Here is a 60,948-nt window from a genome sequence, read left to right as displayed (position 1 = left end):
ATGAACCGGTCTTTTTTTAAAGCAAGGGTATAACTTATTTTTTAACATAGTTGTCACACAAAACTTCTCCACACATACAAAATGGATGAAATGGAAGTAGAGAAGTCGAAGAAAAGGTATTTAATTTGGTTCTGGCCTTACTGCCTGGCGAAGTTGGGAAAATTACTCATTTCCCAATGATTCATGATAAGATAAAAAATATCTATGTAAAGCTAATAATTGTGATATATATGTATGTCACTGTTAATCATCTTGCGTTTCTTGCCAAAAGATTGTAGACTGATAACTCAAGAAGAGCATTCAGACTAAAGAAGAAATGGATATAGTCGTATGGTTAACAGTATATAATGTTGGCCGGGCACTTGCTCATGCGCACATTTCATTCACTTTACTTCCGTGTGTTAAAGTGGGCGGGGTAATTCGAAGACGCCGGCGTTCAATTTGGTATTAGTGTTCTGTTCGAGAGAAAAAGTGGTAAGTTTGCACCACCGACTACTAAAACATACCCAAATGAATGGAATTGAGGATTGTCTGCCATAGTACACTGTAGGGCGCAAGTCAGGTGTAGTGTAATCGAATACGATCACCAGTGAAATAAAAGGGAAGTAATTCTATAAAGCTTCGTGACTCATCGACTAGGGACAGGAGTGGACATTTCAGCTTGACGTTGTATGTTACTTTCGTTTAAAGGATATATTTTAGGAAGATAATTTTAATATTTACATTCAACGAGAGTGCCTCAAACAGTCATAGCACACTCGGTATTACACTAATAATAACTTCCGTGTATCGCTATATAGGCCCTGTATGGTAATGATTTCGATTTTATGTTCGTAAATAGTTATTTTGGTGACAATGTACAAATTAAAACGATACTGATACCATGTAGTTTCATCTATTCGCAACAGGATGCCATTTGACCTTTCCCAACACGAAGTACATTCAAATATCATCTAAGGAATCTTAAAAGTATAGTAATTTGAGGCATTGAAATCAGTATTACTCTCTGTGATCCCCGATGTGTGGATTTCATGTCAGATGTCCCAAGTATACTTTGCTGTAATAGGGCCATACCACAATGTGGGGGTGGTGGGGTAGCCTAGTGGTTAAAAGTGTTCGCTCGTTCCTGTCTAAGACCCGGGTTCGATTCCCCACATGGGTACAATGTGTGAAGCCCATTTCTGGTGTTCCCCCTGTAATATTGCTGGAGTATTGCTAAAAGCGGCGTAAAACCATGCTCACTCACTAATATGTTAATTAGTTGGTCAGAATGGCAGCTGTTGTCAGAACTTTGGTTTGTCAGTACTTGGATAGATAAATTCTCAATCTCATTAAAAATCATATCTTAGCTTTCGTTACAATTATCTGCACGTCCCATTACAGGTCACGTCAGAAGGACCTTTCGCAAACTTTGACCAGCCACTGAAATGATGAACAAGAAGTCGACATTAACCAATCTGAAAGCAGCTTTTTCCAAGCTAAACAGCACTAGTTTCAAACTGGCTACAACCATTCCAGATCGACTTTGAAATATATTTTGACAAAGTTCTAGATTCTAAATTAAAAAACTGATCAAAGGAACATTCTGGAATGTCTAATAGATGGCCTAGATTGTATGGCAGTACTATGGCTATGCAAAGTCACTTCCGTTCAAATGTATATCTCTTTGTAACGAGAGATTGACCATGGTTTGACACATTCAGTCGTAAAGCCCATAACAATCGTTAGGAATACCCTGTGTTAATCTTTTCGAGATTGCATGATTAGAAAACACATTACAATTATCACTTTTTGATCTGGTAAGTGATGCTCTGATTAGTTGGATGAAAGGTCGTTCGGACGTGATCTGTTATGGGATGTTCAAGTGGCAGCGATAACTAAGATATGATTTTATTGAGATTGGATAAATTCTCAGCTATGACTTTGAAGATGTGTGATGTTCATTCTATCAACCACTGGTTTCTCAAAAAGAGGCTCAAGATAACTATGATGTAGCTGCAATATTCTGACTATGGCATTAATTACCATTCAGTCCCTCCCTATTGTCCAACAACACAGTATGTATAAAGGTACTTCATAACATAAGTAATGAAACTATCAGATGAAAGAATAAATCTTTGCTTGCAACTTTGTCAAATTTGGATTAATGAAAGTTTTCTGTTTCAGGGAAATCATGAATGTTGATCACGAAATAGGTCTTCTGAAGGAAGAAATTAAAAGATTAGGAACACCAGGTAAAGATTAGTGTCAGGTTGTGTCTCATGAACTGCAGTGAGGTACTATAACATAGTTCATGGACACTATCTTGTCACATTATTTAGATATTGGAGACCTCAGCACACACTTGGGCCCACTTGCACAAAACAATCTTAGCGCTAAGATGATCGTAACTTCCATTATTTAACATAGGCTTACGATAGTCATAGCGCTAAGATCGCTTTATGCAAGTGGGCTCAAGTGTGTGCTGAGGAGTTAATGCAGTGAACTTTCCACTAGCTTACTGGTGGGCATTCTTGGTACCCAGTAATCAATACTTATTATAAGAGCTGATTGGCTGGTTACAATGTGTGACCTGTCTGATAGTGCACCATCATACCTATGGTGTCAATCAAGTTCATTTGCCATAGATTAAGCCAGATACCGGTAATCAGAAACGGAGCTTGATATCATGCTTCAGTCAGCAATATGCCAGCTATATTAAGGGCCCAGGGTGCTGTTGTACATAGTGATCTTAGCGCTGATCGTAACTCACATACATTAACATAGACTTACGACTGTCGTAGTGCTATGGTTGTTTTGTACAATGGCACCCTGGCCTATATTTCTGACTGAAAAACAGTTTTTACGTCCTGCTTGCCCTCGCTTGTTTCAGCTATTGATTCAGATGTGTTACATTGGAGTGCTAAAACAATTGAACATCTAAATGCAATACAATTGTCCATGGCCAGATGCCATTACATTTGTGACAAGGTTGCACTATCAATAGTCACCATCATTCATTATCATGCTATGCCATCAGTAGATGAAATAAAATGTTTAACTGCTGCTAGTCATTAACTTTTGTTTGTTTGTTGTTTAACACCGCACTCAGCAATATGCCAGCTTTTTGACGTCTGTCTTTGTTTGTTGTTTAACGCCACAATCAACAATGTTCCAGGTATATGACGGTGGTCTGTAAATAATTGAGTCTGGACCAGACAATCCAGTGATTGACATCATGAGCATTGATCCTACAATTGGGATACGATGACATGCATCAACCAAGTCATTGACCATAACCACCTGATCCTGTTAGTCGCCTCTTACTACAAGCATAGTCGCCATTTACGACGAGCATAAAGGCCTCTAAAGACCTATTCTACCCTGGATCTTCATGGGTTGTCATGAACTTTTGTGCTTTGTCTTTAACTACACCTGGTCTGAACTGATGTGAAACGAGCTATTCAGAATAGCCAATAAGTTAACAGACAATAAGTGGGCACGGGTGGCCCAGTCGTCTAACGAGACGTGATTCTCTGAGCAGAGTTGCGTCCCTTGGGGACGCCAGAAACCTACGATTGTGGGTTCATATCCCGGTTCGCCGGTTCGCACCATACCAGTGCTCCTGGGTTTCACCGAAGTGGTAAACGTCTGAGACCTGCATCACTTCGGTTTTCCTCCCACATTAAGCTGACACACCGTGATATAACTGGAATTCCTTAAAAAGCGGCATTAAACCCAACTCACTCACTTAACAGACAATACTTCGAGATACATCCCCCACTTCCCGAACAGTTTCTCCTGAACCTAGGGCAGGCATATCAGGCTTTGTTCTGTGAAATAATACAAGGACATCTATATTACGGGATGGGAAAGGTTGTCATGCATGTCATCCTTATGGCAATACCCCTGTGAAGATTCGGGTTAGACTTGGTCTTCAGCAACCCATGTTTGTCGTAAGAGGTGACTCTCTGGTCTTCATACTGCCTGCTTCCCACAGAATATTGGTCAGATACAATCGACAGTAAGCGTGTACAAACTAGCTGGTTCCCTTAAGCATTGGTACTTGGTAAAAATCCATGTGAAGATCCGGGGTAGAAAAAGGTCTTCAGCAACCCATGCTTGCCATAAAAGGTGACTATGCTTGGCGTAAGAGGCGACTAACGGGATCGGGTGATCAGGCTCGCTGACTTTGTTAATGCATGTCATTGTATCCTAATTGTGTAGATCGATACTCATGATGTCAATCACTGGGTTGTCTGGTCCAGACTTGATTATTTACAGACCACCATCACATATTTGTAGCTGGAATATTGCCGAGTGTGGCTCTAAACAACTAGCAAGCAATAGTTGTACCAAAATTAAAATAGTGTGGCAATAGAATTTCTAACTATTTCAATCGTAAAAAGGCCCTCAATAGTTGTATAATATTGTCTAAACATCTTTTTTTAGGTGCTGATGGAACACAAGTTGAATTTGGAGTCCTTTTCAACGATGACAAATGTGCAAATTTGTTTGAGGCCCTGGTAGGGACTCTGAAAGCGGCCAAAAAGAGGAAGATCGTCAAGTATGATGGAGAACTGCTATTGCAAGGGGTCCATGATAAAGTCCTGATTGTACTACTAGAACAGTGACACTAGAACAATGTAGTAAAGTGGTAAAATAGACTACTCAAAAGAAGTTAAGGACCACCTGATTCTTTAATAGAACTGTAGTTAATCTGTTACCACCCAATTCTTTCCTATAACTATTGATAATTTGTCATGGCATGACAGATTAACTAGAGTAATATGGAAGAATCGGGCGGTCTGTAACTTCTTTTGAGTAGCATATTTGCTTCAAACATTATCAGGTTCAAGTGAAAAAATGATTGTACAAAATATTGTTTGGTTGTCATAGAAAACATTAACGTATGCAGTAAGGCAGAAGGGATCCACTGATGTGCTAGGATATTTTGAATTTGACTTTCATTGTTTCAGCCATAGAAATGAGTTCATGAAAGACTTACCTGATGAGTGAATATTGGCATTAACCACATCTATTGTTTCATTTTTGTGTTTCCAATCTGTTCAATTGAACCACTTGCTACTCTGTTACATTGCTCACATTTTGTTAGCAATCTTTCCATTTTTTTATTTGTTTTGACTCTGTGACTCAAACTCAAGCATGTGTTCATATTTTTAAAATTTGTCCAGTATTATTTGGTGTTCGTATTTCTCCTCTGTGCCAAATGTTAGTAATCGGCTGGTGGTAAAATTGGTTTGGAATATTGATATGTTGGGGAGTGTTGAAACAGTTTGAAGACAAGTTTTTAACACTATACATTTCTCTTTCTTCTTTCGATCCTAAGTGGAAACGTGTCTGAAACAAAGGTTTTCAGCTTCTAAAATGAATTCACCCATACATACCTCACATCACCATGGTCACCTCCCAACATCTGGGTCAATCACGCCTGCATGCTGGTTGACCTGAATGTCCACTGTTTGTGAATCAGACTAATATGTTTAAGTTGATGAATCATGAGTGGCGCAGAGAGTAAAGGATGTCGCCAGCCAATATTACTGTAAGTTGTTCAGGACATTAATTCCTGTAATGAAGGTGTGAAATTAAGAAAGAGTGGAATATGAATGTCATGACAACTGGTGTTGTCCTTGGGGTGCCATTGTTTGGAAAGTTTAGTATTGATTTATCGAATCAAAGGTATCATGATATACGAATTAATATCAAATTAGTTCTTCAGTATGTGTGAATATCAAATTTAGACCTGCAGTTTGTCAACTTATTTTAACAAATGAAACCATTTCTGTGACAGTGAATTATTAGTTTAGTATCAATATTCATAAATTTGTATAGATACAGTATCAAGATCAAACATGTATTGAGACATCAATATCAGGTTACACAATGACATCCCTTATTGTCCAATAAAACTGCTATCACATATCATACATATATTAGATTTTTTGTTTAAGACAGGGTATTTCATATTAATATGTTTTGTAATAATTTTGTAAAAACCAAATTAAAGTGCCTTGTAATTCTTTTATATTTTCAAGGTGCCATGCAGCTGTATCAGCCTATATATATTTTGATCACTGTTATGCAGTTTACTGAACAGTTTATGTATGACAATGAGTTTTGTGCAATAAGCAGCATTTTTCCTAACAATCTATGAGGTTTCCAAACTTTGAGGATATACATTCAAAATAAAAGGTCTACACATCTGATTTTGACTTGTTTTCATCTTGGGGATAACGAAAGGATTACTTGAATAAAATACCTGCAGTGTCATGAGAGAGGATTCAATTCACATTTAATTAAATTCACCTCAAGTATGATTATCCCCAGTGGGGATTCTTTGGCAGAATGGGTTCTCAGTATCCCATGCTTGTCGTCTCCTCTGTGTGCGTAGGTGCGTGCGTGCGTGCGCAGAATATGTCCCAAGTATCCCATGCTTGTCTCCTGGTGGGGTTTCTAGAGCAGAATATGTCCCCCGTATCCCATGCTTGTCGTCTCCTCTGTGTGTGTGCGTGCGTGCGTAGGTGCGTGCATGCGCAGAATATTTCCCAAGTATCCCATGCTTGTCTCCTGGTGGGGTTTCTAGAGCAGAATATGTCCCCCGTATCCCATGCTTGTCTCCTGGTGGGGTTTCTAGAGCAGAATATGTCCCCAGAATCCCATGCTTGTCGTCTCCTCTGTGTGTGTGTGCGTGTGTGCGTGCGTGCGCAGAATATGTCCCAAGAATCCCATGCTTGTCTCCTGGTGGGGTTTCTAGAGCAGAATATGTCTCCCGTATCCCATGCTTGTCGTCTCCTGTGTGTGTGTGCGTAGGTGCGTGCGTGCGCAGAATATGTTCTAAGTATCCCATGCTTGTCTCCTGGTGGGGTTTCTAGAGCAGAATATGTCCCCCGTATCCCATGCTTGTCGTCTCCTCTGTGTGTGTGCGTGCGTGCGTGCGTGCGTAGGTGCGTGCGTGCGCAGAATATGTCCTAAGTATCCCATGCTTGTGTCCTTGTGGGGTTTCTAGAGCAGAATATGTCTCCCGTATCCCATGCTTGTCTCCTGGTGGGGTTTCTAGAGCAGAATATGTCCCAAGTATCCCATGCTTGTCTCCTGGTGGGGTTTCTAGAGCAGAATATGTCCCCAGTATCCCATGCTTGTCTCCTGGTGGGGTTTCTAGAGCAGAATATGTCCCAAGTACCCAATGCTTGTCTCCTGGTGGGGTTTCTAGATCAGAATATGTCCCCCGTATCCCATGCTTGTCTCCTGGTGGGGTTTCTAGATCAGAATATGTCCCCAGTATCCCATGCTTGTCTCCTGGTGGGGTTACTAGATCAGAATATGTCCCCCATATCCCATGCTTGTCTCCTGTTGGGGTTTCTAGAGCAGAACATGTCCCCAGTATCCCATGCTTGTCTCCTGGTGGGGTTTCTAGATCAGAATATGTCCCCCGTATCCCATGCTTGTCTCCTGGTGGGGTTACTAGATCAGAATATGTCCCCAGTATCTCATGCTTGTCTCCTGGTGGGGTTACTAAATCAGAATATGTCCCCAGTATCCCATGCTTGTCTCCTGGTGGGGTTACTAGATCAGAATATGTCCCCAGTATCTCATGCTTGTCTCCTGGTGGGGTTACTAAATCAGAATATGTCCCCAGTATCCCATGCTTGTCTCCTGGCGGGGTTTCTAGATCAGAATATGTCCCAAGTATCCCATGCTTGTCTCCTGGTGGGGTTTCTAGAGCAGAATATGTCCCAAGTATCCCATGCTTGTCTCCTGGTGGGGTTTCTAGATCAGAATATGTCCCCAGTATCCCATGCTTGTCTCCTGGTGGGGTTACTAAATCAGAATATGTCCCCAGTATCCCATGCTTGACTCCTGGTGAGGTTTCTAGAGCAGAATATGTCCCCAGACTTGGAGTTGACTATTTACAAATCCACCTTGATATTTCGGTAGCTAGAATATTTCTGTCAACAGCACTGTAAGATGTTCACTCACCCATAAGACCATCACACAGTGTAGGGCTGGGATGAGTCCGAATTTACTACCCGGTTACCCACCCCCTTATTACCCGACCCTAACTGGGTACCTGATGTAGGTCTCAGGAAATGGGTACAAACTGTCCGCTTGAAAAAAGTTTGACAGTAGCCCTGGCAAAATGTATTTAGATACACATATAAAACGATCTGGTCATGCATTCACTGAAGTTATACTGAAGTTTTATCTTTACTCAAATGTATAAAGTCAGAAAGAATGCGTGTATACTCAGAAAGAAATGGGAACATCAGTGACTTGTGTAACCATAGAGAGTTAAATAATTTTTGTCATTGAACAATATATCACGCGACTAACCACGGGTCCGGGTAGTCCTGTGGGTGCCAGGGTAGTACTCAGTACCCACCCGACCCGAGTACCCAAGTTACCCGTCCCAGCCCTAACACAGTGACGCTGAAGATTCCATGGACTTGGAAATGACACAATCTTCTGTTCTTGGGAGTCTTGCAGACAGGTAAGAGGGATGTTTGTGAAAGTTCTGAGATTTGTGGGTTTTCTTCTGACTTCTATCACTGGCAAACATTGCCCTAAAATCTGATCCTGGTGCTACACAATTATTAACCCATTCAATGGATCAGTGTGCACTCAAATTTCAGCTCTCCAGGAGCAGACTCATGATACAAATCAAGCTGCCTTTGAGTAGTTTTAGTCTAATGTTACCATCTCATCCAAAATGCATGTCACCCATACACCTTCTCTCCACTGTCAGCCTGACTCACCTCTGATGAGAAACTGTAAAGGTTGTTGGTTGATATAGAAAGAGCGGGACGGGGGCCATAAAAGTTGGAACCCGCTAAGGAGTGTGGAGCCGCCTTAGTTGCAGATCTTGGTGGTAGTAGTACAAGTTCTAAGCCTAACAAATAAAACCAACAATTGTGAAAGTGTATTTAAATTTATTTTTCTGCATCAACTCCCTGCTTGTCAATACACTTCTCGTATCGATAGTGAAGTTTTTCAAGTCCAGTCAGGAAGAAGTTTTCTGAAGCCACCCTGAAAGCTTTGAGGTCATCGTTATGGTACTTTCCACGAAGGTGTTCTTTCAGTTCTATAAACAGGTGGAAATCATTTGGTGTCAGGTCTGGCGAGTCTGGAAGGGGAGGAAGCTCTACGAACCCACGGTCACACAGCAGCCTTTGTAAGTTGAGAGGTGTGACGAGGCATTGTCATGAAATAGTAGAACTCCAGCATTCAGCATTTCTCACCGCTTTTCTTTGACAGATGAAGCAAATCAGCATAGTAGGCACCAGTAATAGTCTTTTGACTTTCTAACTAATCAACAAGGACACACCCTTTGCATCCCAGAATGCAGTGTCCATAACCATAACTTTCTTCACCGATCTTGAAGACTTAATTTCTTTGGTGCCAGAGAAGTGATGAAATCCTCAATTAGCTTTTAATTTTCTCCTGCAATGTCAGTCTTATTTCCTTAAGATCAGAATTTAGAAACTTTGGCACCCAACGAGCAGATATCTTATTCATCTGTAAATGTTCATGATTAAGATTGCCAAGGATCCATGGCTTAGACCTGTGTCTTCCACAAGTTCAGCAATGGTAATACGTCTATCTGACATTATAAGTTTTTCTAACTCTTGATTGAATCTTCATTGATAGAAGTTTAACGACGTCGAGGCCTAGGGACCTCACCTGAAAGTTAGTCAGGCTTAGAACTTTTTGACCAGCCCTTGTTAATATTCAAATCTCATCTGATACGACCTGTGCCATTATGTGATGTCCTGTACTGTTCTTATATTGAGGATTATGTTGGTTAGAATAGGTATATATGAGGTGTGGTGAAATGGTGCTTAATGGTGCTCAAGATCATTGCACTTACTTGTGACAAGCATGTTGCTTGGATTAGTCTGGATGTATGCAGGTTTTATAGAGCTAGCCTGCAGTGGGATACCCCACTCAGACAAAGAATTCAGACTCAGATCGAACCAGTCCTTGTTTTATCACCAGGCAGGGTAACATCAAGGACCATATTCTAACGTCCTTGAATGATGCTCTCCGGGCAGGAACTCTACCCACCAGACCATGGAGGCAGTCATTAGCAAACATTGGCTATAGAGTAGTGTTTGTGAATTATCTGTTCATACAATACATGTTATTGTAGACTTAGAAGAGTGATAATCTGTGAATAATTAATTTTGGACCAGACAAACCAGCCATTGATCTTATGAGCAACGTGCCATATACTCTGGATACAAAGACCTGCTATTAACAACCTTATGACAGTTGACTCTACCACCAGAATAAATAAATAAATAAATAAATAAATAAATAAATAAATAAATAAATAAATAAATAAATAAATAAATAAATAAATAAATAAATAAATAAATAAATAAATAAATAAATATTTGTAATGTGCTACAGCCCATCCATTCAACCATACTCAAAGCACTTCAACCATTTTAACCCTGGTCAAAGGTTCAGTGTATACTCAATTTTCTTTCTCAGCTCCCTGGGGAGTATACAACCCAAGCTGACTGAAGGTTAACAGTCACACTACCATCGAATCCTTCTGGGTATCCATTCACGAATGGTGTGAAGATTCCACTGAGCCATAAAGAAAGACCAAAGCATTTGAACTTGTATACTTATTTTATTAAAATGGATGAATTCTTCTCCCAATCTGTACAAGCCTGTTATGTTTATCTACAAGACGCTAGCATGCCCCTGTCAGAGAATTTACAGGTACATGCACAAATGGCAGAAACCACAAACAATTGGCACCAGGTAAAGACAACAGAAAAGAAAACCTTTCACCCTTAACAACAAAACACGGAATTAACAAGCATGGAACAGCAGTGACCGGTATACAAGATCTGCATCCAAAAGTGCAAAGGGACAGGGAATAGCATTCACACAGCAATATCCCAACTGGGACACCGTGGATGTAACCTCAGGTTCGTACATGACCAAGACATCAACCAATCTAATAGATAATGGCATCAAAACATACCATGCGTAATCATGGTTTGAAATTACGTAAAGAGATGGCAGTTTAAACACCAGGGACCTGTTCCACAAAACAATCTCAGCACTACAACTGTCGTAAGCCTCTGTTAAAGTATGGGAGTCACGATCACCCCAACATTAAGATTGCTTCAAGGAACAGCCCTGGGCCATTGAACTATTCAATAATATGAGTGAAAATGGTTTTATCTGGGCATTATACCCAAAATAACACGAAAGGACATCACAAATGGGCTTCACCTATTGTACCCATGTTGGGAATCAAACCCGGGTCGGCTGTAGTGAAGTGAACACTCTTCCCACTAGGCCACCCCTACGCCCAAACCTTAAAATCTTAGTGAACAATAGATGGCCGGCATATCTATCTAACTTTTGACTGCCATATTTCATATCTTGAGGACGAATTTCTACTACTCATAAGAAGTTAAAGAACACCCGATTTTTTTAATATGACTATAGTTAATCTGTTATGACTGGTGGGTATACACCACACAGTCTTCCAATTGTGGATGTTCTCTAACTTGTCTTTTGTAGTATATTTCTGAAAACTTGGATCCACCGATCAACATCTCTGCATGTGTGTGAAACAATGTTTGTTTGTTTGTTGTTTAACGCCGCACTCAGCAATATTCCAGCTAGAAACACTGACAACATGGGTATTGCTAAGCATAGACATGCACTAATCTACTATAACTGCAAACAGACGATAACAATTGAATGGGTGAAAAAGGTTTAAACCATGTCTCAGCTGTGCAACAGACACCAGAAAGCTTGTATCCGTATCCAAAACCAGAACAAGATCGTGCCTGAAAGTCAGGTATTCGATCTACAGCAGAAAGCTTGTATCCGTATCCCAAACCAGTAAAAGACCCTGTGCCTGAAAGTCAGGTATTTGGTCTACACCAGAAAGCTTGTATCCGCATCCAAAACCAGTAAGAGACCCTGTGCCTGAAAGTCAGGTATTTGGTCTACAGCAGAAAGCTTGTATCCGTATCCCAAACCAGTAAGAGACCCTGTGCCTGAAAATCAGGTATTTGGTCTACAGCAGAAAGCTTGTATCCGTATCCCAAACCAGTAAGAGACCCTGTGCCTGAAAATCAGGTATTTGGTCTACAGCAGAAAGCTTGTATCCGTATCCCAAACCAGTAAGAGACCCTGTGCCTGAAAATCAGGTATTTGGTCTACACCAGAAAGCTTGTATCCGTATCCCAAACCAGTAAGAGACCCTGTGCCTGAAAATCAGGTATTTGGTCTACAGCAGAAAGCTTGTATCCGTATCCCAAACCAGTAAGAGACCCTGTGCCTGAAAATCAGGTATTTGGTCTACAGCAGAAAGCTTGTATCCGTATCCCAAACCAGTAAGAGACCCTGTGCCTGAAAGTCAGGTATTTGGTCTACAGCAGAAAGTTTGTATCCGTATCCCAAACCAGTAAGAGACCCTGTGCCTGAAAATCAGGTATTTGGTCTACACCAGAAAGCTTGTATCCGCATCCCAAACCAGTAAGAGACCCTGTGCCTGAAAGTCAGGTATTCGGTCTACAGCAGAAAAAACAGTTGCATACTTGTACACAAAGGTAGACATATGAACATTCTCCAGGCAGAGTGTTTTAACATCATACAATGTAAGCAAGCGAGGGGCAGTGAGTGTGACTGTGCATCAGTTACATGGTCTACAGGTGAAGACCAAGGGAGTACCAACTGTTGGTAACCCGATGTTAGTTGTACATACATGTTTTGATTGTGACAGTATAACCAAACCAAAAAACAAATAAGATTTTTTTTTGCAATGGACACTTTTTTTATACAAAAATGAAAAAATAAATGTTTAGAGAAATACCAATGTCAGTCAGTGGTAAATCACTGAACTAGGTACAGAAGAACTTATTGGCTTGTCTTGATATGAAACATGATATATACAATTATGATTAAATACACAGGCAAGGTAAAACAAGGAGTCAAAGCTCTAGGTCTGAACTGTTGAATTTAAAAAAAGAAAAAAAAGAAGAATATTTTTACCATCAAAGAAAAGAAATGCCCTCGCAAAAATAATAAAACAGGCAACGGCTACAAAATAGGGATACAGACCTAACTTCAAAGTTGAAATCTGCCAGAATTTCTCATTTTGTCTGCAAGCAGGATAAATTTAACCGATGAATATTTTTAACGGATGCCAAGAGAAACGAGAATGTATCTGTTAGAAATCATGGTCCTTGGACTTTTGCGGAGAAAGCATGTACAGTTACCCACACTAACAAATTATGTTTCCTGAATAAAGAACATATTGAGGTGCAACAGATAAACACAACACTATCTACATCAGATATTTTCACATTAACCATCCACAATCATGACCAGACTTGTACAACATGTAGGATGAGATAGCATGTAGGATGCTTTCGCTCGTATAGCATGTACACGGGCAGCTTTCCCTTGTATAGCATGTACATGACATGTAGGGTGCTATATCTTGTATAGCATGTACATGACAAGTAGGGTGCTTTCCCTTGTATAGCATGTACATTACAAGTAGGGTGCTTTCCCTTGTATAGCATGTACATGACAAGTAGGGTGCTTTCCCTTGTATAGCATGTACATTACAAGTAGGGTGCTTTCCCTTGTATAGCATGTACATGACAAGTAGGGTGCTTTCCCTTGTATAGCACGTACGTGACAAGTAGGGTGCTATCTCTTGTATAGTATGTACATGACAAGTAGGGTGCTATCTCTTGTATAGCATGTACATGATGAGTAGGGCGTTATCTTTTATATAGCATGTACATAGGTAGATATGGCTTGTAAAGCATGTACACAGGGTGTTATGGCTTGTTTAGCATGTACATGACGAGTAGGGTGCTATTTTATATATAGCATGTTCACAGGGTGCTATCTCTTGTATAGCATGTACACAGGGTGCTATCATTTATATGGCATGTACATAGGGTGATATCACTTGTATAGCATGTATATAGCATGCTATCTCTTATATAGCATGTACATGATGACAAGGGTGCTATCTTTTATATAGCATGTACATGACGAGAAGGGTGCTAGCGCTTGTATAGCATGTACATAGCATGCTATCTCTCTTATTGCATGTACATGACGAGAAGGGTGCTATATCTTGTATAGCTTGTACATGACGAGAAGGGTGCTGTCTCTTGCATAGCATGTACATGACGAGAAGGGTGCTATTTCTTGTATAGCATGTACATGACGAGAAGGGTGCTATCTCTGATATAGCATGTACATGACGAGAAGGGTGCTATCTCTTGTATAGCATGTACATGACAAGAAGGGTGCTGTCTCTTGTATAGCATGTACATGACGAGAAGGGTGCTATCTCTGATATAGCATGTACATGACGAGAAGGGTGCTATCTCTGATATAGCATGTACATGACGAGAAGGGTGCTATCTCTTGTATAGCATGTACATGACAAGAAGGGTGCTGTCTCTTGTATAGCATGTACATGACGAGAAGGGTGCTATCTCTTGTATAGCATGTACATGACAAGAAGGGTGCTGTCTCTTGTATAGCATGTACATGACGAGAAGGGTGCTATCTCTGATATAGCATGTACATGACGAGAAGGGTGCTATCTCTTGTATAGCATGTACATGACAAGAAGGGTGCTGTCTCTTGTATACCATGTACATGACGAGAAGGGTGCTATCTCTGATATAGCATGTACATGACGAGAAGGGTGCTATCTCTTGTATAGCATGTACATGACGAGAAGGGTGCTATCTCTTGTATAGCATGTACATGACGAGAAGGGTGCTATCTCTGATATAGCATGTACATAACGAGAAAGGTGCGATCTCTTGTATAGCATGTACATGACGAGAAGGGTGCTATCTCTGATATAGCATGTACATGACGAGAAGGGTGCTATCTCTGATATAGCATGTACAGAGTATAGGATGCAGGAGTATGTGGAATCAACCCATCAAACAGCAGGAGAGTCTTTGAGTGTCACAGGGAATACATCCAGCTTTTCCACAAGCTGAATTAACATAGTCTAGCTATTGGTTGACATTGTGGTTCATAGAATCTCCATATCTCCTACCTGAGATATAACATCCATAGTAAATAGTGGATTCAATGCTGTGCAGCCACACTGCATCGGATCACAGGTTAATGACGTACAATATTAGAGAGCTGAAGTTGTAACCTCCTACAAGAACAAGTAATGGACAAGGTCTGTCACAAAGCTATTGTACAAATGCCAACAAAGTGAAACCTGGTAATTACAAACACAGACAATTTTACACAAATATGGACAAAACTTCCCATAACAATATGATTATGATAAACAGGATGTTATATCCTGAAGGTGCAAACAAAAACTTCGTGACCACCGTTAGAGTAATAGTTCCATGAGACATCAGCATGTTGAATTCAAATACACCAGAAAAATAGCTATGAATGAAGAATAGAAGACACCGAGGGCAGCACCCTGGTGACGAAAAGCTTAAACAGTTCTTCTCAAAATATATTCAATGACAAGGTAGTAACACTAATGATCAAAGGCAACACTTATTGTGGACCACTGTCCTACACAGATACATACACAATGAACGTGGAATTAAGTGTGAATCATGCAATCTAAAACTTTCAGAAATTTGAAGTTTAACAATATATCAAAACAAATTTACTACTAATACTAAAGAAAAGGAAATAACAGTAACTGTTACCATGGTTACAGATGGAACTTGAATTCCTGAATATGTCCAATATTCCATCTTTGCATGGTCTACCAGAATACAGGGCAGTATCTCTATGTGAACAATGCTCCACCAAATCACTTAATCTCACAGTTTGTTTGCTCCTGTTGCCATATTAAGTACTTTACACATTTTGTTCTACTTTTCTAGTTATTTCATTAAAAAATAATAAATTTCCAAAATATTTCAATTCATTTAAACTACCAATATTCACATATTTTTCTAAATTTTCCCACACAAAATACACTCTCTTACCTCTGGTCACATTTAACAGACACATGTTTTACTCTTACGTTATGATAATAACTGATTTTGCACTTTTCCAAGTCAATGAAGCAAGTACTGTTAATGTCTTTACAACTTTCGCAACTGTTATATTTAAAAATACTATTTTCACACCAGTAGACATTTGCAAGATGAGTTGAAGCAGGTAGTTTTTGTGATTGGATTCCAGCGCAGTCAAGCTGACAGACGTCCTATGTTCTTTCTGAAGGTCATTATGTCAACAATTATGTCATTGCGAGTCCTTGTCTTCTTCGTCCATAAGAAATGAATATTTGTTAGTATCTGACCAGTCCTGAAAAACACAAGAAAGTGAGTGAGTGAGTATGGTTTTACACCCCATTTAGCAATATTCCAGCAACATCACGGTGGGGGACACCAGAAATGGGCTTTACCCATGTCGGAAGTCAAACCCGGGTCTTCGGCGTGACGAGCCAACGTTTTAACCACTAGGCTACCCGACTGCTCCACAAGAGAGTAATGGGTCAAATGGTGAAGTGGATGAGGTTTTACTTTGACTGCAATACTGAAACACAATGTAAGTGTTTTATTTGTTTGTTGTTTAATGCCGCTCTCAGCAATTTTCAGCTATGTGATGGCGGTCTGTAAAAAAATCGAGTCTGGACTTGACAACCCAGTGATTGACATCATGATCATCGATCCATGCAACTGGGATACGATGACATGCATCAACCAAGTCAGTGAGACTTACCACCTGATTCCGTTGGTCGACTCTTACGACAAGAATAGTCGCCTGTTACGGCAAGCATGGGTTGCTGAAGACCTATTCTAACCCCGATCTTCACAGGTCACACAATGTAAGTGATTGAGTAAGTGAGATTGAGCTTAACGCCACATTGAACAGTATTTCAGTTCCATTACGGTGTCAGCTTGACATGGGAGAAGAAGCCTTTAGTGACACAGGTCTTAGACATTTACCCCACTTGGTGAAACCCATGCGCATGGTGCGGATATAATTAGAAACATAATCAGGGCGAATCTGGGATTCAAATCCAAGATCAGTTTCTGGCAAACACAAGGGACAGAACTCTGCACATCGATTTGCAGCACCTGAGATGGATGGGCCAACTGTGTCCCCATAACACAATAGGAATACAATGCTAAAGTAGACACAATTTATGGATAACAACTTACTTATTTTACTGTAAAAGCAATATTTCGGTAGAGAATCTTATACCAAGCCTTTACAGTAATACAAAGAAGTTGTTATCCATAAATTGTGTCTACTTTCTCATCCGCCAATGCCTATCAAACAAAAGGAATACAATGTTAAATGAAAATGATTTCAAAGAAACCATTCCGACTGCGATGGGACAAGCATGGGAAATACAGTATTTCAGTAATATCACAGCATGTCATTTGGACACAGAAGAAAATACAAAGAGATGCAGACTCTAGATGCACTGGGAATCCCACAAACATTGACCCAGCACATCCTGGCATGAGAAGGGACACAACTCTGCACAGTTACAGCATCTAAGACCACCAGGTCCTCTATGACCAAGGGATAGATAGAGAGACACCACACTGTGCCTAAGTGTTAACAGTGTACAACATTGTTACCCTCAGCAAAGGAGCATGCACTGCAGTTTCATTCTCAGTTCCCAGGATAGCCTACAACCCAAGCTGCCTATAAGGCTAGAACCTGTGTAGCACAACAACAAAATATTATTCATATTCTACCTTTTTTTTAGTTGATTCAAATTTTGGCATCTCTTCTATTGACTTTGGGATGTGCTTTTCTCGGACGCCTCTGCAACAGACATAAAAGTTAGAAAAATGAACACATGAAACTCCAAATGCTGAACAAGACAACACGCACCTGCTTGTGATATTCTAGAGTTGGCTCTAGGGAAACTCAGAGTTGGGAATTTTCTTAATACCTAAATCACTCAAGGGAACTTCACCTTTGCCATTTGTCCTGAGCTCGCACTGAATCAGCTTGTATAAGCATTAAGATCAGCTCAGCTCACGTCTTTGTACCACACCATGCACACGCCATGGAGTTGGCTTCCTGTCAAATGTTCGATTATCTTACGGTAGGAGCGGCTGCTTAATCTTTTAACTTCTTATCACACCATGCAACTCTGGTGCTGATATATGATGGAACAGTGCACCTTTCAATCCTTTATCACAATACTGACTGGCTCCTTGTTCTCCATTGATTTCATTACTTTATTACTTTCTAAAGCAACATTTGCAAAAAATCACAAAGCAGCATTAAGCCTATGCTTAACATAAACTTCTTTAAATTCAAACAGAAAAAAAGATGTCAAGAAAGCATGAATAAAAAAAACAAATGGTGAAAAGAACAACACCTCATTGAAACAAATTTGTCTGGAAAAAAAATGGAAGAAAAATAATTCTGATAAATGTAAAGAAAGTGAGAAAGTAATACAACGGGGTATAAGCTCAGCGTCATTTCCATAATTACAACATGTGATCCTACAGAATATTCCTTGCAACAACATTGGAAGTGAGAATGCATTCAAAGATTTTTTTATTTTTTTATATCAGTTACTTACAATTAGAAAAGTCAATTATCAACTGTTGAGGTATGTGATGGGCACTTTTTGCTAAAAAATAGTCAAATCTTGAAGGTCTTGGTAGACAAATGCCTTGTCAGCCACACTGGGAAAAAACATCTTGGTATATTCCCGAAGGTTCCTATTTTCTCAGATTCATATGTATTTTAACATTGCGATCAACGCAATAATGTAATACTAAGCATTAAAACCTCCACCTCCTTATCAGACTTTTTATCAGCAAAATACAAATCACCTGTATAAGGAAATAACGTTAGTTACAAACATAAAATTAATTGGGAAATTTTCAGTTAAGTTTCGGAAATTTGTACTGACAAATGCTGCAGAGTTGGGTCCAAATATCCCTGAATGGTTATTGCTACTGTAGATATTCTTACGAATGTTTTAAAGTTACAGAACGTAAACTAAAATCTACTGAATGGTTGACAGGTCATCATTTTTACCAAGATTTTGTTTGTTTGTTTGTTGTTTAACGCAGCACTCAGTAATATTGAAGCTATATGACAGCGGTCTGTAAATATTCGAGTCTGGACTAGACAATCCAGTGACTGATGTCATGAGCATCAACCCACACAATTGGGATACCATGACGTCAACCAACTCTGTGAGTCTGACCACCCAATCCCGTTAGTCACCTCTTATGACAAACATAGTCGCCTTTTACGGTAAGCATGGGTTCTTGAAGACCTTTTTCTACCCCGGATCTTCACATGAATTTTTACCAAGTACCAATGCTTAAGGGAACCAGCTAGTTTGTACACGCTTACTGTCGATTGTAACTGACCAATATTCTGTGGGAAGCAGTCAGTTGGAAGACCAGAGCTTATACCCCGTAACTCCACTCTCAACATCTACGTGAAATGAAGCAGCAACAGGCACACCAAGTGTAGACTTATCTGAGGAGCTTGACTGTCGTCAAGGTCAGCCACCATGCATCAAGCACCATGACTGTGTTCATACACATGATAATATGTGATATTTGTGACAGTGTCTTACATTCCATATTTCAGCTAAATCATTATTTATTTTTTAATTTTTTTTATCAAATTTATTTCCAATCAAAAACTTATTTTTGTGTGTAAGACTTCTTTCATGTCACAAATGACTTTGTTCACAGAACTAGTACCTGCCTTGAATTTATTTATTACAGCAAATAATATAATATATCTATCCATATGACATAAAAATGTAATAAAAAGAAAGATTTTTTGGTCTGTTGCCATGGTACCATGTCTGGTAAAATACATGTGAACTTCATCTAGACTTGGTCGACCTGTTTAGAGTACAAAGAATAAGCAAACAGAGCACTCAGTCATGTCTACTGATCAAAGCACATGGACTGACTTTTTATCGGAGCCACGCCCCCTTTCACCACCTCGGCCCATTCCTCGACCTCGGCCACGCCCCCTGTCCGAATAACCCGGCCCTGTCAACAGAACAACAGTATTCTGAGACTTCACCCTACCGAACTAGGACCTATGCCATCTGAAGCTGAAGAGAAATGCAGTGTGCATCCTGTTAAATTCAACCAATCTGAGCTACATACATACAGTTGCAAAGATGAATGTAGTTTGTCACAAATTGATTTCATTATTTAGTTTGCATAAAAAAACATTTTTCTTTGTTCTACATGGGAGGTATGTTGTTTCTTTCATGGACTGAAACACCAAATAACAGAATAGCATAGATTCTGTGACTTTGTTGCAGCCTAAGAAATATTATTCACAGTAATAAACGCTCCAGGTGCTTAGGGGAGCTTATTAAAACTATATGCGATGAGTTATAAAAAAGCTCCCGATATCGTGCGGTAGAGAACAAATTGTTCAAATGTTGATCAAACGAAAACTTTTTGACAATATATCTACTTGGCATTTATAAAAATATAAAAATATAAAAATATCATATATATATCAAAAGTGTAATCTACGCAAGACTACACAAGAACATATGTAATATTACATCATGTAAATGTTCGATCTTATATAAGATTACTTACAGGTCAAGAAGTTGGTCAAGGGGGTGCTTTTTGGAGCAGGGCAATTAATATGGTGACTAGGGTATTAAAGAATAGTTCCACAGCACTGTAGCTCAATTAACAGATGTCATTTTAGGTCTCTTTCTTAACTCATTCAGTTGTGTTGAACACTCAAATGTGCAAACAATGATCGGACTCTCTGATCCAGGAAGCACATCTCATTGTTCTCATAGACAGCCCAAACTTACACAGGTTGTAGACATTTACCACTTTGGTGAAACCCACCAGCGTGGGTACGATGCAAGCCACCAGCATGGGTCTGGTGAAACACGCAGAGTCAAGGTGCTGACAAACCAAAGATCACAATCAGGAAGTATCTGGGACACAAACACCACACCATCAGGTCATGAGATTGGACAAAGGGAGACAACTCTTCTAATTTACTCTCTGGTGGAGAAAGATAACTTGAATGACACGTTCAAGGAGTTATTTCCCCTTATGCACTGAGCCGCAGTAAATATTATAAGATGTAATTTAATTTTCATCCTGCTTTCTGGCATGGTGGCCATATTGAAAGTCAGAAAGAAACTTCAAAAACAATCTCAAACTGAGTTTTCAACGACGGACAACTGTGCCATGGCATAACTCATCTGGCCTTCGGTGCTGGTGAGCTAAGTGAGTGAGTGAGGATTTATGGCACTTTGAACAGATTTCAGTTATATAACAGCTTACCACTTTGGTGAAACTGACGACCAATGGAATGGTGCTGACAGACCAATATTAGGCTAATAATATAATTAAATAAGCAACTGCCAAATTTGTTTTATCAAATTTACATATATTCTATAAATGATTAAGATGGTTCTGGAAGATAAATCACATTTCACAGTAGGAATACCAAAGAATCAAATGATGGTGTTTTCTTCCTAAGGCAAGGGAGGTAACTGTAAAAGTCGAGTTACCACACTTGCGTAACTAGGGTGGAACTATGATGTAACATTTTGGTTGGACTAAAGAAGTCAACATCCCGTTAAAAAACATGGCGCCTGAAGTGATGATTTCAGTCGAAGGCAGGATTTGCAGGGCACATGTACCGTCAACTGGGCGACAACAGATATTTCACAGCTCAGTGATTTCATGCACTTTGCGAGGTAAGACCTGTTTTATTACAAGAATATCTTGATTATCTATCAGGTCGTCTTGACTGGGCGCTGCCATCTTGTATGAAGCAAATGCAAGTGATCTGAGAGGTGGAATCTGATTGGTCAATAGGAGGGGCAAAGAAGGGACATAACTTGTAATAGCAACTGGTGGCACTATGATCAAGCCACGAAATTGCAGCCAAGCTCGGCAGGGGTGAGACCTGGACTTCTAAAGTCAACTCCCTTGCCTCCGTAAGATGCCATGAGTCATCCCTTGTGGAAGCAAAACACACAACAAAAGTTTAAAAAGGGTGTGAGGACCAGCTGTTGAATGCAAACTCCCGGTAACCATGGTGACACGGTAGCTGTAAGGAAGTTTCTCGTGACAGCACAACATTGACACATAATTAATAGCAGAATGCAAACTAATATCCCGTTAACTTTTGTTTTACACAGTTCGACTGCCTTTGTTTTGTTTGTTTAGTGAAGCACAAAGCAATATTCCAGCTATATGAAGTAAATAATCGGGTCCGGCCCTGAAAAGCCAGTGTTTGACATCGATCTACACAACTGGGATCAATGACATGGAAGAAAAAGTCAGCGAGTCTGACCACCCAATCCTGTTAGTCGTCTCAAATGACAAGGATGGATTGCTGAAGACCAATTCTAATGTTGATCTTCCAGGCTTAATGACTGAAGACATGCATAATTATTCAAGTGAAATTACTTTTGTTTCTAACCCGGTTAAAATGTGATGACAAAAATACCATGCTGCTGCATCTTCAAAATATCATTTAGATTATCGGTATCAGTATCAAGTTTCTTAAAAGATATCAATTTTCCATCTACAGCTTCAAGAAATGAAATATGAAGTCCAGTGTTTCTCACCTCTGTTGTCCGAGTCTCTGTCCTGCCTTTTACCCCAGGCATTGTCACGAGAGACGTTATCTTGTCGCTGTTCCGGGCGACCTTTACCCCACTGGTTTGAGGTTGGAGATGTTCCCGGCTGGAAATCAAACGATCAATCACAGACATCATACATTTAATAACAAAATATCTAAAAAAATATATATTATCACATATGTCGCCTATATTATTTTCTACTGTGCTAAATGTTAGAAATAACTACACATTTATAACAATGCAGCGAGCAAAGGGAGGTGAGCAATATTCCATCCTCAGCATGGCTGTCTGTATATAATTGAGTCAGGACGAGGCAGACCAGAAACTGAGTGAGTGAGCGAGTGAGTGAGTGAGTGAGTGAGTGAGTATGGTTTTACGCCGCTTTTAGCAATATTCCAGCAACACACGGCGGGGGACACCAGAAATGGGCTTCACACATTGTACCCATGTCGGGAATCGAACATGGGTCTTCGGTGTGACGAGCAAACGCTTTAACCACTAGGCTACCCGACCGCCCCCCAGACCAGAAACTGACAGCATGGGCAACCATGCACAATATCAACACCTATTCTGCCATGGAATCCCCATATGATTATAGTTGTTATGGACTTACAGTAACCATAGCAACACATAAATAATGTGACAATGTTTTATGCCCGTTTATTATATCCCAACAATACTACTGTTGACTGTTTATTTATGGTAACCATGGTGACAGATAATAATGTGGCAATGATTTATGCCACCTTTAACAAACATCCCAAATAGCCATGCCTAAGGACAACAAGCACTGGCTTCACACATGGACCCACAAGTTGAATTTGAACTCAGGTTTTCAGTATGACTGTGAAACACTTGAACCACATGACCAGCCTCCACCCAAGCCTTTTATTTACAGCTCTAATGAGTGAGTGAGTGAGTGAGTGAGTGAGTGAGTGAGTGAGTGAGTGAGTGAGTGAGTGAGTTGGGTTTAACGCCGCTTTTAACAGTATTCCAGTTATATCGTGGCATGTCAGCTCAATGTGGGAGGAAAGCCTGAATAAATACAGGTCTCAAACGTTAACAACTTTGGTGAAACCCACAAGCACGGGTATGGTGCTGACAAACCTAGAAACACAATTGGGGCGAATCGGGATCGAACCCACAATCATAGGTTTCTAGCGCGCCCAAGGGAAAAAACTCTGCACAGCGAATCGCGGCGCCTGAGACCACTGGTCACCCGCGCCTCTGGAATCAGTTGTAAACTAGAATCCTAACAGGTGCAGGTCATCAGTATTTTAGACTTACATCTGATGAAGTAGGTGACCTGGGTTCTGACGACTGGGATGATGGGGACGTGTGTGATGGTGGCCTCCTGGACCAGGCGTTCTCCTTCGGCGGAGGTGCATCTACCAGTTTGGAGGAATCCTCCTTCTTTGGCGAAGTGGCTGGCTTGGGTTCCTCCTTGTCGTCGTTAAAGACGTCAGAATGATTGGACAGCTCGCTATCGCGGCGAGACCGCTGGCTTGTAACTGGTGGGGGCCCTGAAGGGGATATGGACGTTGTTATGGCAACCAGAGACACATTTCAGAATGTTAGGTTAGGAAACAATTTGGATTACATCTGTACACATATGGACAAAGAAAAGCAACATTTAGTGCAAGACATTTCAGTCACACAGATTTTATCTCACTTGCCATAATTATTTCTTAAAAGGAATGCAACCACAAACATAAACAATGTGTGTTTATCAATCTTGTAAGGTCTATACTTATCTGTGAGGATACATATCTTGCTAATTTGATAATATTTCAAGAACAAAATTAACATTTACCAGCTGAATACTTAAATGAGAAATAAAGCTGAAACATACTGGCCTAACCGTATTCGACGTAATAGGCGCCCCGCTCTAATAAGCACCCACTGCGATATTTGCTAATATATTGGCTGGTGAAAAATCCCAATTAGCACCCCTAATTGATCAATGTACACAAGACTTATTTATTCGTGTATAATACGCACTCGTGTGTTATATGCACCCTTAATTATGGGCAATGAAATTCTGGAAAAATATATCTGTCGTACATTAACACTTCAGGCTATCAGCATAAACCACGATATTTATCTTTCAACTCAGTTTTTTTATCACCAAAATAATATTCTAATAAGAGTCACCTATTTCTAATTTTGAGAGTGCCCTGGGCACTTATTACGTCGAATACGGTACTTGTCTAAAATTGTAACATGTCAAACCAGTAGGGACTATTCATGCAGTTAGTTCTACAGTCAAACATTGCCAATACTTCACAGGATATATGTCCGATATATTCACGGATGATGGGGGAACATAGTATATACAAAACCTATGAAGTATTGACAATGATGGTCAAATCACAAACACTTTCCTTCAAACCTCATCTCAATACCAATACCGTATTACCAGTCATTATCTTCTGCTCAAGTGTATGAAGTGGTGCCGGAATAAACATGCAATCACAGTGAACGCATACAGCCACAATACACACACATGGTTTGTCAATGCTGCATTACCCAAATCACTCCATCTTGTCAGTAATGTTACCTAAAACAATTCATATGCAACTCAATCTCTTTTTGTCAATGCGAAGCATTCAGACAATCATATCTTATTTCTCTATCTGGAAAACGAATATAACTGGGGAGTTCCAAATGTATTAAATAAAGTTATGCAATCATATTGTTGTGGGTATTTTATACATCATATTATTTGAGTGCCATGGCATATACAACCAAAAGAGTATATTTGTGTTCTCTGGGGTTTTTCCTTTCTTAAGATCAATATTTTCAAATTTAGGCTGTAAGAAATGTAGTTGCATAACTTTAAAAAGTTGACATCTATTCCATGACTCATGTATCCTTTATTTAAATTGTGCGGGTCAAGGTCACCAAGGGTTCACCTGACATGACCTGAGCAGGTGTTGTCAAACCTTCATTCAGAGGCCCATCTTATCAGAGTAAAGATCAGATTTTAATGAGATCGCTTTTTTTCAACACACACACAATGTTAGCACAACTAAAACAACGACATGACCAGCATTCAAAGGTTAAAGACATGTACCACATACAGGGTGTTATAAGGACATTATACAACATTCAGGTGTTAAAAAACAAAACACGGTGAATAACAGTGTGAATACAAGCCCTTGGTGATACAAGCGAGTTATTTTGACGGCAGCCATTGCCACACTGGTAGGTAGGTCACGGGTTCGCTATAGATTGTTCCAATTCTCCGAGGGAAACCAAACGTACACTCTGATTAAAAAAGACCACTTGAAAAAAGTAAAGCAAGAAACTAACAGAAGCACACTTAACATAGGGGAACCTGTCAAACCAGACACAGTAATCATGACAACAGTTGCTATGGTGACCAAGGTCCCCATCAAAAGAAATATCTGCTCACGTCTTTCCTTTTTATTTATATAGTAGTCTAAATTTCAACTGAGTTTTTTAAAAGATCAACCACTAAAGCATTTTCCCAAATAGATTGCATATGTATATATATCACTTTATTTCACTTTCCACAAATTCAAGGCTTTTCAAGGTATTTTGTTAATTTCAAAGGCTTTTTTTTTCATAAAAGGTTGACACTAAAAATCTAAGTTTTTCAAGAGACCTTTCAAGCCTGTACGAACCTTGCCATACATATTCTTAACCTGCATCCTACTAGAACAATGAAGTCATTAATGTCTACTGACACACCCCAACTTTTATATACCCCCTCCCCACCTCAAATAAATGACCAGTCCCTAAATCATGTTCAAATTTTATATTGAAAAGAAAAGAAAAAAAGAAAAAAGAACTGTAATTTTATCGTGCCCCTTAACCATCCCACCCCCGCTCCTTCACGGTTGTGTTTTTTTCCCAAGACGTCCCCCCTCCTCTCCCCCCATAATAAATGTCAGGTCCCTAATGTTTCTCTCAACAGTTGTTTCCCAGCCGAGATGTTCAGTACCCTTGTTGAATGTGTTACTGGTTGACATGTTCCCCTAATACCACAAGTAGGTCTCTCTCAGGTGGTTGGAACAAACTATACCTGGTCGGACTCCTTTCCCAGAGCTGCTACTAAGACGTCTTTCACGTTTACTACCTCCGTCAGAACGGTCACTGTCTCGCCGAGTCCGACTTCCTGTAGGTCTGGAAGAGAAAACTTGTAAATATCATCCATCAAGAAGTAGGCCCCATATCTGCCAACCTACTAAACTGCCTATGGCATCCTCCATGTGTGTGCCCAGAGAATGCCGGTGCCAATGTCATTCGACAGAGTTGCTCACAAACCTTGCCCTATTCCCCCCCCCAGTACGCTTACCCTTCAAATGCCCCCTTGGCATCCCATGATAAAAGTTCAGTAGTCCAACCCTTCATTTGCCCCCTTGGCATCCCATGATAAAAGTTCAGTAGTCCAACCCTTCATTTGCCCCTTAGGCATCCCATATGGACGTTAAGTAATCCTACCCTTCAAGTGCCCCCTTGGCATCCCATGATAAAAGTTCAGTAGTCCAACCCTTCAAGTGCCCCTTTGGCATCCCATTTGGACGTTAAGTAATCCTACCCTTCAAGTGCCCCCTTGGCATCCCATGTTAAAGTTCAGTAGTCCTACCCTTCAAGTGCCCCCTTGGCATCCGATAGATGTTCAGAAGGCCTACCCTTCAAATCCCCCTTGGCATCCCATGATAAAAGTTCAGTAGTCCAACCCTTCAAGTGCCCCTTTGGCATCCCATTTGGACGTTAAGTAATCCTACCCTTCAAGTGCCCCCTTGGCATCCCATGTTAAAGTTCAGTAGGCCTACCCTTCAAGTGCCCCCTTGGCATCCCATGATAAAGTTCAGTAGGCCTACCCTTCAAGTGCCCCCTTGGCATCCCATAGATGTTCAGTAAGCCTACCCTTCAAGTGCCCCCTTGGCATCCCATATAGATCCTATATATAGGCACCAAATGGGCTTACAAAATAAGCCACACCTTTGCATCCAATATAAGTATTCCTGGGCAAGCCTTATTTTGATGCCTGAGCATCCCTTTAAACTGTTTACTGGCATCAGTATTTTCAGAATGAGTGGATTACTTTTGTCTCAAAGATTTCTTGTTTTTTGTTTAACACTGCTCTTGGCAATATTCCAGCTATATGACAGTGGCCTGTAATTAATCACGTCAGGCAATCCATGCCATCAGGATACGATGACACACAATCAACCAAGTCACCGAGCCTGGACACCCGATCCATTGGTCTGCTCTGATGACCAGCATAGGGTGCTGGAGATCAATTCTAACCCGGAAAACCCCATGTGACCTTTCAATAAATGAGTCTACCTTCTCTCAGATGTGCCACAGGGGCACGGATGGCCCAGTCGTCTAAGATGTCGCTATTTGCTGTGCAGAGTTGCGTCCCTTGGGCATGCAAGAAACCTATGATTGTGGGTTCGAATCCTGATTCGCCCCGATTATGTTTATAGGTTTGTCAGCAACATACCAGTGTTCATGGGTTTCACCGAAGTGGTAAACGTCTGAGACCTGCATCACTTCGGGCTTTCCTCCCACGTTAAGTTGACACGCTGTGATATAACTGGAATACTGTTAAAAGTGGCGTTAAACCCAACTCACTCACTCACTCAGATGTGCCACAGAGCGTCAGGCGACTGTGGGAGGAAAGCCTCATACATGTTTGTTTACTACTTTGGAAAAACCCACAAAAATGGTGCCCACAGTTGAAGGATCAACATCAGGGCAGATTCAGAGCCATGATCAGCGTGGAACATCCCTTAGAGCGCAACTCTACACCAAAAACTGAGGTAATACAGACCATCGATACCCTTCTATCCCTGTACTACACATGCCACTAAGTCTCACCGATTATCGTAATTCCTGTTTTCTTTCTCGTCATCGTATCTGTGTGATATCATCTGACGTTCACGTTGAAGGCGATCCTCAATCTCGCGTTCACGAGCAGATGTGTCCACTGGTTTTGCCGAGCCAAAAATTGAGGATTTTCTTTCTTCAGCGCCAGTACCATCTGAGGGCTTTGACCTTGGCTGAAGCTGGAGTCTGGGCCGCTCCTTGGGGGCCTCTGACAGAAACATTTTACTTTAAAAGTCAGTATGCAACACAATTTGCTATTCAGGGGGATGAGATTTTTGCTACAGGCAGAAGAAACATTTTGATCACTGATTTCTGAAGGGAGGTGCCAATATTGGATGACAGATTTTTTAATTTAATTTTTAAAGGCATTTTTGTCCAATTAGTGTCCCTGCGATATGATGGTGGTCGGCCTATAAATAATCATGTCTGGTCCAAACAATCTAATGATTAACATCATAACTACCTCTAATGACATGCATGGGTTGCTGAAGACCAATTCTAAACCTGAATCTTCACGGGACTCGACAAAAATGGTGTCCAACTCATAACAGAAACCATAGCTATGTCATATGCCAGCCTGCGCGTTCATCATCTTACCTTGACTAGTGTCTCTACTGCTGGGTCTGTCCCCCCTAGAATGCAAAATACAGACATGTATCGAGCAGAAAGAAATGGTTATGGCATCAAGATTTCTGTTGCTGGTGTGGGAGTATCACCAAAACAATAAGGCTTCAAGAAATGTGAGTGAATATCAATTACATAACATGCCCACCCTTCAGATCAATAATTGTTCACATTTATAACTACATGTACGAGTATTTTGGACTATCGCTCATCCCTTTACTTTTTGCCTGCATTCATATAGATTAAAAATCACACAATGCCATGAAAATAACCATATTTTGAACACCGTTGGATTATTTTTCACACTTTTAATCAAAAGTATTGTCTTAAGAAAAAACGTCCCAGTTGCTACTTTGTGAATCTTGATATCCTCACTGAAGTAACAATACAAACTGATAACAACTTACCCTCTTGATCCATATCTATCGCTGAATCCTCCGCCTCCGCCGTCTTCCCTGGATTGAAACCCGCTACCAAATCCCCGTCTACCACCATCCCGATCTGAGAAGCCACGGCTCCTGCCTCCGTACCTATCCCCATCCCTATCTCCATATCGGTCACTGAACCGTCCGCCACCATCCCTGTCCCCATAGCGTCCACCATCCCTGTCCCCGTAGCGTCCACCGCCACCTCCACCGTCCCTGTCGCCATAACGTCCACCATCCCTGTCGCCGCCAAAAGAACGACCACCATCTCTGTCGCCGCCAAAAGAACGACCACCATCTCTATCACCGCCAAAAGAACGACCACCATCTCTGTCGCCGCCAAAAGAACGACCACCATCTCTGTCACCGCCAAAAGAACGACCACCATCTCTGTCGCCGCCAAAAGAACGACCACCATCTCTGTCGCCGAATGAACGACCACCATCCCTGTCGAAAGATCGACCACCGTCCCTATCTCCATATCGATCACCGAATCTTCCCCCGTCACGGCCACTAAATCCACGACCACCATCACGATCACCTCCACGGTCGAAAGCTGGGCGTTCTAAAATCAAAATGATAATGTTCAGGATGTGTTCAAATCAGCAACTTTGCAAACAATATAGCAAGAAATCATTCACAATCACCAAATTTTATGGAGTAGTCAGTCATTTCCTATACATATAATGTGAATCAGTAACATTATCTCGGTCAGGCAAACCAGTGGCTGATAGTGTAAGCAATTACCAACACAACTGACAATGACACAGACTTAACTGTCTGACTTCAATGGCTGGCTATTGATATAGATCACAGAGATCAATAATCGTTAACTAAATATCAATCAATTATCAGGTGAGGTGAAATGGGGTTTAACGTCGCGTCCAAGATTATTGCACTTATATAGCGACGTGCATGTACGTGTGTGTGTTTGTGTGGCTGCTTGTACTAGTCCGGACTGAGATACCATGCTGCAGTTTAACATGAATACCCCACTCAGACACAGTATACTGACTCCAAGGCGACCAGTCCTTGTTTTAGCCCCTAATGCCGAGCACCAGACAGGGTAACAACAAGTACCATCTTTTAATGTCTTTTGGTATGACGCGGCCAGGGATCGAACCCCGGACCATCCGCTCTCCGGGCGGACGCTCTACCACAAGACCACGGAGGCGGTCGGGTGAGTGAGTGAGTGAGTATGGTTTTACGCCGCTTTTAGCAATATTCCAGCAATATCACGGCGGGGGACACCAGAAATGGGCTTCACACATTGTACCCATGTCGGGAATCGAACCCGGGTCTTCGGCGTGACGAGCCAACCTTTAACCACTAGGCTAACCGACCGCCCACCTCGGCATTGAACAACATTAGTGGATGCGAAGAAAAACCAGTTGAAACAATGGCCTTATAATCCTAGTGATGAAGGATTTGATCCCTGTTATATATAGAGGCCCCCGACGAGGGTAGCAGGAGCCTCATCAAAATAAATGGTATAAGAAATAGGGCTGCAACGAATACACTATGAGACGAATATGATTCGTATCACGAATATAGGGTAACGAATACGAATAGCAATTTACGAATACACTAACAAGTCAGCAGTTGATGTATTATTTGTTGTAATCAGTGAAACAATAACAACATAAATAATTTGACAAGGTTTGTTAATTATTAATATATTATACATTAATATACTGCACTTATCCAGGAACTAATATCTGCACAAATGCGACAATGACCAGTGACCACAATACTGTCAAATTAAATATTATGAGAGTGTTGTCTTTTGAAGACATCTATGCATATAATATGTTATGAATATTCTAGGTACAGGGTGTGTAAATGCACATGACTGTATATTCATAAATATTCAATTCTAGTGGCCATGAATACCGAATTCAAGTCATGAATGGATACGGTTCGATTCACCGAATATGTGAGTGAATCGTAACAGCCTGTATAAGAAAGGATTTCTTACGTTTTTTTTAAAAGGGTCAAGGACAACAGGTTCACTCTCTGCATATGTGGATGCAACAGACTAAGGATAACCACAATTAAACCACAAATTAAACGAGGTAAACTAAAGTATATGCTCAAAGACAAAACCACATTGATAGAGTATTAACTAGCAATACTTACCAGGGGCACTGCCTGGCTCCCTTCTTCTCCAATTGGAGTCAGTGCGGTCAGGCTCATCAGCTGATCTGCGATAGTCAGAGCCACCACCTCCCATTCCTCCGCGTTCATTTCCTGGACAAGTAGCACCAAATTTATATGTACATCATAGAGGAATGTATAACTTGAAGCCTACCGATTTTACATCCAAACAGGTGCCCCGCTATATTACAGTGTATAGATTCTGTGTTATATATATGAGGTGTGGGGAAATGGGTTTATGAACACAATTAAGAGTATTCTCATATATAGCAATGTGCATGCATGTGTGTGTCTGTGCAAGCATGTGTGTGTCTTTGCATGTCTGCTTGTATTAGTCCTGATGCATGCCTGTTGATGGTGCTAGCCTACTGATTTGCTATGCCACAGTTTAACATGGATACCCTACTACCAAGTACCATCTTTTAATATACTGGTACAATGTGGCCATGGGATTGAACCGTATTGCTCACTGGGCAGACGCTCTACCCACTAAACCACGGAAGGTCTTTTACCGATTTATATGAGTGAGTTGGGTTTAACGCAGCTTTTAACGGTATTCCAGTTATATCGCGACGTGTCAGCTTAATGTGGGAGGAAAGCCCGAAGTGATGCAGGTCCCAGACGTTTACCACTTCGGTGAAACCCATGAGCACGGGTCTGGTGCTGACAAAACCTAGAAACATAATCGGGGCGAACCGGGATTCGAACCCACAATCATAGGTTTCTGGCGTGCCCAAGGGACTCTGCACTGCAACTCTGCACATCAAATTGCGGCGACTTAGCTGACTGGGACACCTGTGCCCCCTCCGATTTATATGAAATTTCACAGGTAAGATTAATTAGTTGACTGAGCAGTATGGTTTTCCGCTGCTTTTAGCAATATTCAAGCAACATCAAGGAAAAGTCTAGTTCGTATATATTAAATGAACTGAAATGATGCAACGTAAGAAACTCCCTCTGTGACAGAGATTTCAACGTGTGAGATGTTAGCCTAGAGCACTGAATCCATTTCTACCACAGAGGAAGCGCCAACTTACATCCACCAGGTCGGCTCAGACAAGATGAAAGAACACAATAATACCCTACTCGGAAACAGGGCTTATTCCCCTCTCATCTAACTTATCGTCCAACCTCGGCATTGAACATACATTGTGGATACATTGGCCTTATCACCCCTGTGATGTAAAATTTGTTTGTTGTTTAACACTGCACTAAGCAATATTCCAGCCATATGAGTGTGGTCTGTAAATAATCGAGTCTGGACCAGACAAACCAGTGATTGATATCATTAGCATCAATCTATGCAATTGGTATAAGATGACATGCATCAACCAAGTTAGCAAGTCTGACCACCCGATCCCGTTAGTCGCCTCCTACGACAAGCATAGTCGCCTTTTATGGCAAGCATGGACATCCTTTATGACATGGGTAAGAAGCATCATCCTATGTTGACAAAGCATACCTTGTTGGTTCTGTCCTGCCAAGTCAACACGGATTTTTCTCCCTGCGAATACCTGTATACAAACAGAAAACAATGAAAACACGTCCTTCTGAAAACTGTGCTGATCATTCAGATGCAGTTATGAACACCTGGTGTCATCACTGATTTTCAGTGATTCATTCACTCATAGATTATTGTCACTGGAAAATGGAATGGAATCTGGCGATGAAATTATATATTACAAGCTTAAATCCAGGAATTATTTCACAATTTCAAAATGAAAGATCTGAGGATCATCAAAGGTGTTGTGACTAGGGATTTATCAAGGGGTTTTCAAAGCCCCATAATCAAGTCAACGATAAAAAGTCTGTTAAAAGTTGTGAACAGATTATTAACAAGAGCTTGGTACCTAAAATCACAGAATCACTATGGACATTACAATGAAAACAACCTGAGAAATTATGTGTTTTTTTCTAGACTAGTCCACACGACTAATGAAAACTTTATTATAATAGTCCTCCGAGTTCGTAGCTAGTCATTCTTGAATGTGACAAAATTGATTACATTTTATGTCAGCATTATTCAATTCAGTTCCAATTAATAGCAAATTGAAGCATTGAGATCTGTTTCAGAATCACAGCCCTCAAATGATACTCATCAATGAAGACAAACATCATTGGCTTTTTACTTGCCCTAAGAACAATTTGGTAGTCTTGGACCAGCAGACTACACTATAGACAGATTTTTCAAAATACATATGATGCACATACGGAGGATGCCAACAGCACTTACTGAGTCGTTTAATGTAAGGGCGTCAATAAGAGATTCACGATCTTCAAATTCGACATAACCAAATCCTCGTAGACGTCCCTGATCGGTGGGCAGCCTCACGTTCGCCACCTACAATATAGAATGAGAGTAGTAAGCACTAAAAAAACAACAACAAGTATATAGCATTAGCCATTAGGGACGTTAAGGTTTGACAAATCTTGAAGCTGTTTTCTCACTGAAAATGAAACCATTTCGAAATCTGATTAACTGTTTTCATCATATCAAAATTGAAAACATCTGCAAGGTACAAATGTCCAAAGAGAATAATTCGCTCCACAATACTCACCACACTGACATGTATTGCATTATTTCCTGTTTTGTATGGACTTCCTCAGATTGACGAGTAGGAAAGACTTGTCATCCAGACACTAGGATATATTTGTTTGCTTGTTTGTTGTTATATTCAATATTCCAGCTATATGATGGCGGACCAGACAATCCAGTGATTGACATCATGAGCATTGATCCAAGCAATTGGGATACGATGACATGCATCAACCAAGTCAGTGAGCTTGACGACCCGATCCCGTTAGTCATCTCTTACGACAAGCATGGGTTGCTGAAGACCTATTCTATTCCAGATCTACACGGGTCTCTAGGAAATGCCTTACCAGGAAGTCTTCTGATATACAACATTTAATGAAAGCATGTTGCATCTGTTTAAAGTGTTAACTCATTTGATTGGTCAAATGTTAACCCCGGCCTGCAATTAGAATTTATTACTGTGAGGGCGTGAGTTGGGTTTAACGCTACTTTTAACTGTATTCCAGTTATATCACGGCATTTCAGCGTAATCTGGGAGGAAGGCCTGAGGTGATGCACGTCTCGGACATTAACCAGACTGGTGAAAATCACAGGCACAGGTAAGGTGCTGACAGGCCTAGAAACATAATCAGGGAGATTCAAGATTTTAACCCATGATCATAGGTTTCTGATGCGCCCAAGGGACATAGCTTTGCACAGTGCGTTGCAGCATCTTCAATGGTTGAGCTGCCTGTGCCCTATTTTACTTGGTCATGAGTACATGCATGTGGACTTGCAAGGTATGCAGTTGGTTATTTTTTTCATATTTCACTTAGTATTGACTTTGACAGCATTACTCCATTCAATTCTATTACATTATTAACATAACTAACAAGCCTTTAAGTTGACTGAATATAATTACATACATTGCATACTATTGCAACAGTTGACAACTATCGCAACACTATTGCAATAGAGTGGGGTGAGATTGGGTTTAACTTTGTGTCCAAATGCTCGTGTGTGTAGCTGCTTGTACTAGTCTGGAATAATACCGATTTTATAGTGCTAGCCCACTGAGATACCATTCTGCAGTTTAACATGAATACCCCACCAGGAACAGCATACCGACTCAGGGTCGACCAGTCCTTGTTGTAGCCCCTTAATGCCTAGTGCCAGGCTGGATAACAACAAGTACCATCTTTTAACGTCTTTTGGTATGACACAGCTGGGGATAGAACCCCGGACCTTCTGCTCTCCAGGCAAACGCTCTACCACTAGGCCACGGAGGTGGTCAATAGTAAAAAAACAGCCCCAATAGCCACCCCTACCATTAATCAAGTCACCTAGCGTGATACATTTACAGCAAGCACAAGCGCAGGGGATCTATTCTACCTGCAATCTCAAAGGGGACTGTGTGAGAGGACTTATGACATCAACGTAATATTAAAAGGAACAATGTACTGGTTACCATGGTTACAGACATCCATGTTCAAGTATCAACGATTTCAAAGCAAACAAATTATTTTCCCGTTGTCAAAAACAGCACTTACATAATCTTGGGATTAACCCTGTCCAATCCTAAAGGGATTTTTTTCATTCATTCAAATAGGCTTCATTTTATTTCAACCAACATATTCTAAAGGTATAAGGAACTGTCCATTTGATATTTTGGGGGGTGAGGGGTGAGATGCGTGGAGGCCTGAGATTATCGTAAACATAAATATTGTCTCTGAAAATTATATGTATGATTTTAACAAATAACATTAAGGCTGATAGTTTTATAAAAAAAATATCTGGTTTTTAAGATCTAGCTGAAAAAACATCCCATCTCCATACAAAGTCCCAGGTATCTACAGTCTCCTAGACATGGCCGACAAAGATCTCTTTCCACGATGAAAATAGCCAAGATATAATCTGGGGGTCAGAGTGGTCGTAAGGCCAAATCCCAAGGATTAGCCATATTCTGAATAACAGCCATGTAAGTCCACAATCCTATTCCTCTTTGCTGTAGACATCATAATCACAAGCCCTTATGATATATTGTTCTTAAGGTTGGGAATCTGGCTCAACGGCTGTTGATGTGTTGGTTTGTATTTATATAAAGGAGATGTAACATCACTTCCTTATCAACGCTATGGTAGGAGGTGAGGTGAAATTGGGTTTAACGTCGCGTCCAAGATTATTGCACTTATATAGCGACGTGCATGCATGTGTTTGTGTGTGGCTGCTTGTACTAGTCCGGACTGATGCCGATTTATAGTGCTAGCTCACTGAGATACCATGCTGCAGTTTAACATGACTCCGAGCCGACCAGTCCTTGTTTTAGTCCCTAAATGCCGAGCGCCAGACAGGGTAACAACAAGTACCATCTTTTAACGTCTTTTGGCAGTCAGCTATGGTAGGAAACTCGTCCGGAGTTTTTATCATGATAGAATGGAGATATGTATACTGAATAATTAACATTATGTATAGCTAATTTACACTAAGTGTACACCCCAGTTTTCATGTTTGTATCTCCATAAACGCAAAAACATATTGAAGTCCATTCTACATGCTCTAATAATAATAATAACTTCACAGACTGTATATTTAATCACCAAGACAATAGAAAACAATACTAAACCAGTGATTACTGCAATAATGGAAAACAAGCCCCGTCCATTCTACTATCAGCCAATCAGGAAGCAGTATTCTGTTTGTGGGCGTGGCCTAATATATTTTTCATCCAGGTCGTTATGGTTAAATGTCATAGAAAAAGAAACGAGACAAGAAAAACACGCAACTTACCTTTTGGTTCTTAAAGAATTCATGAATCCTATCCTCACTAGCTTCATAGGCGAGGTTTCCTATGAATGCTGTGAATGGTGGGTTGTTTGGAATCTTCTCCATGTCCACATCAGGGCCCCGGGCAGCCTTGGGGGCAGTTGGGAGGACAGAGCGGTCGAAGTGGGATCTCGTACCATACTCGATTTCTGGTACATCTGTCCATAAAGCTGAGCATTAACATCATGGTATTCGGAACACTTGTTAATGGAGTGGGATGATGCACTGATGCATCCGTGTGACGCAATATTTTACTTCACGATACAAGTTTCGATCACAGTCGCACAAAAGTAAAAAATATTGATTCACACCATAAATGTTTACTTTAATGGCTGTTCCACAAACACTAATTAGTAGTGAAAGGTAAATATTTTCATCCATTGCACCATACTTGTAAATGGTCAGTGTGCCCGGTATTTGACTATCCTGCCTATGACAAATATGGTTTGGGGACTACAGATGTGAGCACATGCAAGTATCGTGATACGTATCGAATGGTGACGAAGTTATCGTGATATGTATCGGATCGCATAGTTGGGGTATCGTCCCAGCCATACTTGTTTGTTTGTCGTTTAACGCCTCACTCAGCAATATTCCAGCTATATGACGTTGGTCTGTAAATAATGGATCTTCATGGGTCCTGGTGCTCAGGACATAACCCAGAACATACATGTTGAATCTCGCCAATAACTACACATGTACCAAATTTCATTTCACTTCTGAAACACTTTTCGAAAATAATTATGAAATTTATGGGGTCATTGTCACAACTCAATCTCATTAAAATCAGATCTTAGTTCACGCTAACGCTAAACAAAGATCTCAGGACATCCCATTACAGGTCACCACCCTTTCGCGACCTTTGAACGACCAATGGAATGACTAACAAGAAGTGGACAATAGCCAATCAGAAGGCAGCTTGAAAACTGGCGAACATATTCTGACATATTCTCGATTAAAAAAATTAAAAACTGACAAAAGAACATTCTGGAATGGCTAATAGATGGTCTAGATTGTATGAATACAGACAGCCCATAACTTTCATTCCGAATACCCTGTGGGTTTTTTTTCGAGGTTGCACGATCAAAAATAACATTTAAAATTTCACATCCATGATCTGATAAGCAATGATCTGATTGGTCAGATGAAAGGTCGTTCTGACATGACCCACAACGGGATATCCTCAGATATTTGTTCAGAGGTAGCAAGAACTAAGATGTGATTCTAATGAGATTGTGTCACAACCCTATTGTCAAAATCTTAACATTTAGGTGGTCCCAACATACAAATAATATAGCAAACCTCAAGAACTCAACCCCACTTAATTTCAATCACAGAAGGATTTCTACCAAAGAATGCCAAAAATAATATTGACCCAACTGACGAAATATTTTGCAATCCATTTATCAGTGAACACTCACCATCAGTATTGTCCATGTTTTCCATCTCGGATGCCCAGTCCAGGGGCTTGCTGGCCAGCACATAGCTGGTTCCCGGTCCCGACCCTCCCTTGTCATCAGCCAGGAAGTCGGTCAGCGCCAGGGTCTTCCCCTTCTGCTTCTTTTGTTTCTTCTTGCTAGCTGTAAAATCACAAATATCACAAAATTCCTAAAAACATTTGGGATTTAAATGGGGGATATAAATGTGCAGCTGCTTGTATTTCATTTTATCTTTTATCTAAAGTTTTCCATATTTTATCAAAAGTAAGCACACAGTCTGAGATTCCAGCCACTTGTCTGAAGCAAGAGCAGTCTGAGCCAAATGTTATAGTTTACCATCGTGAACCTGAATATTGGCAATATTAACAGAAGATTTTAGTCTTGGTGCATGGACAACAATATGCTGATGTTACTAGACTAGAAGAAATTTGACTAGAATCAGGCTTCGAACAAGTGGCTAAAATCGCAGACTGCAAAACTACAGTTAACATTTGCAACCATAGCCTTCATAAGCTTTGACAGTCCATATGCAAGGAGTAAAGCTGACGTACAAGATTGCGGAGGACAAGTTTGAAGTTTGACTGAGACAGGCACGTAGACATCTCTTGAGGTGGGATGGTACTATAGGACACAATGAGGCTATGAGTGTGTCATGTGAGAATCCCATTACTAACTGTAACTTCTCGGGATCATCAGTGTGAATCGATGCACAGCAATTTACACATGACAATACGATATGCCTACCCACATTCATAATTTTCTAATTCTGCATCAATTAATTTATCAAAAAGTGATATTTAGTAAATGTGGCAACAGACAGAATAACCCTGTCTGACAACCATTTGGATAAGTGTTACCCTACCACCATTCTCAAAATAAAATGCTAAATCTGATTACGCAATGGGTCCAAGTTAAAAAGTCACTTGGGTTAAATACAAAATTGCTGATAACAACTTCTTACTAGCTGGGCAAAAAGAAAGTTAAGCAAAAAAAGTTCAATATTGCGATTAGTATCATACGTCAGCTCAAATATTGTGATAAGTATTTATATGTGAGGAAGGCGTAGCGTGACATCACTACCAACCATGTTAACTGCTGAGCAATTTTCCTTCATTATTTTAAGAATGTGTTTTGTTTTACACTTCCCTAGAATAGTACTTGAGATACATCAGTGTCAGCTCAACTGTTGCCAAATGCACATAGTGATGCAGGTTGTGCACGTCTCCCACATGAGTGTTGTTTGTTTACTTGTTCTAATGCCACATTCAGCAATATTCCAGCTACATGACGGTGGTCTGTAAATAACCAAGTCAGGACCAGACAATCCAGTGGTTGACATCATGAGCATCGATCTATGCAATTGGGATACAATGACATGCATCAACCAAGTCAGCGAGCCTGACCACCAGATCCTGTCAGTTGCCTCTTGCGGCAAGCATAATCACCTTTTATATCAAGCATCGGTTGTTGAATACCTATTCTAACCTGGATCTTCACGGGTCCCATGTCCTGTGTATCTATCCTGTGTGAGACACCTACATCATCCTGTTAGCCCGAGGCTAGAAATATTCTATTGGCTACTGCCCTAGATTTTAGGGTTTACTGCTTATATTAATCTATCCTCCAATGTCCAAATGACGTGAAAAGCACATTACACATGTATCAAGACATACTATTTATCTTTTAGAACTTGGCTGATGTACTTGGTAATTAAAGTATGAGCAAAACATGGTTATGGCCAGTAAAATGTCAATGGTCAGTTGCTTTTATGACTAGACCATATGACTAAGTTTTCTACACTTTATCATGTTCATTGGTAACGTGATGTGTTTCACTTGAAATGTTGATATGGTTGATCCAGTTACTAACAATTTAAAGCTAGAACAATATGCCAATAAATTGAAAAAGATACGAAACATCCTTTCATTCTTGGAGTTCCAAAAAATATCTTCTTTTAGTTTAATTCTGGAGACCTTGACATCATTATTGAGTCAAAATCCATGTGACGTAAATAAACTCATGTGTCCTTATATAAATCATAACAAATTTCTTTTGTAGTTGATAGCCTGACTTTTGAACATGATGAAATGCTTGACATATCAAAAACTGCAGATTTGCATTGGCTTCGTTAGAAAAATCCCAAAGGACTGCATTTTATTATAACTTTTGTTCATGTGCGAAAGTAGATATCAAATACCAGCCAGACATTTTTGTAGAGAAATTGTTTCACTTAGAAATGAAAATTTACTCACTCCATACATAACACAGTGTGATACTGTTTTTCATTAATATCATTTTTTTGTTAGGATGCAAATACAAGTGAGTTTTCATTCAGGTTGTAAGCATAAAAATTTCCTAGTTTATATATTAAAACGCATTTATAACAGCAACATCAATAATGCTGTTATTAGTATTACTGAGTACTAGCCAGCTACAACAGAACTTGGTAACCTGATTATTTTGTATACCTATTACCCTACTCCCTAGCTTGTAATCCTGCAAGGAAGGATTACCTTTCTTAGCCCTAATAAACTGAAATAATGCCATGCTCTGATTTCTATTTACATATTACAGTGGTGTGGATTTGGTATATTTCTACATTCCACAAACAAAAACAAATATGATGTTGAGAAATAAACCCATCATAAAGAATACAATGAATATTGGTAAAGAGTATTGTCCAAATGGCTTCAACAGTTGGACACATAGCATGTACCAGATAAAAATGCTGATGAACTATAAACAAGCACAAGAAACAAAAAGCAGCAGGTCCATTAATCGCAATAAGTAAACCAAACCTTTCAAACCTCGAGTAAAATGTTACTGCAATCAGATAAATACATCTTTCATTGTAATACTAAATACTATGGCTGTGATCATCCAAATTGAGTCTTAATTTGTGAGATATTTATAAGAACGATGCAGTCACACTGGCGCATTTATTACTTCAGAAAGTGATCTGATGATTTAGTTTATCAAAACCACTACACACTCGACATTATGAAGTTGATCGAATGCCCTGTGAAAGCTTCTCTGTGATAGTGCCAGGTTGGGACATGTGCATATGTGACACCGTATGGGTAGGATGGTTGGCTTCACATGTCTAGTATGGTGATTAAAAGCTGCATGATCGTGTTGTCATACATTCTATATGGTGATCAGATCAAACACAATCAATATACAAAATCTTTGTTAAATGATCATTTGGCATAAACGAATAGGCACCTCCCATGTGCCAACCAAGGCCATGCTGCCCACTCACCTGTCGTCGCCATCTTGAGTGACCGCCCCGGAGTTAGAGTGCGCCCTTAGTTTGTACTAGATAAAAATAAACTAAATACTTTTTTTAGTTTGTATATTTTTTTAATAATAGGGAAAAATATATATTAGCAAAAGCATTTTATTTTTGCATTTATTTCAATGTGTGCGCACCTGCATTAGCCTCGGTTTCGTTGAAGCATCGCATCCGTCCACAAACCTGCTTGGGGATAATTCATGAATATTTGTAGCAACGATTTGTCTCAAATAGCAAACACTTCAACTTAACTAACGATGGTAAAAACATTTTTATTTTGGTTTCAGAGTATGTCCGACAAGTTATGCAATGCTATTAGCACATATATTCGACTCCTGTAACTAGAATGACAGCGTGTCATACCTAGCGGCACGACACGAATCATTTTCTATGTTGCTAGAGCCAGGAGTGTTGCAGATACTTGATATGAACACATAATGTTTCGGAGCTAATGAGAAACACATTGCGACTTTGCATTGAATAAATTAGACGTTTCTTTGACAGTTTTTGTTTTATATCTGTATTGATAACCTTTCTACTATATTATATTTTGTATTAAATTAAGATGATTGAACAGCACCTTATTATCATATCATCACTCAATATTAGGCTACTTCTCATTTCTGTTTTAGTGCCAATGTTGTGCATGTGATGACTACCATTTCGTTTTATCTAGATTTGCAAAGGATGAGTTGATAAGCACATTTGCCTAAAAAATATGTCTCTCAATTGTCGTCATCTTGATAGGGTCATGTACTTGTTAGATAATATTCTGTCAGTATCTATGACTGTAACTGTGCTTGCTAGAATTCACAGGCTGACTATGATCTTTTTAAATTCTTTTGATGGACAGTCATGCTTTCTGTCAAATAAGAATTTTAACCCAATCACACCTGAAAATTCCAATACAAAGGTTTCTACAATTGCAGGTCAGGCAGAGATCAGTTTCTCCATATTTTGTACATAAAGTGAAGTTCCATACAGCTGTTGCAGCCATGGAAACTAACTAATGATAACATAAATATTAAACCCTTAAAAAGGGCAAATTTCTACTAGTCCTTATGATACCTTAACTATTGGGCTGTTTTGCAAGGACGAAAAGGACTAGTGCCAATGTTCTATCACTGCTTGTGGCCATGGTGTTATATACAAACATGGCTGCAGACTTGAGAAGCATGAATAATTTCATTTCATTTTCAATAATTTTGTGTCTGATGTGATTAGCTTCTCTTTCATCTGTTCTCGAACCCATATAACGCAATTTTTTCACATTGTAATAAAAATTCTGATCTTCTTTCACATGTCTGTGGAATTATTTTTTTTCATAAATTCTCTTATAGTATGTCTATAGGTGTCTATTTCATTGAATTTTGAGATTGTTCTTAGGAATGTATCATATTTTGCTGACCTACCCCCCATTTTATGTAACATTTATACATGCCCCCCTTCCCAATACAAGTCACATTTTTTCATAAGTGTTAACATTATTAGAAGCTTGCATTTTCCACAAATGTACATAATAATATGGCCACCCGCTGAACATCAGACTGTTCTGAAATGAGAGGTTAAATAGGCATATGTTGATACTGGTTTAACTTTGTTACAATTATCACAAACGAAAAATAAATGTTAATGAAAGCCCAAACTGTTGAAACATCTGATCGATATAACAGTTATTAACACATGAACACTGCAACAACAACAGAAAGCATTTCTCTCCCATCAGACTCCTCTTGTTTTGAATGTGTAACGGATCATGTTTACATTAAAACAAGTCAGTGAACAAGATGCACACAGTTTTAACAACCATTTATAAAATTACAAATGAACAATTGGTACAACTCTTGTAGGTGTATTGTACATACACTCAATTTTATGAGAATACAGCATGTTGTGTCTGTTGTTTGTCTTTTTGATGCAAATGTACCATGTAATTTATACTTTGCTTGAGCCCCTTGCTTGAGCCCCTTGCTTGATGGGGCACGGTTGGCCCAGTCGTTAAGGTGCCGCGATTCGCTGTGCAGTGTTGCGTCCCTTAGGCACGCAAGAAACCTATGATTGTGGGTTCGAATCCTGGTTCGCCCCGATTATGTTTCTAGGTTTGTCAGCACCATACCCGTGCTCGTGGTTTTCACCAAAGTGGTAAACGTCTGAGACCTGCATCACTTTCGAGCTTTCCTCCCACATTAAGATGACTGGAATACTGTTAAAAGCGTTAAACCCAACTCACTCACTCACTCACTCACTCACCCACTCACCCACTCACCCTTGCTTGATTTGTCACTGTGCAGGCTTCAGAACTAGGAGTGAACCAGCACCACCAGTCCCAAGTGATCAACTACATTCGTTTTGCACGCTACCAGAGAGGTCAGAGGTTACGGGCTGTAGATGCCTGTTTTGATGAACTACGAGACAGTAGGTAAGACTTATGTTTGAGTGCTTCATCCTTTTGATAGTTTTGTTAATTTTCATCATTTCAACATGTTTTGAAGGCAGGACAATCTTGTGTTTCTGTTGTATCCATACCAAGGTTATTGCTAATCGTCTCCATGGTATAGGTGTGACCACAGTAGTGGAACTATTCCACTACATGATTACACCTTGGCTAAGCCTTAAATGATGTTAGTGCCACGACTCTCATAATTTTCCCCCACCATGACATCGGGCGGGGATATGGGAACAGAGTTTGTCCGTCTGTCTGCTTCTCAATGTGGACAACTTTTCTCAAAAACTATTCAAGTTAGAGAAATGAAATTTTACACTCTTATGTTACTGGTCACGATCTCAAATGAGTTTGGAAATTGGAGTCGTACAAGGGAGTTATGTCCCTTGCTACATGCTTTTCAACTTAGTGCATATTGTGTGAAATTGTGGACAAGTTTTCTCAGCAACTACTGAAATAACATGAATGAAAGTTTACATGCTTATATTAGAGATACTTGTCAAGACTGAGTTCGTAAATTGGTGCCATCAATTGTTTTACAGAGTTATTGCCTTTGCCCCATGCTTTTCAACTAAGTGCGTAGTTTGTGAATTTGTGGACAAGTTTTCTCAGAAACTTCTTCTGACGTTACATGAATGAAACTTTGCAAGCTTATCTCAGAGATGCTTGTCAAGATTGAGTTTCTATAATTGGTCCTGTCAAATATTGATTTACAGAGGTATGGCCCTTGCTCTGTGTTTTTCAACTTAGTGCATTCTGTGTGAAATTGTGCACAAGTTTTCTAAGAAACTACTTACCTTAGCTTATCTAAGAGATACTTATCAAGACTTAGTTATTTTTTCTTGTTTGTGTATTAATTTCACTTAAATCAATTTTTCTGATGACATAAAGCGGCTGAAGTGGCTATCTCTTTTTAAGGCTTTATGGGACTTCTTTTTATAGTTTATATTCACTACTATATGAACAAACAAAATTCTAATGTGCCCAATTGTGGGGGATAGTGATAACACTGTTTTCTTGTTCTATTCTGGGGCGATTCCCCACATGGGTAAAGCGTGTGAAGCCAATTTCTCTTGTTCCTTGCCTTAATATTGCTGATTGTGGCATAATACCACACTCACTCATCATTCTATTCAAAAGTATGTGTGTTACAAAAGTTGTCAGGCTAATATCACCTTTTTTGGTGGGTCCCTGAGATATGAATATTGAAAATGATGACTCCAAGCACAGGATGTTGAAAATGTAAGATGTCAAAATGAATGTCTCCAGCATGCCCGGTGTTGAAATGTTGAAGGCTAGTTATCATGCTTATATGGCATCTTTTAGATAATCTGTATGTATACTTATGCCTATGTCTTTTTCCTCTGTGGCCTAATGGATAGAGTGTCAGCCTGGAGAGGGGAACATTGGTGGTTTAATCCCTGTCTGTGTCATACCATTTGTAAAAAAAAATGGTACTTACTGTTCTCCTGCCTTGTGCTCTGCATTAAGGCTTGGAGACAGTGTACTAGGGCTGGGACGGGTAACTCGGGTACCCGGGTTGGGTGGGTACTGAGTAGGCCCCGGGTACCCACAGGACTACCCGGACCCGTGGTTAGTTACATGATATATTGTTTAATGACAAAAATTATCAAGAACTCCATGGTTACACTTTAAGTCACTAATGTTCGCATTTCTTTCTGACTGTGCACCAATTCCTTCTGATTGTTCATATGGTTGAAGAAAGATATAACTTAATTCAGCTTCAGTGTATGAATGACCAGATTGTTTAATACATGTATCTAAATACGTTTTGCCAGGGATATGCTAAAAATGTTCCCAATCGGACATTTTGAGACATCTCCTGAGACCTACAGTGGGTACCCGGGTAGGGTAGGGTAATAGGGGTGGGTACCCAGGTAGTAAATTTGGACTCATCCCAGCCCTACAGTCTTCTGTGTCTGAGTGATGTATCCATGTAAAACTCTGCATAGTATCTTAGTGGGCTAGCACTATTAAACTGGCATTAGTCATGATTAGTACAAGCATCCACACACACACGTGATGTTTCATCATATTTCACCTCACCTAACTTCTAAGACTAACTTGCCCACCTCGTAAGCAGCAATATTTTAAGACTATTACACACACAGCTTGCCAATCCATTTCACCTCACTTCATCTTGGGCTGGTAAACATCTTTGATCCGCATCTCTTTGGGTTGTCCTTCCACATTATTCTGCTATACCATGAAATGGCTGGAGTACCGTTCAAAGCCATGGTAAACTCAACTGATGCACTAACCTCCAGGTTGACGGAGGGAACATTCACCATTGATGAGGTGACGGAGATGTTGGAGGGTCTGCAGACCGTGGTTCGGAGTGAGGCAGAGTCGGAGCTGCTGAACACGGCCCACACCAATGTGCTGATGATGAGGCAGATGTTCATACAGGCAGAGAAGTGGCACCTCAAGCTTCAGGCTGATATCTCCGAGTTGGAAAACAGGTAGTGTCACGAAGCATTAGATCACAGATGTCTTCATGCATGTTGAATTCTTTCCAGTTACAAATCTTTCAAATAATCATCATGTCAGTTCCATGCATTCATTATTACATATTTTGCAGCAAATGATTAATGAAAAATTACGGAGTAGTAAATTAATCCATGTAATTTTATTACATCAATTCTGCTGTTAATTTGCAGAATATGCTATTCTTCTTGGTCAGTCTTGTGTCATAGGTATATTGAAGGTAACTAGTCGAAAGGTAAATAGCTCTAGCATTTCTTTTCTTTTTTTTTTGTTATGTGATTGTTTGACAAATCTTGATGCATGATTTACCTGTTTTTTTTAAGAGTTTCCATTTATGAAATAGACCACTGAGTTATAATCTTTACTCATCTTTTGAAAAAGCATATTTTCATTCTGAAAGGGAAGACAAATAGGGTGGTTGATCTGATTGTAGTGTATGCCTATATATGAAATTATTGAAATATACACTTACAGAGACCTTTTGGAGCAGATTAAAGAATTTGAGGAGCGGGAATTTGCGGGTACAAAAAGAGACACAGAATTTACACCATCAAAGCTAGCTCCCTTGAATGAGACGGGTGGAACTGCTTTGTTACACATGGTATGTTCAGGAGTTAGCTCCCTTGAATGAGTCGGGTGGAACTGCTTTGTTACACATGGTATGTTCAGGAGTTAGCTCCCTTGAATGAGACGGAGGGAACTGCTTTGTTACACATGGTATGTTCAGGAGTTAGCTCCCTTGAATGAGTCGGATGGAACTGCTTTGTTACACATGGTATGTTCAGGAGTTGGCTCCCTTGCATGAGTCGGATGGAACTGCTTTGTTACACATGGTATGTTCAGGAGTTAGCTCCCTTGAATGAGTCGGATGGAACTGCTTTGTTACACATGGTATGTTCAGGAGTTAGCTCCCTTGAATGAGTCGGGTGGAACTGCTTTGTTACACATGGTATGTTCAGGAGTTAGCTCCCTTGAATGAGTCGGATGGAACTGCTTTGTTACAAATGGTATGTTCAGGAGTTACATCACGACTTATTTGAAGCCGCAGTTGGCACAGTGGTCCAAGGCAACTGGTCAGAGTTGCGTCCCTTGGGCACGCCAGAAACTTGAGATTGTAGACTCAGATCCCAGTTCGCTGGATTGATTCTAGGTTTGTCAGCAGCATACCTGTGCTTGTGGGTTTCAGCAAAGTGGAGACTATCTGAGACCTGCATTTCTTTGAGATTTTCTCCGATATTATGCCGCGATATAACTGGAATACTGTTCAAATCAGTGTTAAGCCAAGTTTAAGCTATAGTGTCAGAATATTTTGTTGACACTGCTGCAATATTACAACTCTTTATTGTTACAGCAGTAATATTACAACTCTTTATTGTTACAGCAGTAATATTACAACTCTTTATTGTTACAGCAGTAATATTACAACTCTTTATTGTTACAGCAGTAATATTACAAGTAGATTAGACACAAGTACCGTTGGTCGTAAAAAGCTTCAAATCGCCCTTAAATAGGTACAACCAGCTGCCTAGAAACTGCCCCACCCCGAAACTTCACTAATGATCAAGCCTGTCATGTTATTAAATTAAACACAAAGACGGATAACTCTAAACTGCTTGCTGCCGATGTTGACTGCTAAAATCTGGCAACAGTGGCACTCAACATTTTATTAGCTCTTTACTCGTTTGCTGTCACTGAAAATCATTACAAAGAAACTTACATCAGTCTCTATTGTCTCATAACAATTCCATCAACTGTAATTAATCAAATCAGAAACAGACATGAGCATTGATCTGTCCGGTCAGGACTCTGACTCTTGTAACACATTGTCAGGTTGCTTTTATTTATCCAAATAATTCAATATCAGCTGTTGATTGTTGATTGTCAATCATTTCACATAATGTACAAAATATTGACCAAATCTGGCCTTGTACTTGTTTCCCATCAATAACTCTAACACATAATGATCAAAGTGAACCAAAGTCACTTGGTAGATGTTTTATATATACAGGTGGCCCAGTCATCTAAAGCACCACAATATGCTGTGCAGAGTTGTGTCCCTTGAGCATGCAAGAAACCTTTGGTCGTGGACTCGAATCTATGTTTCTAGGTCTGTCATTGGGGCGGTCCAGTAGCCTAGTGGTTAAAGTGTTCGCTCACCACGCCAAAGGCCCGGGTTTGATTCCCAACATGGGTACAATGTGTGAAGCCCATTTCTGGTGTCCCCTGCCGTGATGTTGCTGGAGTTGCGAAGGAATAATGCTACAAATCTTCTTGTGCATAAGTCATGATGCAAGTGATGATGAATATCAGCATCCTTTCTCACAACATTGATCAATCTATCATCGCTTGGTCACTTGGTTATTGCTCACCTACTGAATTTTGAGCATGAGACGACCCCTCCGGTTATCAAAATATATGTAATCCCTCAATGGATGCCGCAGTTCACTTTGATGAGACTTGCTGTGTTGTTTCAGAATTCGAGACATCACTGTTGTGAAAGGCCCCCATGCACTGATTCAACAATGTGAGAAGCTTTGTTGTAAAGCTTTCCAGTAGATGTGTTGATTAAAGTTCTTGAATGGCTGTTTTGCCATAGCTTACTCTAACATGTGTAAATCTCTCTATACCATGTACCAGTATACAGGCATGACAGACCATTGACAAAATAATAGGTTTTAAGACACTTTCTCTATTTTCTTTAACAACTTATGATGGCAAATGTCTGTGACGATGCAGTTCAAACTGAACTTTGCCGCAGTCAGATCATGATTCTGAATGTAAGTGAGGTGATCAGCTTGTTGAAGAGCTAGCCAATGACTGTTTGATCCAAGACAAGAGGTTGTCATTGCTTCCTTTGCCTCTTCTTGAAAATGATCCTACAATGTTGTGCCCTACTTTTCTTGCAACTAGATTGAACACTGATTGAGTCCATGATCAAAACAGGCCTTTGACATGTCACAAAATGATGGCTAAAGGGTTGAACACAAATCCAAAAGGATTTCTGGCAATATATCTATATAACCCTATTTACCTTACTTGTTTACAAATTTTAGTCAGATACAATATTGTTTAAATACCCACATGATTGCTAATTCATTTTGCAGAAAATAGAAGAATTGGAAGAAGAGAATAAAACATTAGAGCGCAAGCTGAAGCTGTATGAAGCACAGGTGAGTTATGTCCCCTGAACTGTCCTCTGGAGGAACTGAGTTCACTTAGACAGATCCGGGATGCTCTGGGATTTCGTAAAAGGCGACTAATTGGATCGGGTGGTCAGGCTCGCTTACTGTGTTGATATACGTCATCGTATCCCAGTTGTGTGGATCGATGCTAATGATGTTATACACTGGATTGTCTGGTCCAGACTCAATTATTTATAGACCACCGTCATATGGCTGGAATATTGCTAAGTGTGGCGCTAAACTACAAACAAACTCTGGGATTCAGACATCTTTGCCCCTCTTTGTTGCATATTTAACAAAGAACAACTGCATCAAATTAAAGCCAATTAACAGTCACACTTTTCTTACTTGATGGCTGCAGATTTCCCCTTTATATAACAGTACAGCTCACATTGAGTGTACCTTGTGGGTAATATTGCCATGGCTCTAATTTCTTTCATTATTGACAGTCTCTCACAAAAAGAATAAAAATAAAAATGTGCTGAAAGCAGTCAATATTAGAGTGATCAAAGGTCACATTTCTCGAATACTCCGCACAGACTTACTAACCAAATATTAGAAATGTTTCCAAATTTTGATCCCAAACAGTTGCCAATATACTACAGGCCAAGATGACCAAACAGCCAAGGTGATAAAGATGAGCACTCTTCACACTAACTGTTGAACACCAATGTCCAAGGAGTATAGTCGGCCCTTATCAAGACATAACCTGTTTGTGTACTTCACCTGTTTGTGTACTTCACCTGTTTGTGTACTTCACCTGTTTGTGTACTTCCCCCGTTTGTGTACTTCAGCTGATTGTGTACTTCAGCTGTTTGTGTATTTCACCTGTTTGTGTACTTCACCCGTTTGTGTACTTCACCCGTTTGTGTACTACACCCGTTTGTGTACTTCACCTGTTTGTGTACTTCACCTGTTTGTGTATTTCACCTGTTTGTGTACTTCCCCCGTTTGTGTACTTCAGCTGTTTGTGTACTTCAGCTGTTTGTGTACTTCACCCGTTTGTGTACTTCACCCGTTTGTGTACTTCACCCGTTTGTGTACTTCACCCGTTTGTGTACTACACCCGTTTGTGTACTTCACCCGTTTGTGTACTTCACCCGTTTGTGTACTTCAGCTGTTTGTGTACTTCACCCGTTTGTGTACTACACCCGTTTGTGTACTTCACCTGTTTGTGTACTTCACCTGTTTGTGGACTTCAGCTGTTTGTGTACTTCAGCTGTATGTGTACTTCACCTGTTTGTGTACTTCACATGTTTGTGTACTTCACATGTTTGTGTACTTCACATGTTTGTGTACCTGTGAATACATTAGGCTACTCTGTGGAGTAGTAGTGACATCAAATTTTTCTCAGCTCGTGAATGAGGCAACATAGAACTCCGGGAAGTCAACTGAGCCCTACCTTGTGCAAAGTTTGCACTGCAAACCCTACCATTGTCTGACATTGATGCTGTGTGCAGCCTTCGTAATTATCACTAGTCTGCTAGCCCGACACTACCAACTTTTGCTGAGGACAAGTGAAAAATTTGATGAAGGTAGTCCTCATTGACTAGTTGCATCTGTTGTTTCTGTAGGATACTGAGACACCCCATAATGGTTTCACATTAAACTGCCATGTTTGTGGTGACATAAAGCCGCTTTTGTCTTCAGATGAGTGATGAACAGAAGCGGCAACTCAAGTTGTCAGGGGATTTGGACAGACTCAATTCTCAGATGGGCAGCATGAAGGGAAAACAGGTAAAATTACAAAAATAATGATACTGAAATGAGGATTTTTTAACAAATATCATTTTATTTACACCTCTTTCTATTATTCATCCACTTCTGTGCATGGTTTGATTGATAGAGCATCTGCCTGGAGAATGGATGGCCGGTAAACCTATTTTCACCTTGTCTTTATATTATTCTAGCATTGCCATTTTATAGGGAGCTACATCAAGTGTAGTGACAGCGATTCGCTGTGCATAGTTGTGTCCCGGTTCAAATCCCGGTTCGCCCCGATTATGTTTCTAGGTTTGTCAGCACCATACCCGTGCTCGTGGGTTTCACCAAAGTGGTAAATGTCTGCGGCCTGCATCACTTCGGGCTTTCCTCCCACATTAAACTGACATGCCGTGATATAACTAGAATACTGTTATCGGTGGCGTTAAACCCAACTCACTCTCACTAAAAGCAGCGTTAAAACCCAACTCACTCGCTCACTCTCTACAACTGTTTACTTGAAAACTGGCTAATATCCATTAAGATTGACCCATATTATATTCTGTCATGCGAAAACAGAACTCCATGTCACCGGATTCAACTTTTTTTGGTATTCGCTATATAATATGAATAACAGTAAGAAAATTAGGAAGATTGCCTTGATCATGTTGATGTATGAATTAATATCACATTTTTGGTTTTATGAAGCCTGCCTTGTTTACAGGGCGGTGCCGACTCGGAGGAGATGAGAAGGAAGCTGGCCGACATGCAGACAGAATTAGATTCTGTAAGAAATAGAAAGTCAAACGAAAAATATTTTGTTTCAAGTTATTATATATATTTTGCAGTCTGTGACTTGCCCAAAGATCGAGTCTAGTAAAATTCTGTTTGGTCTTCTAAGCTCAGGTAACAATAGTCCACATGATAACACTCGACTCTTTTGAAAATAGTGCTAAGAGCCATATTTGAGTTAGTAGACTCAAAAGTATTTTGCACCGACTATTTTGTCATGACAGACATTATACATGGTTTTATGATGGAGTCAAAATATGATAATATGTACATGTAATTTCATGAAGTGCAAATTCATTATCAGGGGTGCAAATATACCATGCCAAACTAGCCTGACCTTTTGTTGGACGTCAGACTGGAAGAATTTGTACACTCTAATTAGATAGGATATGTATTCTCCCATTTATCTCACAGTTTTACCCAGATTTGAAGATACATGCTATTTATGGAGATTGTAGCTTATTGCATTTTTATTTTCGTTGTTCAATAGTGGTGGAATGACACACCAATGCATCGACGGATTGCGATTTTTACTTCTCTATAAAAGTAACGATCACAGTCACGTAAATGTATTTGGTTATAATTGTTATACCAAACACTAGTAGTGAAAATTAGTAGTGAAAACTTTATATTTTATTCCATTATGCCATACTTGATGCTGCCAACTGTAAATCGTCAGTGTGCCAGGTATTTGGCAATCCTGTCTATGTAAAAGATGACTTATGCACCACACATAAGAGCACATGCATGTATTGTTATACATATCGGATCCTGTACAAGGTATTGAATCACACAGTTGGTGTATCGTCCCTGCCCTAGTGTTCAAGGTGTGCAATTTGTTGAAGAAAGGACAGATTTATGTTACGGATAACACAAAGTAACAGGACACTTGTTACAATATTGTACAAGCCAGTCCTAGTGTTCAAGGGGTGCAATTTGTTGAAGAAAGGACAGATTTATGTTACGGATAACACAAAGTAACAGGACACTTGTTACAATATTGTACAAGCCAGTCCTAGTGTTCAAGGGGTGCAATTTGTTGAAGAAAGGACAGATTTATGTTACGGATAACACAAAGTAACAGGACACTTGTTACAATATTGTACAAGCCAGTCCTTGTGTTCAAGGGGTGCAATTTGTTGAAGAAAGGACAGATTTATGTTACGGATAACACAAAGTAACAGGACACTTGTTACAATATTGTACAAGCCAGTCCTTGTGTTCAAGGGGTGCAATTTGTTGAAGAAATGACAGATTTATGTTACGGATAACACAAAGTAACAGGACACTTGTTACAATATTGTACAAGCCAGTCCTAGTGTTCAAGGTGTGCAAATTGTTGAAGAAATGACAGATTTATGTTACGGATAACACAAAGTAACAGGACACTTGTTACAATATTGTACAAGCCAGTCCTAGTGTTCAAGGTGTGCAATTTGTTGAAGAAAGGACAGATTTATGTTACGGATAACACAAAGTAACAGGACACTTGTTACAATATTGTACAAGCCAGTCCTTGTGTTCAAGGTGTGCAATTTGTTGAAGAAATGACAGATTTATGTTACAGATAACACAAAGTAACAGGACACTTGTTACCATATTGTACAAGCCAGTCCTTGTGTTCAAGGTGTGCAATTTGTTGAAGAAATGACAGATTTATGTTACGGATAACACAAAGTAACAGGACACTTGTTACAATATTGTACAAGCCAGTCCTTGTGTTCAAGGTGTGCAATTTGTTGAAGAAATGACAGATTTATGTTACAGATAACACAAAGTAACAGGACACTTGTTAACATATTGTACAAGCCAGTCCTTGTGTTCAAGGTGTGCAATTTGTTGAAGAAAGGACAGATTTATGTTACGGATAACACACAGTAACAGGACACTTGTTACAATATTGTACAAGCCAGTCCTAGTTTTCAAGGTGTGCAATTTGTTGAAGAAATGACAGATTTATGTTACGGATAACACAAAGTAACAGGACACTTGTTACAATATTGTACTTTTCAAGCAGTCATTTGTAATACATGAGAACCTTCCACTTCATGTCTCCATGTCCGTGCGGCATTTAAACCAGCCTGTATATTCGTACTGCACATGCATTTTGTGCGATTTGATTGTTGTAGCCAGTTTATTCGTAATGCAAATGCTCATTAATGTCAGAGCTTAAAATTTTCCTTACAGAAATTTGGTCAGTAAACTGTTAATTCATTGGATAATCTACAGGTGAAACAAGAGAGTGTCGTCATAGCTGTATTTTAAGTTTGTCAATGCTACTGGGACCCAAAGTCCAAACCTAGGTGTAGCATAGTTAGCAAAAAAGTGTAGTATCAATGATGGAAGACGTGGTGCATACGTCTTCTAGGCCTACAACTACAGACAATTAAATTTTGGCAAATTTCATGTCCATGAAAATCTTTCATATCGACGCCCCATTTTATTGTTATAACTTATAAGTCAACTTGGATTTCTGCGTGGCATCAAAGTAATATCGTTTGGTTTGTTTCTATCAATATGTAACTACATAAATGGCTCAATGGTCTGTACTCTCAAGTTTACTGTGCAGGGTTGTGCCCCTTAGATCTGCAGGATTTGCTGATCAAGGGTTGGAATCCAAAATTTGTCCTGATTATGTTTCTTAGTCATCACCACAACCTTCATTATGTATTTGATGTAGACACGCAAGAAGGGACAGTTGAGCGAGGCCAATATGGAGACTGACTTGGCTGGTACCAAACATGAACTTCTCAGAATACGAGAGATGTTGGAAATGGCTGAAAAGGTAATGACACTTACTTGTTAGCTTTTAAATGTTGAAATGTGGAAATATCATTTTAAAAATCATTTCCCTAGATTCGTCCAATATTTTCTGTTGCAGCTGCTATTATTTGCTCCTTGAACATTCAGATGTACTCGGCTTCTTCCACTACTTACATAAAAGCTGGTCAAGATTGGAATAGTGATGTTGCATGATGTTGTTTTTTGTGTTTTGTCAAATCCTGGTGCACAAAGTTTGAACAATATGACTTTTTTAAGACTGGTTGTTGTTTAGTGATGATAATTAGGTATATTTGTATTTGAAAAAAAGGAAACAAATCACACACAAAACTTCTATAAGGAAGGGTCACAACATCTGCCAGATTGGTGCGCCATACATGGTCAATTAACTCTAGTTCTGATTCCTCCGAGGAGTCTTGGTTGAAATGATATGCATGATTGAGAGTTGAGTGGTGCTCTGTAATGTTGAGTTATCTCCCTTGGATTAATGACGACAAGAAGAAGAACATGAAGTATTTCTGTTTTGGTTGCAGGAACTGGAGAAGAAAGTGAGCCAGACCAATCCATTCAAGAACCTCAAGCAGATGCTCATGAAGAAGAATGACCAGATGAAGGAGCTAAGAAAAAGACTATCTAAGTGAGCATCGTTTTGTCAGTAAAAATTTTAGAACACTGCAGGAACATTGTGTTTCTGTGGGAACCAATGCTTAATCAAACTGAAATTCAATTTTTGGATTTAGGAGATGACAGCATGTCCAATTAGGATAATATTTTTTCAAATTAATATAATAATTAGAGGTTACTTATGTAATCAATTTTCGGACTCCTTTTTTTTCCCCCGTGAAGATCCGGGGTGGAATAGGTCTTCAGCAACCCATGTTTGCCGTAAAAGGAGACTATGCTTGTCATAAAAGGCGACTAACGGGATCGGGTGGTCAGTCTCGCTGACTTGGTTGATGCATGTCATCAATGCCAGTTGTGTGGATCGATGCTCATGATGTCAATCACTGGATTGTCTGGTCCAGACTATATTATTTACAGACCGCCGTTATACAGCTGGAATAGTGCTGAATGCGGCGTTCAAACAACCAACCAACCAACCAATCTTTTTTTTCATTTCAATGATCCATACCGTTGTTAATGGGAATCTGAGTGGGTTTAGCATGATAAACAACAAATGACACACTAGAAATTCACTTTAAAATAAACTATTTTCAGTATGTTTGTGACAATTATTTACCGTATTTGGTATACTGATGTAGGATAATCTTTAAACACTGATTCACTTTCCATCTGTTTCTTCGTCACACTTTATATAATATATTGTTTACTCATTGTGCCTTATCCTTTCAGATACGAGACTGTTGAAGACTGAATGGAATGTGCTATAAATATACGTGCACATATGCTGAATGCCACAAAGTTACTGTTAGTGTTTATTTTACGTATTTTCTTTTCATCTATGCTCTTCATCTGTGATATTTCAACAACTGCATATTACCATATATGCCATGGCAACATATACTTATTAATCAACAGGGTATGTTTATGATACGCAATTTTGAAGGTCTTTTTGCCAGCTGCCATACCAAATTAGTCAAACATATACTACTCAAAAGAAGTTAAGGACCACTGATTCTTTCATGGTATGGTATGGCATGACAGATTAACTATAGTAAAATGGAATAGTCAAGTGGTCCTAAACTTCTTTTGAGTAGTATAGATTAAATAGTATAGAGCTGTGGAGAACTGATCTCAAGGTTTGTAAAAGTCATTTGTGTTTGTGATTGATGCTAGCCCTATCTGTTCACCTATGATCTTCAAGTTCTGAGGTCTAATTCAAACAAGTTCTAATAGTACAATTAGCGATGCAGTTCTGTTGTATTCCGTCACTCTGTGACTATAGCCTGAAGCCCGAGTCAACTAAATATCTGTCCGGTCTAGTAAGCTCAGGTAGTAATAGTCTTTGTTATGACACTAAATTCTGCGGAATGTGATGCTGAGAGACATGTTTGGGCTAGTGGGCTCAAAAGTGTTTGGGGGCGGTCGGGTAGCCTAGTGGTTAAAGTGTTGGCTTGTCACGCCGAAGACCCGGGTTCGATTCCCGACATGGATACAATGTGCGAAGTCCATTTCTGGTGTCCCCCACCGTGATGGAATATTGCTAAAAGCGGCGTAAAACCATGCTAACTCACTCACTCAAAAGTGTTTTGCACAGACTGTGCCGTACAACAGAAATCAGTTTTGCTATCCATCATGTTAACAGGCATGAGAATGTTTCTGTTAAGTTTCCTTAGCATTTGTATTCAAATTATGAAAATTAATGTCACGAAAAATCTTGTTATAGATTCTGCTTGTTGAAACTGTTTATTATCTCAGTTGCCACAGTTGGGAATCATAGGACGGCATCGATAAATGTTGATTTTTTAATGAATATTTTTTGGTTTGTTATCTAACTGAAACCAGATGTAATCAGTATGTTATGGCCTTAATCTGATGGGATTCCGTCTGTCAGGATTATAATAGGTTATCATTGGGACCAGGGGTCTTGGGCATCCCAGTCATTGAATGTGCTGCAATTCATTTTGCAGAGTTATGTCCCTTAGTCATGTTAGGATCAGCTTATTGAGTGTTTGAATCCCAGATTTGTTCTGATCCATGTTTGTGGGTTTCACTAAAGTGTTAAACATCTATGACCTGTGTCATGGTGAGCTGTCTTCCCTTGTGGAGGTGACACGCCATGATATACCGTATTCGACGTAATAAGCGCCCAGGGCGCTCTCAAAATTAGAAATAGGGGGCTCTTATTTGAATAATATTTTGGTGAAAAAAACAGAGTTGAAAGATAGATTTCGTGGTTTATGCTGAAAGACGAAATGTTTATGTATGACAGATATATTTTTCCAGAATTTAATTGCCCATGATTAAGGATGCATATAACACACGAGTGCGTATTATACGCGAATTAATAAGTCTTGTGTACATTGATCAATCGGAAGGGGTGCCAATTGGGATTATTCACTAGCCAATATATTAGCAAAAATCGCCGTGGGCGCTTATTAGAGCGGGGCGCTTATTACATCGAATACGGTAACTGAAATACTGTTATAAATAAGTGGCATAAACCGCGATTCACTCGCTCACTCACTCCTCCTAGTCCGTTTAAGGCCAGCACACTTGGGTGTGTGACTCTTTCCGTGATTGACTGTCCCATGTCATGGTGACTAGAGAAGCAAGATTATTATATCATTTTATTTTGAATACGTCCATTGTTTGAAATTGTTGTGAGGGGAAATGCAATACGGGTTGCAATGAGGATGCATGTTTTTGTTGGTTTCTGCTGTCATGTCTGTTTCTAACATCCTCCTTTTAACAGAATTTGAGTCCTTTAACAGTATGACGTAAATCAAATGATTGGTATATTTAAAGTAAACAGTCTTGTTTACGAATCACATGGTTTGGTTTCGTAACTTTCGTATTTTGATCTGAAAAAAGTCCTGTAAAGTCAGACCATTAGTGTCTCCATGTGTTGTAGGTACTCTGTTCCTTAATGCTTAATGTGTGTGTTGGGATTCAGTTTAAGTCATTTGAGCATATGTCCTTTGGCTGTTGGACGTTTTTCCTAGGCATCTGATTGACTGACAACATTAAAAAATATCAGAGTCAAAATATGGTACTCACTATGGGACTAATGAGCACATGTGGCCCAGTCGCCTTAAGGCATTGCAATACCCTGTGCAAAGTTGTGTCCCTTGAGCAGAAACCTGTGACTGTGGGTTCAACTCCTGGTTTGCCCTGATTGTTTGTTGGTTAGTCAACACCATTCCCATGCTCAGTGGTTTCACCAAAGTGGTAAACATCTAAGACCAGCATCACTTCGGGCTTTCCTCCAACATCAAGCTGACACTGCTATATGACTGAAATACTGTTCATCACAGCTATTAGACCCACCTCACTCAGATTACTTATTAAACAAGCATTCTCAGTTTCAGATATTTTAGTTATGAGAATCTTTACTTAGTTGTACGTCTTGGTTCTTGGGATGCTGAGCCATGTGGGATACTACTTTGTAATCCACCTCTGACATTTAAACAATTCTGCTAACGCTTTCCTATATGCCAGTATGTTGTTCTGCTTTGTCAATTTATGTCACAAGTCCCATTGATATTGTACCTTGTCAAACATATCTATATTGTGCTTGTGTTATAGAGAGGGAATTATCCTTGAAGGTAGATCTGAGGCCTTACATAGTTGTTTATTTGTAATGCTTGATGATCAGTTGGAGGGAAGATATTACACAACATTAACGACACTGCTGTTATCTGTAATGGGTGACTCTGTCCAATATAAAGTGATCATTTCCTTTTCCCTGACAGAACTCGATAACAATTCAGTGTATTTGATTGAAACTTGGCATATCTACCAGGCACATACTGAACTGGTGCCTTTTGCTATTTAGGAATATCATAAATTTATATTTTTTATGTTTCCATGGTAAGAAGTTGGACTCTGTCCAATATAAAGTTGTATTGTTAAATTAGTGTCATGTCCGCAGATTTCCACGAATGTTAGAATCTGATGGCTTCACCCTTTAACACCCCCAAATTATGGACCACGTTCCATTACAAAGAAGTTTCAGCTGAAAAGGATAATATCCATTCTCATCCCTGTGTACGAAGCTGAGACATTGTCTCTGTGTAAGAAGAGAATCAATAACATAGATCGATATACATATAAAATGACAACGAAGTGTGATTTTAATGACTGCAACAAACTTTCCTTGGACTGCCAATAATCTGGGGCCATGTACCCCTTTAGAATTAATATTCCAAGTATGCGAAAAAGACAGCAGTAATGATATCCAAGGCAAGATATGCTACTAACGATGGGGACCAAGTATAGAACTAATCCAATTATGATAGTCAAGAGAGGTACCAGGGATATACTATAAGATAATGGTTAACGTGGATAAATGTATGGATGTTTGTGAATGTACGGTATCTTACTTTGTAAAACCAAATGCCTTAGTAGTAACTTACATGTAAAACGTGGAGCAAAATAAGAGTAGAATATTTTGATTCATTTTTTGAAGCATAATGTTTTTCTACTGTACTGAGATATTGTCAAAATAATACAAAATTAAACGTCCATTTCTATACCGTCCAAATTTTGCAGTACAGTATGAAAACTATTTTTTATCCCCCGCCCAACAAAGTAGGGGGATGTAGCTCCTTCCGTCCGTCCATCCGTCACGTTTCGTTTCCGGAGCATAACTCAGAAACCGTTCATTTTTTCATGAAACTTTGCAGGTTTGTCAGGTACATGCTGAACTGGTGCCTTTTGCTTTTTAGAAATTTTAGAAATTTTTTTTGTTACGTGTCCATGGCAACATGATGGACTTGGTTTCTGTGAGGGTAGGGTTTGTTTCCGGAGCATAACTCATAAACCGTTCAATATCTTTTCATGAAACTTTGCAGGTTTGTCAGGTACATGCTGAACTGGTGTCTTTTGCTTTTATGAAATTTTAGAAATTTCGGTTCCATGGCAACAAGATGGACTTAGGTTCCAAACTCTTCTTTTTTTACAATTTCAATGACAAGTTCCGACTCGGTTAAAAAAGGTTAGGGTTTTTCTTAGATTTAATGATGTCATAAATTCTGCAAAAAGGGCGGGGGATATAGCCACATTTGTGGCAAACTCTTGTTGTTAGTTTCATGGTTTTCATATATATCTATATATGTTATCGTAACTTATTATACATGTCACACTCCTCTATCATATACAGA

The 60,948-nt window shown here is 39.7% G+C and overlaps 3 protein-coding genes across 6 annotated transcripts; 2 read left to right on the top strand and 1 right to left on the bottom strand.

The window, feature by feature from the left end:
* Nucleotides 1-386: 386 nt before the first annotated feature.
* Nucleotides 387-6,221, top strand: LOC139465747 (costars family protein ABRACL-like). The gene is made up of 3 exons (XM_071247592.1): nt 387-474; nt 2,167-2,234; nt 4,432-6,221. The coding sequence occupies exons 2-3, from the start codon at nt 2,174-2,176 to the stop codon at nt 4,611-4,613; spliced, it is 243 nt and encodes an 80-aa protein (XP_071103693.1). The 5' UTR covers nt 387-474; nt 2,167-2,173; the 3' UTR covers nt 4,614-6,221.
* Nucleotides 6,222-14,461: 8,240 nt separating this feature from the next.
* Nucleotides 14,462-41,741, bottom strand: LOC139465746 (eukaryotic translation initiation factor 4B-like). Of its 4 annotated transcripts, none has more exons than XM_071247588.1 (15): nt 41,723-41,741; nt 38,443-38,601; nt 36,986-37,179; nt 33,917-34,024; nt 33,146-33,197; nt 31,666-31,776; nt 29,509-30,091; nt 29,075-29,109; nt 28,469-28,685; nt 26,661-26,761; nt 23,897-24,132; nt 22,595-22,712; nt 19,934-20,015; nt 17,727-17,796; nt 14,462-16,317 (listed from the first exon to the last, which is right to left on the bottom strand). In XM_071247588.1, exons 1-15 carry the CDS (start codon nt 41,733-41,735, stop codon nt 16,255-16,257), a joined length of 2,142 nt encoding a protein of 713 aa, XP_071103689.1. In that variant the 5' UTR covers nt 41,736-41,741; the 3' UTR covers nt 14,462-16,254. The 4 variants fall into 4 exon arrangements, with proteins under 4 accessions (XP_071103689.1, XP_071103691.1, XP_071103690.1 ...); XM_071247590.1 differs by having other exon boundaries at nt 26,715-26,761; XM_071247589.1 differs by lacking the exon at nt 41,723-41,741 and adding an exon at nt 41,686-41,705.
* A 189-nt stretch (nt 41,742-41,930) lies between these two features.
* LOC139465233 (leucine zipper transcription factor-like protein 1) lies at nt 41,931-57,965 on the top strand. Its single transcript, XM_071246905.1, has 10 exons — nt 41,931-42,015; nt 44,047-44,174; nt 46,487-46,681; nt 47,181-47,307; nt 49,811-49,876; nt 51,539-51,625; nt 52,314-52,376; nt 55,062-55,166; nt 55,696-55,799; nt 56,516-57,965. The coding sequence occupies exons 1-10, from the start codon at nt 42,013-42,015 to the stop codon at nt 56,535-56,537; spliced, it is 900 nt and encodes a 299-aa protein (XP_071103006.1). The 5' UTR covers nt 41,931-42,012; the 3' UTR covers nt 56,538-57,965.
* The last annotated feature ends 2,983 nt before the right edge of the window (nt 57,966-60,948 follow it).

The sequence above is a fragment of the Haliotis cracherodii genome, unplaced genomic scaffold (genome assembly GCF_022045235.1).
Source record: "Haliotis cracherodii isolate W230 unplaced genomic scaffold, xgHalCrac1.p SCAF_18, whole genome shotgun sequence".
Taxonomy (NCBI): domain Eukaryota; kingdom Metazoa; phylum Mollusca; class Gastropoda; order Lepetellida; family Haliotidae; genus Haliotis; species Haliotis cracherodii.
This window is presented reverse-complemented; position numbering and strand designations above follow the sequence as displayed.

What these genes read in the sequence shown, in the direction of transcription:
- LOC139465747 (XM_071247592.1), top strand. Translation starts at nt 2,174, where the DNA reads ATGAATGTTGATCACGAAATAGGTCTTCTGAAGGAAGAAATTAAAAGA. An exon ending in TAAAAGATTAGGAACACCAG is followed by an intron (nt 2,235 to 4,431) that starts GTAAAGATTAGT and finishes ATCTTTTTTTAG; the next exon opens with GTGCTGATGGAACACAAGTT.
- LOC139465746 (XM_071247588.1), bottom strand. An exon ending in TGGGAAAGGAGTCCGACCAG is followed by an intron (nt 24,133 to 26,660) that starts GTATAGTTTGTT and finishes TATCCCCTTCAG; the next exon opens with GGCCCCCACCAGTTACAAGC. An exon ending in TTGAATCAACTAAAAAAAAG is followed by an intron (nt 16,318 to 17,726) that starts GTAGAATATGAA and finishes TGTGTTTTTCAG; the next exon opens with GACTGGTCAGATACTAACAA.
- LOC139465233 (XM_071246905.1), top strand. An exon ending in GAACTGCTTTGTTACACATG is followed by an intron (nt 47,308 to 49,810) that starts GTATGTTCAGGA and finishes TTCATTTTGCAG; the next exon opens with AAAATAGAAGAATTGGAAGA. An exon ending in TGAAGCTGTATGAAGCACAG is followed by an intron (nt 49,877 to 51,538) that starts GTGAGTTATGTC and finishes TTTTGTCTTCAG; the next exon opens with ATGAGTGATGAACAGAAGCG.